The sequence below is a fragment of the Mixophyes fleayi genome, chromosome 11, assembly GCF_038048845.1.
Source record: "Mixophyes fleayi isolate aMixFle1 chromosome 11, aMixFle1.hap1, whole genome shotgun sequence".
In the NCBI taxonomy this organism is placed as follows: domain Eukaryota; kingdom Metazoa; phylum Chordata; class Amphibia; order Anura; family Limnodynastidae; genus Mixophyes; species Mixophyes fleayi.
The window spans coordinates 97,705,038-97,777,126 of record NC_134412.1 but is presented as its reverse complement, the minus strand read 5'-3'; the positions used below and the strand labels follow the sequence as shown (position 1 = coordinate 97,777,126).

Sequence of the window (72,089 nt, the reverse complement as noted above, 5' to 3'; positions counted from 1 at the left end):
AACATCTGTGGTCCAAAGACAATCTCTGAATACACCAGAAATGTGATGTAAATAACATGAACGTCAGTGTAAGGTTCTCCAGAGGGCCGGTGATTACATGGATCAGTCTGACTTTATAATATCGTTATTCTGCTGTAAGAGAATAACAATATTACCGTCATATCCAGGGCAGTAATGCAGATTCCCCCCAATCATTAGACCATCTCTTCATCACAGGAAGACCCTCAATACACATTCACTTGCTCACGGTAATGAGGGGTACAGCGTTGTACTACAGGCCCTCTCAATGGGAAGTTTACATTTATTTTCGGCTCCTCCAGGATCAGATTGAGGCAGGTGAAGCCTCAGTCCATTCATTCCTATAGGGGGGATCAATCCACTCGGAGATAAGGACATCAGGTAGTTTCTGTCTCCAGTTCCCGGTGATCCGGTAGGTTGAGCATCGGTCTGTTCCTACATTGGCTGCCTACACTGTAGATTATCAGCGATGGATTCTGAAGTCACAGATTTATATTTGCCCATAATATTTCCACACTCTGCGTATTTTACATCACTGTCACCCACTGTCCATGGACCCGTCGTCCATCACCAAGTGTGACTCAGATTATCCACCTGCTTCATATGCCCAACAAACATTATCTGGATTCATTGAGGTTGTTTACAAACCAGTTAAATCCTTTTCAGCCAAAGATCCCAGAATTTAGATAACTTGTTTGGTAACAATCAAAACCTCAGTGATTCACATTGTGTGTTTATAATGTTACAGTTGTGTAATCATTGCCGGGATCTGATCTTCTGTATCACAAAGTGACATTACTTAATCCTGTATCCCAGGCCAGGTGGGCAGAGCCTGGCACTCTCATCCTGTGCACAATAATATATGGGTAGTGGGCAGAGCCTGGCACTCTGGTCCTGTGCACTATAATATATACGGGTAGTGGGCAGAGCCTGGCACTCTCGTCCTGTGCACTATAATATACGGGTAGTGGGTAGAGCCTGGCACTCTCGTCCTGTGCACTATAATATACGGGTAGAGGGCAGAGCCTGGCACTTTCGTTCTGTCCACTATAATATACGGGTAGTGGGCAGAGCCTGGTACTCTCGTTCTATGCACTATAATATACGGTAGTGGGCAGAGCCTGGCACTCTCATCCTGTGCACTATAATATACGGTAGTGGGCAGAGCCTGGCACTCTCGTCCTGTGCACTATAATATACGGTAGTGGGCAGAGCCTGGCACTCTCGTCCTGTGCACTATAATGTACGGGTAGTGGGCAGAGCCTGGCACTCTCGTCCTGTGCACTATAATATACGGTAGTGGGCAGAGCCTGGCACTCTCGTCCTGTGCACTATAATATACGGGTAGTGGGCAGAGCCTGGCACTCTCGTCCTGTGCACTATAATATATGGGTAGTGGGCAGAGCCTGGCACTCTCGTTCTATGCACTATAATATATGGGTAGTGGGCAGAGCCTGGCACTCTCGTCCTGTGCACTATAATATACGGGTAGGGGGCAGAGCCTGGCACTCTCGTCCTGTGCACTATAATATATGGGTAGTGGGCAGAGCCTGGCACTCTCGTCCTGTGCACTATAATATACGGTAGTGGGCAGAGCCTGGCACTCTCGTCCTGTGCACTATAATATACGGTAGTGGGCAGAGCCTGGCACTCTCGTTCTGTGCACTATAATATACGGGTAGTGGGCAGAGCCTGGCACTCTCGTTCTGTGCACTATAATGTACGGTAGTGGGCAGAGCCTGGCACTCTCATCCTGTGCACTATAATATACGGTAGTGGGCAGAGCCTGGCACTCTCGTCCTGTGCACTATAATATACGGTAGTGGGCAGAGCCTGGCACTCTCGTCCTGTGCACTATAATATACGGGTAGTGGGCAGAGCCTGGCACTCTCGTCCTGTGCACTATAATATACGGGTAGTGGGCAGAGCCTGGCACTCTCGTTCTATGCACTATAATATACGGGTAGTGGGCAGAGCCTGGCACTCTCGTCCTGTGCACTATAATATATGGGTAGTGGGCAGAGCCTGGCACTCTCGTCCTGTGCACTATAATGTACGGGTAGTGGGCAGAGCCTGGCACTCTCGTCCTGTGCACTATAATATACGGTAGTGGGCAGAGCCTGGCACTCTCGTCCTGTGCACTATAATATACGGGTAGTGGGCAGAGCCTGGCACTCTCGTCCTGTGCACTATAATATATGGGTAGTGGGCAGAGCTTGGCACTCTCGTTCTATGCACTATAATATATGGGTAGTGGGCAGAGCCTGGCACTCTCGTCCTGTGCACTATAATATACGGGTAGGGGGCAGAGCCTGGCACTCTCGTCCTGTGCACTATAATATACGGGTAGTGGGCAGAGCCTGGCACTCTCGTCCTGTGCACTATAATATACAGTAGTGGGCAGAGCCTGGCACTCTCGTCCTGTGCACTATAATATACGGAAGTGGGCAGAGCCTGGCACTCTCGTCCTGTGCACTATAATATATGGGTAGTGGGCAGAGCCTGGCACTCTCGTTCTGTGCACTATAATATACGGGTAGTGGGCAGAGCCTGGCACTCTCGTTCTGTGCACTATAATGTACGGTAGTGGGCAGAGCCTGGCACTCTCATCCTTTGCACTATAATATACGGTAGTGGGCAGAGCCTGGCACTCTCGTCCTGTGCACTATAATATACGGTAGTGGGCAGAGCCTGGCACTCTCGTCCTGTGCACTATAATATACGGGTAGTGGGCAGAGCCTGGCACTCTCGTCCTGTGCACTATAATATACGGGTAGTGGGCAGAGCCTGGCACTCTCGTCCTGTGCACTATAATATACGGGTAGTGGGCAGAGCCTGGCACTCTCGTCCTGTGCACTATAATGTATGGGTAGTGGGCAGAGCCTGGCACTCTCGTTCTATGCACTATAATATACGGGTAGTGGGCAGAGCCTGGCACTCTCGTCCTGTGCACTATAATATATGGGTAGTGGGCAGAGCCTGGCACTCTCGTCCTGTGCACTATAATATACGGTAGTGGGCAGAGCCTGGCACTCTCGTCCTGTGCACTATAATATAAGGGTAGTGGGCAGAGCCTGGCACTCTCGTTCTATGCACTATAATATACGGATAGTGGGCAGAGCCTGGCATTCTCGTCCTGTGCACTATAATATACGGGTAGTGGGCAAAGCCTGGCACTCTCGTCCTGTGCACTATAATATACGGGTAGTGGGCAGAGCCTGGCACTCTCGTTCTATGCACTATAATATATGGGTAGTGGGCAGAGCCTGGCACTCTCGTTCTATGCACTATAATATATGGGTAGTGGGCAGAGCCTGGCACTCTCGTCCTGTGCACTATAATATACGGAAGTGGGCAGAGCCTGGCACTCTCGTCCTGTGCACTATAATATACGGGTAGTGGGCAGAGCCTGGCACTCTCGTTCTATGTACTATAATATATGGGTAGTGGGCAGAGCCTGGCACTCTCGTCATGTGCACTATAATATACGGTAGAGGGCAGAGCCTGGCACTCTCGTTCTATGCACTATAATATATGGGTAGTGGGCAGAGCCTGGCACTCTCGTTCTATGCACTATAATATATGGGTAGTGGGCAGAGCCTGGCACTCTCGTCCTGTGCACTTTAATATACGGTATTGGGCAGAGCCTGGCACTCTGGTCCTGTGCACTATAATATATGGGTAGTGGGCAGAGCCTGGCACTCTCGTTCTATGCACTATAATATATGGGTAGTGGGCAGAGCCTGGCACTCTCGTTCTATGCACTATAATATACGGTAGTGGGCAGAGCCTGGCACTCTCTTTCTATGCACTATAATATATGGGTAGTGGGCAGAGCCTGGTACTCTCGTCCTGTGCACTATAATATACGGGTAGTGGGCAGAGCCTGGCACTCTCGTCCTGTGCACTATAATATACGGGTAGTGGGCAGAGCCTGGCACTCTCGTCCTGTGCACTATAATATACGGGTAGTGGGCAGAGCCTGGCACTCTCGTCCTGTGTACTATAATATACGGGTAGTGGGCAGAGCCTGGCACTCTCGTCCTGTGCACTATAATATACGGGTAGTGGGCAGAGCCTGGCACTCTCGTCCTGTGCACTATAATATACGGGTAGCTCTCTGGACATGGTTATCACTCACAGGCACCCGGCTCTGCCCACGTGATCACGTACTTGGGCATCAGAGCCCTACTCACAGGATAGGTCAGTTTAGCCGTGTTTGGCTTAGTGCACACTCATCTCTCACTCAGACCTAGTGTCTCTCTCTGTATCTCAGCTGTTAGTTCTCGCTCAGTCTGCTTCCGTACGATTACCAACAAGGCCAAGGCTACCCCAATGGGATTGGCCCTGAACTCAAGTTTTAGACATTGTACTAGTGACCCTGAAAGTTCTGTTGTTTGCTGAGGTAACCAGAGCAGCACATGAGAATCATGAATACATTTTCCTGTGTTGTCCGGACTTTGGTTTTGGTGAATCAGGGGTGTCCCAATCTGCTTATTACATTTCTGTTGGTAGAACGATGCTGTACTTTCCAATAGTTACAACTTAATCAAAGCTATCCTGTTGTCGGGGCCCCAAAGGGTGTGGCCTGGGGGAAGGTGTGTGTTACTCTGCAGGAATGTGGGCTCGGGTGGGTGGACCCGGTCAGGGCCTCAGTGGATCGAGGGGCATTGGTTTGGTGGGTTGGGGCAGGAGGATGTAGTATTGAGCTCAGTAACACATAACCTTTGTCATACGTTAATGTCACGCAGCTGCTTCACCTATTGCGCTCCTACATTACATGATAGGACTGTGGGAATTGCTCCCCTCTTTACACCTCTACGCCGACCTGGGGTTGGAGAGCTTCTAATGGAATTTAAGATGGCCACAATTATAAAACTTATTCACTATGCACAAGAACGAGATTAATGTTGTTCTACATAACCGAGGTCTCTGTTGCTTTGTGTAATGACACAGAACATTGTATTCACAGCAGGTCCAGCAAATTGCAGCAATAAACATTTATGAGTCTTCTATCTGCTGAGTGTTGGTAGAAGTCCTACTTCAGGCCTCGGCATTATTCCAGTAAGTTGTGGTACCCAGCAGGATGATTTAATTAGGAAATTAGAAATTAACAATTAGGCAGATGTTTAATCTGTACTCTAGGGAGTCTGAGAAAGGGAAATATTCTTCTGAAGAAATGTAGAAGACACAGAAGCTGGGACACCCCTGACATGTTAGAAGATATTATTATATAATGGGAGGGGACACCCCTGACTCGTTAGTAGATATTATTATATAATGGGAGGGGACACCCCTGACTCGTTAGTAGATATTATTATATAATGGGAGGGGACACCCCTGACTCGTTAGTAGATATTATAATATAATGGGAGGGGACACCCCTGACTCGTTAGTAGATATTATAAAATAATGGGAGGGGACACCCCTGACTCGTTAGTAGATATTATAATATAATGGGAGTGCTGTGCAATAAAATGTCCCTATGACTGGTCCCTATAACTGGTAAATAGTCCTTGGGCCACAGTGGGACCTCCGGGGCCTTGACCAGTTCATATTAACACTTTTGCAAGGGAGAAAAGGGTGACAGCGCATAAAATGTTTGAGGCAAAGGTAAGGTAGAAACAGACGGAAAAGGAGAGAGAGAGAGAGAGTAGGGGAAATAGAGAGAGGAGGGGAGAGAGAGAGACAGAGTAGGGAAGATAGAGAGAGTAGGGGAGAGAGACAGAGAGAGAGAGTAGGGGAGATAGAGAGAGGAGGGGAGAAAGAGAGACAGAGTAGGGAAGATAGAGAGAGTAGGGGGGATAGAGAGAAGAGGGGAGAGAGACAGAGAGAGAGAGAGAGAGAGAGAGTAGGGGAGATAGAGAGAGAAGAGGGGAGAGAGAGAGAGGAGAGAGATAAAGGAGGGGAGGGAGAGACGGAGTAGGGGAGATAGAGAGAGGTGGGGAGATAGAGAGACGGAGAGAGAGAGTAGGGAAGATAGAGGAGGGGAAAGAGAGAGAGAGAGTAGGGAAGATAGAGAAAGGAGGGCAGAGAGAGAGAGTAGGGGAGATAGAGCGAGGAAGGGAGAGAGAGACGAAGAGAGAGAGACTGAGTAGTGGAGATAGAGAGTGATAGAGAGAGTAGGGGAGATAGAGAGAGGGGGAAGAGAGAGAGATTGAGTAGGGGAGATAGAGAGAGAGGAGAGGGGAGAGACAGAGAGTAGGGGAAATAGAGAGAGAGAGTGAGAGAGAGAGAGTAGGGAAGATAGAGAGAGAGGAGAGGGGAGAGACAGAGAGTAGGGGAAATAGAGAGAGAGAGTAGGGAAGATAGAGAGAGGAGGGGAGAGAGAGACGGAGAGACAGAGAGTAGGGGAAATAGAGAGAGAGAGTGGGGAGATAGAGAGAGGGAGGGGAGAGAGAGACCTGGAGAGAGAGAGTAGGGAAGATAGAAAGAGGAGAGGGGGAAAGAGAGAGAGTAGGGTTGATAGAGAGAGGAGGAGAGGGAGAGAGAGCGAGAGAGAGGAAGGTAAAGAGAGCCTGGAGGAGGGGAGAGAAGGGGAGTGAGAGACTATCTTCTATGGTGCTGAAAATATAACATTGTATAGAGATTCTCTGTAAAGTGTTATTAGATGAAGGAATAGACATACAATCCCCAACCTGCTGGTGTGATGGAGGTTGAGGCTATCATCAGCCTCCTAGTACCTGGTACCACCACTTGCAGAAGAGCTTTGTGCCTACAGGCCCCTCAGCGACTGAGCCTCAGGCTGAGAACCTGTCTCCGGTCACGTCCTATCAATCACGTAATAAAACCTTTCTCCAGACAAAGTCTTATTATTTCCTATCACTATTTACATAGTTACACAAGTTATGTAATGTCAGCTGCCTCTATATGTCACTCAGACCTGTCTCTGAGCACCTCGTGGGAACGTCTAACAGCTTCTATCCCTGTGATACAACACGTCACAGACAGAGATATATAGTAACTGAGTAACTAACGTGCAGATGGAGGTTTGTGGGAACTGAGCTCAGAATGGCGCATTCGCTGCTATTAGAAAGTACCTCTGTGCAGGCGCCTGGTGCAGGATTCCGGGGTCAGATTGTGTCACTTCAAAGACCAGTCAACAATTGATTTTAGCATTGATGTAAAACTGGGCACATGGTAAAATATCCCTCACACTTCAGGTCTTGTAGCTTTGTATATAACTGTACTTTGTAGGTGTCAGTGCAGGGAGATCACACAATATATGTGCGTTCACAGGGATGATAGTGGTATTGTGGGATACACTGGTGTCTATAATGACATCTACGTCTGACACTGATATAAACAGGGGAATTAGGAGGAATCGGAATACGTTCAGTATATGTCAATGGTTTACTCCTCCAATCATTCCAGAATATCCCCACACTGAGCTAAGCATCTATAACTGGGGCCTAACGAGCTCTGCATGTAATGTACTCTGTCTCCCCACCGCTCAGAAATAGGATTCAGCTCCAGAATTAGTAAAGTTACCACAAATATTGTAAATACTGAAATATTCTAGACTGTGTCCCTGTATTATAGCATTAGACTAACGCACTGGGAGCAGCTGTCAGACACAGCACAGTGTAGGGATGAACCAACGAGGTCTGTGAGCGGAGATCTAGACACTCATCATAGGCAGATATCAGAGTGATCTCGCTTATCAGAACCACCTCTGTCTGACTCCAGGACAAGGGCATCTAATTCTGGATGCGAATACAAAACGCGGCCCTTAATACATTGTCATGTTCAGTACTTTGCCATTGATTTCATTATAAAACTTGTAACTTGTCATTTATACAGAGAGATCCCCCAGCACACTGCTATAGCCAGCAACAGATCTGCCATTTCTACTGTACATAAAAATGCAAAAGTCTTAGTTGCACACATTTGCAAATGTATGTAAAAGCCACCCGCCTCTCCACGGCGCTTCTGCCAATAGGGTGGTCCTAACTCTAAACAATGAGAGTCCCATATATTTGGGCCATACATAAGTGTTTTTAAATTGAGAGCTAACTTACCAAAGAGGTACCCCAGAAACCTCCAAATAGCAATCCAGTGTCAGCACTCCCCCTCAGCTACTGACACCAAGCTTCTGGGGTACCTCTTTGTCTCTATTTGTCTCTGTCCCACTGGTGTGTGGCAATGAAAGGGTGTTTTGTGTACAATAGAGGCTGGCGCTCTGACAGTTCTAGGCCCTCCCCCTGTGGTGTGGCCACGCCCTCATTGGCACACACTCCCCCAAGATTTACATAGAATGACACCAAATTACATTTACAGTTTTCACAACCATCTTAAAACACTTAGGGCCTGAGTCATTAAGGAACATATCTCTGTTTTTAGTGCGTATCATACGCAATTTCCTCCTGCGCGTGCCCAGAACAAGGACACTTGGCTCATTTGAATCATCCCACTCAACCAATTGAAATCTCAAATTTTTACTGCTCCACAAAACTAGGCACCTAGTGCTCTAACCCTGTCCTTTGCTAGGGACGCCATCACTGTGCCGACTCCTCCCCTCATCCTGTGCAGACTCCTCCCCTCATCCTGTGCAGACTCCTCCCCTCACCCTGTGCCAACTCCTCTCCTCGTTCTGTGCTGACCCTGCCCCTCATCCTGTGCCCAATCCTACACTCATCCTTTGCCCGACTTCTCCTCTGCCGACTCCCCCGCTCATCCTTTGCCTGACTCCTCCCCTCCTCCTGTGCTGTCTCCTCCCCTCATCTTGTGCCAACTCCTCCCCTCGTTCTGTCTCGACTTCTTGTCCTCATCAAACGCAATCAACTTACTCCATCGACCTATCTGCTTTGGAGGATACCAAGTCAGATCACGCACACGGGGCTACCAAAGAGGATATTGCACTGTCAATGTCTTATACTTTTCTTAAATGACATCCTATTTCTCCACCTATTGATTTGTCCAAGCAGCACTGCATCTCCATAGAGTAAGAGGATAAATAACGGGATTAATGTACATTTCCTATTAGAATAAACTTGCCAATACGCTCCAAAATAAAGTGGACATTGAATGAGCAAACCCCTGGCCAGTTACCCCGCACACATGTGCAGAATCAGGAGTCATTTATGATTAGCTACCCCCATTGCCGTAGAGCTGCCTGGCTCCTGCCATCATAATAGATAAATGTAATAAGACACAAGTCCGGATCTTCTCATGGAGCAGGGGCTGACTGTGCTGGGGGTAGGGGGGCATCTGGCCCCCGGACCGGTTCACTGGGCTATCTTCATTCCCTTTAAAATGTTCCTAATAGGCGGCTGAGTCGAGTCTTGTACCCTAGGATAAAATTTGGGTGTTCAGCAATTGGACAGAATGGCCTAGAGGTTCTATGTATTACAAGAAACTGTTGGCTACGTATATGATACACACCAGACCCCCAGACTCACCAAAATAAACATCCACACTAACTGAAACTGAACAGTTCTGTTTCTGGTCCATTCAAGCGTTCAGGGCACGTAATTATGATGAAATGAAGGAGCATTAACCGTATAATGCTGCCCCTACAGACTGAACCATCCCATGGTCATCGGCCCTGGAGGCCGTGGGCAAATGTCCATTTTATTACAACTGCTTTGAATATTGACCATAAAAGGATGGTAAATACTCTCTCATTCCACAGTAATAGCCGTGTTATTCCTTCTAGTAGTGACGCTTCACAATGTTCTTATACAGATGACTGAGGTATAGATACTGAGCCCTCATCATAAACACATCTGGATCCTTTGTCTGTCAGTCCTACGTAGTCTATCCGGACCCAGAGCAGTTAAACAGTCGTTCTGTACAGTGGAGAGATACAATGCTACATAAATACTGTCTGTAAGCGATCCCCTGGGCTGCCACAGAAATGCTTATAAACAACCCTCTTACACATGTTTATATTACGCAACTACTGATAGGAAGAACAATTCCTCAGCCCTAAAATTGACGTGAGCAGCTCTCTTATCACACAATCCGGGCACATTACTGGTGGCTCTAAGGGCACGGATTATAAAGTTGTATGATGGATTATAAAGTTGTATGATGGATTATAACGTTGCATGATGGATTATAACGTTGCATGAAGGATTATAACGTTGCATGAAGGATTATAACGTTGCATGACGGATTATAACGTTGCATGATGGATTATAACGTTGCATGATGGATTATAACATTGCATGAAGGATTATAACGTTGCATGATGGATTATAACGTTGCATGATGGATTATAACGTTGCATGACGGATTATAACGAAGCATGATGGATTATAACGTTGCATGATGGATTATAACGTTGCATGGCGGATTATAACATTGCATGACAGGCTATAACGTTGCATGATGGATTATAACGTTACATGAAGGATTATAACGTTGCATGATGGATTATAACGTTGCATGATGGATTATAACATTGCATGAAGGATTATAACGTTGCATGATGGATTATAACGTTGCATGAAGGATTATAACGTTGCATGAAGGATTATAACGTTGCATGACGGATTATAACGTTGCATGATGGATTATAACGTTGCATGATGGATTATAACATTGCATGAAGGATTATAACGTTGCATGATGGATTATAACGTTGCATGATGGATTATAACGTTGCATGACGGATTATAACGAAGCATGATGGATTATAACGTTGCATGATGGATTATAACGTTGCATGGCGGATTATAACGTTGCATGACGGGCTATAACGTTGCATGATGGATTATAACGTTACATGAAGGATTATAACGTTGCATGATGGATTATAACGTTGCATGATGGATTATAACATTGCATGAAGGATTATAACGTTGCATGACGGACAGGTTAGCTGCTGAATGACGTAACAGTAACTAAACTGGTCACATATCAACACTCCCATGAGTGGGCACTGGGGGATGTAATGGGGGCTGACACATGACAGGTCACAGTCTGATGTCACCTTCCAGGGGCAGAGAGACCCCTGTAATGCAAGAGATCCATGTCATATGTAATATTACCAATAACAATGCTCATTTACAGCAGTTTCTGGCTTTTCTTAAGATAAAAATAAGAGATTTGGGGAAATCTCAGAGAAATCCAAGATTTGGTTCAGGATTCAACCAAAAAACAAAGGCCTTAGCAAGTTTCAGATTGTATATATCTGGCTGTATAAATGTATTGCAACATGCTGTTTGCTGCAGAGCGGGGCCCCGTCCTGTTCCTCCCACTTCTATTCCCACCAGCTGACGATAGCAGGTTCAATGCAGCCTTCAACACCTGAGCAACGGGTGTAACTGTGCTGTATGGCAGCGTGCAGCTGCTGAGTCGCCTGTCTCCACACTGTGCCACGTGCACCGTCCATTGTCAGCTGCTGCCCAGTGGAGTTATTGTCCTTTCCCCCACAGACTACATGACCCAAGTGAGCCAGTGCCAACAGCTGGCTGCCGGATGGGTCTAAGGTGGGTATATAACCATTTAATAGGAAGTGTACACAGGATGTCAGTGACTGATGGAATATTACTTGTTACATTTCTTGCAAACATACAACTAACAGACCACTTCAAAGCCTTGTGGCCAGTGGTGTGAGTGTGGCGGTCTGGCTGGCAGTGGTGTGGGTGAGGTGGGTCTGGCTGGCAGTGGTGTGGGTGAGGTGGGTCTGGCTGGCAGTGGTGTGAGTGTGGCGGTCTGGCTGGCAGTGGTGTGAGTGTGGCGGTCTGGCTGGCACTGGTGTGAGTGTGGCGGTCTGGCTGGCAGTGGTGTGGGTGAGGTGGGTCTGGCTGGCAGTGGTGTGGGTGAGGTGGGTCTGGCTGGCAGTGGTGTGAGTGTGGCGGTCTGGCTGGCAGTGGTGTGAGTGTGGCGGTCTGGCTGGCAGTGATGTGAGTGTGGCGGTCTGGCTGGCAGTGGTGTGAGTGTGGCGGTCTGGCTGGCAGTGGTGTGAGTGTGGCGGTCTGGCTGGCAGTGGTGTGAGTGTGGCGGTCTGGCTGGCAGTGATGTGAGTGTGGCGGTCTGGCTGGCAGTGGTGTGAGTGTGGCGGTCTGGCTGGCAGTGGTGTGAGTGTGGCGGTCTGGCTGGCAGTGGTGTGAGTGTGGCGGTCTGGCTGGCAGTGGTGTGAGTGTGGCGGTCTGGCTGGCAGTGGTGTGAGTGTGGCGGTCTGGCTGGCAGTGGTGTGAGTGTGGCGGTCTGGCTGGCAGTGGTGTGAGTGTGGCCGTCTGGCTGGCAGTGGTGTGAGTGTGGCGGTCTGGCTGGCAGTGGTGTGGGTGTGGCGGGTCTGGCTGGCAGTGGTGCGGATGTGGCGGGTCTGGCTGGCAGTGATGTGGGTGTGGCGGGTCTGGCTGGCAGTGGTGTGAGTGTGGCGGTCTGGCTGGCAGTGGTGTGGGCGTGGAGGGTCTGGCTGGCAGTGGTGTGGGTGTGGCGGGTCTGGCTGGCAGTGGTGTGAGTGTGGCGGTCTGGCTGGCAGTGGTGTGGGTGTGGCGGGGTCTGGCTGGCAGTGGTGTGGGTGTGGCGGTCTGGCTGGCAGTGGTGTGAGTGTGGCGGTCTGGCTGGCAGTGGTGTGAGTGTGGCGGTCTGGCTGTCAGTGGTGTGGGTGTGGCGGGTCTGGCTGGCAGTGGTGTGAGTGTGGCGGTCTGGCTGGCAGTGGTGTGGGTGTGGCGGTCTGGCTGGCAGTGGTGTGAGTGTGGCGGTCTGGCTGGCAGTGGTGTGAGTGTGGCGGGTCTGGCTGGCAGTGGTGTGAGTGTGGCCGTCTGGCTGGCAGTGGTGTGGGTGTGGCGGTCTGGCTGGCAGTGGTGTGGGTGAGGTGGGTCTGGCTGGCAGTGATGTGGGCGTGGAGGGTCTGGCTGGCAGTGATGTGGGTGTGGCAGGTCTGGCTGTCAGTGGTGTGGGTGTGGCGGGTCTGGCTGTCAGTGGTGTGAGTGTGACGGGTCTGGCTGGCAGTGGTGTGAGTGTGGCGGTCTGGCTGGCAGTGGTGTGGGTGTGGCGGTCTGGCTGGCAGTGGTGTGGGTGAGGTGGGTCTGGCTGGCAGTGATGTGGGCGTGGAGGGTCTGGCTGGCAGTGATGTGGGTGTGGCAGGTCTGGCTGTCAGTGGTGTGGGTGTGGCGGGTCTGGCTGTCAGTGGTGTGAGTGTGGCGGTCTGGCTGGCAGTGGTGTGGGTGAGGTGGGTCTGGCTGGCAGTGGTGTGAGTGTGGCGGTCTGGCTGGCAGTGGTGTGGGCGTGGAGGGTCTGGCTGGCAGTGATGTGGGCGTGGAGGGTCTGGCTGGCAGTGATGTGGGTGTGGCAGGTCTGGCTGTCAGTGGTGTGGGTGTGGCGGGTCTGGCTGTCAGTGGTGTGAGTGTGGCGGTCTGGCTGGCAGTGGTGTGGGTGAGGTGGGTCTGGCTGGCAGTGGTGTGAGTGTGGCGGTCTGGCTGGCAGTGGTGTGGGCGTGGAGGGTCTGGCTGGCAGTGATGTGGGCGTGGAGGGTCTGGCTGGCAGTGATGTGGGTGTGGCAGGTCTGGCTGTCAGTGGTGTGGGTGTGGCGGGTCTGGCTGTCAGTGGTGTGAGTGTGGCGGTCTGGCTGGCAGTGGTGTGGGTGAGGTGGGTCTGGCTGGCAGTGGTGTGAGTGTGGCGGTCTGGCTGGCAGTGGTGTGGGCGTGGAGGGTCTGGCTGGCAGTGATGTGGGCGTGGAGGGTCTGGCTGGCAGTGATGTGGGTGTGGCAGGTCTGGCTGTCAGTGGTGTAGGTGTGGCGGGTCTGGCTGTCAGTGGTGTGAGTGTGGCGGTCTGGCTGGCAGTGGTGTGGGCGTGGAGGGTCTGGCTGGCAGTGGTGTGAGTGTGGCGGTCTGGCTGGCAGTGGTGTGAGTGTGGCGGTCTGGCTGGCAGTGGTGTGGGTGAGGTGGGTCTGGCTGTCCGTGCTGGTGATATACTGTACTGTACATGACATACTTGGTGACTTCAGAAGCAGTTGCTGAAATAATGGTCACTATTTTCACTAACCCCAAACCATGAACTCCAGCTCAGTATTTCAGTTCTGCAGATTATATCTTACATGCTCCTTCCTTTCCCATGCAATGAGTTCCTGTCTTAACATAAAAACATTATAACAATGCTAAAAATGAATATAAAACCCTTACAAGCCTCCATCACTAGAGCTTTCCTCCCAGCGAGACCTGACAAGTGGACTGATGATGATCATGCAGACCGCTCTGGACATGTGCCACAGGGGAGGTCAGAACTGGATATTTGCTACAGGTGAGTGGTGGAGTTAAAAAAGCATTACAGAGGGGAGGGGGGGCCAAATGTGGTCCCCTATGTCACATGGCCACCCCCCCCCCCCATACTTCTACCACACAGGGAGTTTCACAATGCTGAGAGAGAGTTATGGCATTTCTGCTTCTTCTCCTGTAGTAAATTTTACATATTTTACATTTTCAAGTAAGTTAACAAGTTATTGCAGCCCCTTCAAATGAGTCAAATCTCCCAATGTGGCCCCCCAACCAAAAAGGTTGTGCACCCCTTAAGTACTCCGCCAGCTGGTAGATGTGAAAGCAAACAACAGAACATACAAGACAAACGTGCTCAGCATGGGGCATGATACAGGGATAGGAGACGTACTTGTACATTCAGTGAGAAGGAGAAGCGGAGAGTAACATGTATGTTGTGGTAGGAAGGATATATGACATAGCATGCACAATATGTCCGTCATATAATGTGTACAGTATATACAGCTGACCTGCATGTCCCCATATACAGTTACATGTAGAAAATGATTTGAATAAACACTGATGCTCAAGTAATAAATATTAAGAATAATTAACACTAAAAGGACCTGGATAGGAATAGACTGCTTATTATTGTGAGAGTACCTAACACACTAATATACATTACACAACAAAACAAAGGAAGAACAAGCATTATTCAGATGCTTATATGCAAACAGAATTCTCATTTATTTCATATATAACATTTTAGATATATTAAAAACGCAATAATCTGCATCATTTGTATATAAAGGATTGCGGTGTAAGAGCTTATGGATACAATTAATAAAATACACACTGGACAGTCCGAATAAGGGACCTGGTTAATAAATGTCGCCTGTTCTTATTATACATGAAGGAATCATCCAACAGGTCGATTCAGAGATCACCAGGCAGTTCTGTTATACGCCAACAGTTCCACTACACACTCAGCTGACCCAGGATACGCCAGGGGAGAAGCAGTCTCCATGGGCAGCATTAACGTGGTATGGATCATGTCTGGGCAATTAATGGGCTTCTTATTGGGGTAAATGCTACTAAAAGGCATCTAACATGGCATTATTGTCTTGATGGGTATCTTACAGGGCAGTACCACTATCTTTGTACGCATAACTGTTACTGATCATCATCATCATTTATTTATATAGCACCACTGATTCCGCAGCGCTGTACAGAGAACTCACTCACATCAGTCCCTGCCCCATTGGAGCTTACAGTCTAAATTCCCTAACATACACACAGACAGACAGACAGAGAGAGAGAGAGAGAGACTAGGGTCTTCTTCTCGGGCATCACTGCTAGAAATGGCAATAATACTATAAACAGGTATCTTATTGACTTTACTATAGAAGGGCATCTTTTTATATTACTTACTGGGCAATGTCACTGGCATCCAAGAGTTTCTGAGCATTATGACTTCTTCATATTACATATTTCTGCCATTATTACAGCTACATCTATATTTGAGATGATATTGTGCTGTGCAAACAACGTTTTGCACTTTGTAAATTACTTCCACTGACCTGGGCTGGCAGTTGATGGCTTGAAGGTAATCTGGTGCTGTAGGTACATGGCTGACATTACTGGTTTCCTGGCAGGTCATGGTAGAAGAGGCAATGGCCAAGGCTGGTACTGCTGGTCTGCAGGGAGATAATGGGGTAACAGTTACTTATCGAGGCTGGTACTGCTGGTCTCCGGGGAGATAATGGGGTAAGAGTTACTTATCGAGGCTGGTACTGCTGGTCTCCGGGGAGATAATGAGGTAAGAGTTACTTATCGAGGCTGGCACTGCTGGTCTGCGGGGAGATAATGGGGTAACAGTTACTTATCGAGGCTGGCACTGCTGGTCTGCGGGGAGATAATTGGGTAACAGTTACTTATCGAGGCTGGTCTGCAGGGAGATAATGGGGTAACAGTTACTTAACAAGGCTGGCACTGCTGGTCTATGGGGAGATAATGGGATAACAGTTACTTATCGAGGCTGGCATTGCTGGTCTTCAGGGAAATAATGGGATAAGAGTTACTTAACAAGGCTGGCACTGCTGGTCTCCGGGGAGATAATGGGGTAAGAGTTACTTATCGAGGCTGGCACCGCTGGTCTCTGGAGAGATAATGGGGTAAGAGTTACTTATCGAGGCTGGCACCGCTGGTCTCTGGAGAGATAATGGGGTAAGAGTTACTTATCGAGGCTGGCACCGCTGGTCTCTGGGGAGATAATGGGGTAACAGTTACTTATCAAGGCTGGCACTGCCGGTCTGCAGGGAGATAATGGGGTAAGAGTTACTTATCAAGGCTGGCACTGCTGGTCTCTTGGGAGATAATGGGGTAAGAGTTACTTATCAAGGCTGGCACTGCTGGTCTCTGGAGAGATAATGGTGTAAGAGTTACTTATCGAGGCTGGTACTGCTGGTCTCCGGGGAGTTAATGGGGTAACAGTTACTTAACAAGGCTGGTACTGCTGGTCTGCGGGGAGATAATGGGGTAACAGTTACTTATCGAGACTGGCACTGCTGGTCTCTGGGGTGATAATGGGGTAAGAGTTACTTATCGAGGCTGGCACTGCTGGTCTCCGGGGAAATAATGGGGTAAGTTACTTATCAAGGCTGGTACTGCTGGTCTGCAGGGAGATAATGGGGTAAGAGTTACTTATCAAGGCTGGCACTGCTGGTCTCTGGAGAGATAATGGTGTAAGAGTTACTTATCGAGGCTGGCACTGCTGGTCTCCGGGGAGTTAATGGGGTAACAGTTACTTAACAAGGCTGGTACTGCTGGTCTGCGGGTAGATAATGGGGTAACAGTTACTTATCGAGACTGGCACTGCTGGTCTCTGGGGTGATAATGGGGTAAGAGTTACTTATCGAGGCTGGCACTGCTGGTTTCTGGGGAGATAATGGGGTAACAGTTACTTATCGAGGCTGGCACTTCTGGTCTGCGGGGAGATAATGGGGTAAAAGTTACTTATCGAGGCTGGCACCGCTGGTCTATGGAGAGATAATGGGGTAACAGTTACTTATCAAGGCTGGCACTGCTGGTCTCTGAGGAGATAATGGGGTAAGAGTTACTTATCGAGGCTGGCACTGCTGTTCTCTTGGGAGATAATGGGGTAAGAGTTATTTATCGAGGGTGGCACTGCTGGTCTCTGGGGAGATAATGAAGTAATAGTTACTTATCAAGGCTGGTACTGCTGGTCTACGGGGAGATAATGGGGTAAGAGTTACTTATCGAGGCTGGTACTGCTGGTCTGCAGAGAGATAATGGGGTAAGAGTTACTTATCAAGGCTGGCACTGCTGGTCTCTGGGGAGATAATGGGGTAAGAGTTACTTATCGAGGCTGGCACTGCTGGTTTGCAGGGAGTTAATGGTGTAACAGTTACTTATCAAGGCTGGCACTGCTGGTCTGCGGGGAGATAATGGGGTAAGAGTTATTGATCGAGGCTGGCACTGCTGTTCTCTGGAGAGATAATGGGGTAGCAGTTGCTTATCGAGGCTGGCACTGCTGGTCTCCGGAGAGATAATGGGGTAAGAGTTAATGACCAAGGCTGGCACTGCTGATCTCCGGAGAGATAATGGGGTAACAGTTACTTATGGAGGCTAGTACTGCTGGTCTGCAGAGAGATAATGGGGTAAGAGTTACTTATCGAGGCTGGCACTGCTGGTCTCTGGGGAGATAATGGGGTAAGAGTTACTTATCGAGGCTGGCACTGCTGGTTTGCAGGGAGTTAATGGGGTAACAGTTACTTATCAAGGCTGGCACTGCTGGTCTCTGGGGTGATAATGGGGTAACAGTTACTTATCGAGACTGGCACTGCTGGTCTGCAGGGAGATAATGGGGTAAGAGTTACTTATCGAGGCTGGTACTGCTGGTCTGCGGGGAGATAATGGGGTAACAGTTACTTATCGAGGCTGGTACTGCTGGTCTCTGGGGAGATAATGGGGTAACAGTTACTTATCGAGGCTGGCACTGCTGGTCTCTGGGGAGATAATGGGGTAAGAGTTACTTATCGAGGCTGGCACTGCTGGTTTGCAGGGAGTTAATGGGGTAACAGTTACTTATCAAGGCTGGCACTGCTGGTCTCTGGGGTGATAATGGGGTAACAGTTACTTATAGAGACTGGCACTGTTGGTCTGCAGGGAGATAATGGGGTAAGAGTTACTTATCAAGGCTGGCACTGCTGTTCTCTGGAGAGCTAATGGGGTAGCAGTTGCTTATCGAGGCTGGCACTGCTGGTCTCCGGAGAGATAATCGGGAAAGAGTCAATGACCAAGGCTGGCACTGCTGGTCTCCGGGGAGATAATGGGGTAAGAGTTACTTATCGAGGCTGGCACTGCTGGTCTCCGGGGAGATAATGGGGTAAGAGTTACTTATTGAGGCTGGCACCGCTGGTCTATGGAGAGATAATGGGGTAACAGTTACTTATCAAGGCTGGCACTGCTGGTCTCTGAGGAGATAATGGGGTAAGAGTTACTTATCGAGGCTGGCACTGCTGTTCTCTTGGGAGATAATGGGGTAAGAGTTATTTATCGAGGGTGGCACTGCTGGTCTCTGGGGAGATAATGAAGTAATAGTTACTTATCAAGGCTGGTACTGCTGGTCTACGGGGAGATAATGGGGTAAGAGTTACTTATCGAGGCTGGTACTGCTGGTCTCTGGGGAGATAATGGGGTAAGAGTTACTTATCAAGGCTGGCACTGCTGTTCTCTGGAGAGCTAATGGGGTAGCAGTTGCTTATCGAGGCTGGCACTGCTGGTCTCCGGAGAGATAATCGGGAAAGAGTCAATGACCAAGGCTGGCACTGCTGGTCTCCGGGGAGATAATGGGGTAAGAGTTACTTATTGAGGCTGGCACTGCTGGTCTCCGAGGAGATAATGGGGGTACCAGTGATCTCACTGTTGATTATGGGCTGGTAAAGCTGGCAGGTCCTGTGCCCCTCAGTACATTCACGTTTACCTTCTGATACATGTATATTAATAACATTTGTGGGTTATGAACCTGCCATTGTTCTTGGGAAGAAGACCCGGTAACGCTGTATTTTAGATTGCTGACCATGAGAAGCTCATGCTCTATGTAACAGTATCAGTGATATGAGCTGGCAGTTCAGTTCCAGGCAACTCTAAGGTTAATTATCCCCTGCCACCCTAAAGTCAGTAACATGGTATTACTGGTTTCCTGACAAACTATGTGATAACTATTTCAATTAAACCCAGTTGCAATGGAGCAATTACATGGTCTGGGAATCCTGGTGTGGTAAACTAACAGTTAAGTATCCAGTCTCCCTGCTGTAAGAGTGTCAGTGACTTGGACTGGGAGTCCTGCTCCGGCAACTCATGGGTTAACTATCCCCTGTCACCCTGCAGCATGCGAGGCAGTACCGTGGGCTGGTAATCATTGTCTATTTGGAAGGGTACTTGGTCCCTGGGAACAAGTTATAGAAGTGCAGATACCTTTGCAGCCAGACAAATCTACAACTCATTGATTCCTGTACAATTCATTGCAGTGTTCCATTATCAGCACATTAACCCTTGCATGTAAGACAACAGATCCTTTTTACTTCTACATATTGTTCCTATGCTGCCAGTAATGGATCTGAAGTGCCTTATGGTCCCAGCACTCAAGTTAATGGATAATGTTTAGCTGAAAGGGGTGCACCCTGCATCAGGAGTCTGTGAAGCCCACTTCAGTTACCTGCTGCAGAGAGGTGTTTTACCTGCAAGGTACAATCTCTTTCCATACATTGCTGCCTGACCCACAGCTATCTCTGGGAAACGCAACTTGCTCAAGACTTGGCAGGTCAGAGGAAGGGTTAAATTACTCAATGATCCTCTTTTTTTGCCTTCATGTCTCTCCTCCTTCTCCTGTAGGACAAGGAGCAGAGGAGGGAGGGACAAGTGTAGCTAAAGATCAAAAATAAACCTCTTAGGGGGTGGAGAGAGCAGAGTGTGTGTATATATACTGGGATCTCTCCCAACCAGCTTTGGTGCTTCAACTATTTCTGGGAATAGAAGGGAAGCAGAGGAAGGGGGGCTGAGAGTTTCAGATACTGGAGGATCCCTCTGATCAAACACCTCTGTCCCTATTCCCATCTGACTGCTGCTGTCAGTGGAGACCCCTCTCATCTCTCTACAGCCCACCATGGGATGGATTGTCTGCATCTGACACACTGAGCATTTAAGCTGCATGACACATTTTGTCACATTGATTAATATGTTTTGTATGACGTTCTAGAAGGTTTTTGTTGGGATTTTGTAAATGATTAACATATGTAGAAGTTTTAGGGAGAAATTGGCAAGTTTTCAGATTTTTGTGTCTCTTTTGCTTTGCTAGAGACACTGCAGATTTCAATTATATGATTATTTCTATATTGCATAATACCCATTTCATGATATTTTCATTTGGCAGAAAACCATCTTTAAGTCCCTGCATTGTAGCTGACAAGTATTGATAGACCTACCTTCCCGTCTATTACATTATTTAGCCTATTATTACTATGAGTCTCCAATGCCTGCAGGGTTCTTGGCTGATGTTTGTACTTTGGCTCATTGGCATCCATGCATTACCTAAGGAAGAAATCACGGTGCCAGAACTGCTTCCTGGTGCTGATGGAAAGGTGACCTTGAGGTTTACTGCCTTAGGGGAAGAGATAGAGTTCCGCCTGACTCCTGATGAAGCTTTCCTTGTACCAGGACTGCAGATTGAACACATAGGCAGAGATGGTGCCAACGAGGAAGGCATGGCTGGCCTGAAGAACTGTTTTTATTCCAGCCAAGAACCATTAGCTGCTTTTAGTTTGTGCAAAGGAGTTCAGGGTTCTTTCCTGAAAGGTTGGGATAGATATGTCATCCAACCGGTGAAGAAATTGCTGGGTCGGGGGACACTTGGTCAGCACCTTGTATTCAAAGCTCATAATGCAGATACCTGGGGACTGGGCGGCAAAACTGGAGCCAAACATGGAATTATCCCCCAAAACTGGGGAAAAGAGGATAACTATAGGGATCAGCAGGACAATCCAGCTGAAACTCACAGACAGAACAGGAGAAATAGACATGGGAAAGAGAATCAAAGGAGCCTACCTGGCATTGTCTGGAGAAGCATTTCCTTCCAAGAAACTAAGGATGACCGAGATCCTCAGACCTTCGAAACGAAAAAATATGAAAAACCCAACACAGAGACTATGGGAGGAGCAGCCAAGGTCCACCAGAGCCGTCAGAGGAGGTTTGTGTCTTCAGAGAGATTTGTGGAAGTTCTCCTGGTGGCTGACGTCTCCATGGTCCAGTTCTACGGGGAGGATCTCAAGGTATGAAAACACACCTGTTCTGTCTCCACATTGAGAGCCACTATAGATAAAATTGTCACCTGTTCGGATCTGATCCGGACAGTCAGGGCTTGAGGTGTCCTCTCTGCTTTTCACAATACTGTTTAAGTTTCTGTGATCGTAAGAAGTGAAGATTTTAGTAATACAGTCCTGAATTAATGTGACACGATAGCTTACAAATCCAAAAATAAATAAATGAAAGTGATAGGAATGGTGCACACTGCGGAATATGCTGCAATATATAAAGAAAGTTAATAATAATAGCAATAATAATAGGACAAAGCTATTAGTTAATAGACCGTCAAGTGCACGATCCCTACTGCTCCCTCTCCGTATCCTCTTCTGTCTTCATATGTGTAAGAGTTGCCAGCCCCAGGCATGTTGGTTACTTGTGTAAACTAGAAGGGGTGTAACGTGTCTATGTGTGCAGGGAATAAGCATACACATACTAGGGGCATACACCTAAATGAAAAGACACGTGACATGCGTGTTGTGACTATAGAGGTCTTGGCGTGTGTCGCCCAGTAATGACTGTGTGAAGGGTTTCACAAATTTCATTTTATTCAGTTTTATTAATTTGTAAACAGTATCTTTAGATAATGGTACATTGTGTCTTACCTGTTATTTCATCGGGTAAAATACTATAGTAATATATTAATGTAATGCTTAGATTAATGCTGTGATCTCACTCTGTGTGGGTGTAATGTAAGCGCTGTGCACGTTAAAAGCTGTGTGCTTGGTACATTATAACTGACGCTAAACATAGTTATAGTCTGAGAATTCTGCATTCTAAATCTTCTTCTGTAACAAACATTAACCTCATGTTGTCCAGAGAGGAAGCACAGAGCGAGAATTGTGTCTAATTTACATACAAATCTGTATTGTGCTGCAGTGTTGGTCGGTCTGTCAGTGAAGGACATTCCTTGTGATTTCCAGGGACAATTCTTTACAACCTGGGTCTATCCCTGGAATATCTCCACTTTCTGTCTGGATCTGGATGATCTGCAGTCAGCAGGGAAGGTCGGGGACATAAAAAGGTCGCCCCTGGGTGACGAGAGAGACAGGTGCCTATTGTGAAGCATTGTTCTTCATGCAGACACTGCACAGTATATATATGATCCACAGATCATAGTGCATTTTATATATATATATATATATATATATATATATATATATATATATATATATATATATATATATCCTGCCTGACTGCACTGTATCCAGTACAGATATGTATAATGCTTTTGTAGCATAACATTGATATATCGGGCAGCATGGTGGCTCAGTGGTTAGCACATCTGCCTTACAGCACTGGGGTCATGAATTCAATTCCCGACCATGGCATTATCTGTGTGGAGTTTGTATGTTCTCCCCATGTTTGCGTGGGTTTCCTCCAGGTGCTCCGGTTTCCTCCCACACTCTAAAAACATACTAGTAGGTTAATTAGCTGCTATCAAAATTGATCCTAGTCTGTGTGTGTGTTAGAGAATTTAGACTGTAAGTGGTCTTGGGGTGGCCCTTCTACGCTGTGTGAAGATAAGTGAGGTTACTGCAGAATTTCACACAAATTGTCGCAGCAGATGTGCGAGTAGAATCTTTAAGTTTCGCATTCGCCACTTTGCATTATCCGCATTTATAGTCTATCGTCAGAGTTGGTGCGACAATGGTGTCATTTTGCTGTGTGGTGTACTTGGGGTATAATAAGGGAATAAGTGGGGGCTCTTCTACTGGAGACATGTTAGAAATTCTGCATCCAAATGCGAAATGGGGTGATTAATTATTATGTCACTCGTGTCTCATGGCGTGTACCATAGACTGCACTCTCTGCAAAGCTCCAACTCCAGCTTATTCTTACATTGTAGCAGAAGGACGACTCTTAATCTACGGCTCTATATACTATGTCTGTGAAGTGTCCAGCGATCATTATGTATCGCTGGGTCATAGTGTTGTGGTCATAGTGTTGTGTTGCATTTACTAACAATGACCTTCTTTGTAATGCACTGCGAGTCCCCCGACCGTGCGATAGAGTAGGGGCTTCACGTTGCACTCTCCACTGCCGCTGCGGTCAGAAGCGATGGTTAATGATACACTGCACATGTGCAGTCTACAAACCTAGAAACATAGAATTTGATGGCAGATCAGAACCGCTTGGCCCATCTAGTCTGGCCGTGTTAAACCTATGGTAACCGCAAACCCTATTTGATCCTTAGTTCTTTGTAAGGAAATCCTTATGTCTATCTCAAGCATGTTTACATTGTTCTACTGTATCAGCCTCTACCACCTCTGATGGAGGCTATTCCACTTATCCACTACCCTTTCTGTGAAGTAGTTTGTCCTCACATTTTCTGTGACCCTTCTTCCCTCCAGTTAGGGGTCTATGTACGATCGGTGCTTGAAGCCATCCTGAGATGCGTTAGGGTTTTAATCTTATAAATACTTTTCTCAGCTTTGTAGATTGTATACGTTTGCAGTCCTTATATCAATATACAGGTTCTGCGATTAGAGGATGAGTTACCGTCTGCCTGTGTCCTGGGATATTTACACAGACACCTGTAACACGTTGGGAGGTTCTTTCAGCCCTGACAGCCGGGAAACATTAGTGTCTGTAATTCTCACTTCATGTGGTCAGAGCGGATATTCTGTGGTCTCATATAACAGCTCCCAGAGCTCTGGAGGCAGCCTCTGCCCTGTTACAAGATGGATGACACAGCGATGTCTTATAACACTCACTACGGAAGGAAAATCTACTGATGGGAAAAACAAATAGTGGATGATATGAATGTGATTTCCTCTGTACAGCGCGGTGTAATATGAAGAGAGCTGTATAAATAAAGGATAAAAGATAAACGGTAAAATGGTGTTTTGTAGAGTACATGGAGCTCAGACAGACAGGGTACGGCCAATGGGCAGTAGGCAGGATGGTTATCACCATAGATACATGCAGCAGACACGTCTTACATGGTGCGCTACATAGATACATGTAGCAGACACGTCTTACATGGTGCGCTACATAGATACATGTAGCAGACACGTCTTACGTGGTGCGCTACATAGATACATGCAGCAGACACGTCTTACATGGTGCGCTAAAGAGATACATGTAGCAGACACGTCTTACGTGGTGCGCTACATAGATACATGTAGCAGACACGTCTTACATAGTGCGCTACATAGATACATGCAGCAGACACGTCTTACATAGTGCGCTGCATAGATACATGTAGCAGACACGTCTTACATGGTGCACTACATAGATACATGCAGCAGACACGTCTTACATAGTGCGCTACATAGATACATGCAGCAGACACGTCTTACATGGTGCGCTACATAGATACATGTAGCAGACACGTCTTACGTGGTGCGCTACATAGATACATGCAGCAGACACGTCTTACGTGGTGCGCTACATAGATACATGCAGCAGACACGTCTTACATGGTGCACTACATAGATACATGTAGCAGACACGTCTTACATGGTGCGCTGCATAGATACATGCAGCAGACACGTCTTACATAGTGCGCTACATAGATACATGCAGCAGACACGTCTTACATGGTGCGCTACATAGATACATGTAGCAGACACGTCTTACGTGGTGCGCTACATAGATACATGCAGCAGACACGTCTTACGTGGTGCGCTACATAGATACATGCAGCAGACACGTCTTACGTGGTGCGCTACATAGATACATGCAGCAGACACGTCTTACATGGTGCGCTACATAGATACATGCAGCAGACACGTCTTACATAGTGCGCTACATAGATACATGCAGCAGACACGTCTTACATAGTGCGCTACATAGATACATGTAGCAGACACGTCTTACATGGTGCGCTACATAGATACATGCAGCAGACACGTCTTACATGGTGCGCTACATAGATACATGCAGCAGACACGTCTTACATGGTGCGCTACATAGATACATGCAGCAGACACGTCTTACGTGGTGCGCTACATAGATACATGCAGCAGACACGTCTTACATGGTGCGCTACATAGATACATGCAGCAGACACGTCTTACGTGGTGCGCTACATAGATACATGTAGCAGACACGTCTTACATGGTGCACTACATAGATACATGCAGCAGACACGTCTTACATGGTGCGCTACATAGATACATGCAGCAGACACGTCTTACATGGTGCACTACATAGATACATGTAGCAGACACGTCTTACATGGTGCGCTACATAGATACATGCAGCAGACACGTCTTACATAGTGCGCTACATAGATACATGCAGCAGACACGTCTTACATGGTGCACTACATAGATACATGTAGCAGACACGTCTTACATGGTGCGCTACATAGATACATGCAGCAGACACGTCTTACATAGTGCGCTACATAGATACATGCAGCAGACACGTCTTACATGGTGCGCTACATAGATACATGTAGCAGACACGTCTTACATGGTGCGCTACATAGATACATGCAGCAGACACGTCTTACATGGTGCGCTACATAGATACATGCAGCAGACACGTCTTACATGGTGCGCTACATAGATACATGCAGCAGACACGTCTTACATGGTGCGCTACATAGATACATGCAGCAGACACGTCTTACATGGTGCGCTACATAGATACATGCAGCAGACACGTCTTACGTGGTGCGCTACATAGATTCATGCAGCAGACACGTCTTACATGGTGCGCTACATAGATACATGCAGCAGACACGTCTTACATGGTGCACTACATAGATACATGCAGCAGACACGTCTTACATGGTGCACTACATAGATACATGTAGCAGACACGTCTTACATGGTGCGCTACATAGATACATGCAGCAGACACGTCTTACATGGTGCGCTACATAGATACATGCAGCAGACACGTCTTACATGGTGCACTACATAGATACATGTAGCAGACACGTCTTACATGGTGCGCTACATAGATACATGCAGCAGACACGTCTTACGTGGTGCGCTACATAGATACATGCAGCAGACACGTCTTACATGGTGCGCTACATAGATACATGCAGCAGACACGTCTTACGTGGTGCGCTACATAGATTCATGCAGCAGACACGTCTTACATGGTGCACTACATAGATACATGTAGCAGACACGTCTTACATGGTGCGCTACATAGATACATGCAGCAGACACGTCTTACATGGTGCGCTACATAGATACATGCAGCAGACATGTCTTACATGGTGCGCTACATAGATTCATGCAGCAGACACGTCTTACATGGTGCGCTACATAGATACATGCAGCAGACACGTCTTACATGGTGCGCTACATAGATACATGCAGCAGACACGTCTTACGTGGTGCACTACATAGATACATGCAGCAGACACGTCTTACGTGGTGCGCTACATAGATACATGCAGCAGACACGTCTTACGTGGTGCGCTACATAGATACATGTAGCAGACACGTCTTACCTGGTGCGCTACATAGATACATGTAGTTCTACAGACACATGGAAATGTCTCCTGTTTTTGGGGGCATATTGCATCTTCTTCTTTTTTTTTTTCATAAAAACCCCGACATGAGACCCTTAGGGGTAGATTTACTAAAATGTCTAAACAGTAAAATCGAGGTGTTGCCCATAACAGCAGTCAGATTCTAGCTATTATGTTCTAGATCAGTGTTTCCCAATCCCAGTCCTCAGGGCTCTAACAGTGCAGGTTTTCCAGGTGACCAGTGATATAATTACACCACCTGTGGATGTGTTACATTGTGTCAGTCAGTAATGACTACACCTGTGCTCCAGCAGGGAGATATGGAAACATGCACTGTTAGGGGTCCCTGAGGACTGTTCTAGATACACTGTTCTAGAATGTACTATGTAAATGACAGCTAGAATCTGAGTGTTGCTATGGGCACCATCTCCACTTTTCCGGTTTATATGTTTTAGTAAATCTACCCCGTAGTGTCTCTGTTAGAGGAGCCCCTCCCTCCTGTGACCTTGCTGAGAAGAGGGGGGACAGGGTGGAGATATTCAGTATAAACACCCCCGTTATTAATATACAGCTTTTTATACATATAATATTATCATATATAGTGGTAGGGCAGCCATACTGAGCCTTCTAGGTCTGGCCCCCGCCCCCTCTGCTTTATGGGCAGAGTAATACACTGTACATCTCCTTCCTACATAACCCCAAAGAATCAGGACTGTGCTTCATACAGTTGTGGGGGAAGGGGGGTATTGTATCACTTGGATAATGCTATTATATTTCCATTCAATACTCCACAGTAATCTATGAATTATGTAAAACCAGGACACCAATAAGGTACCAGTCCATTATACTGTATCTCTGGGCACTGTATGTCTGAGCGCTGTATGACTGAGCGCTGTATGACTGAGGACTGTATCACTGAGGACTGTATCTCTGAGCGCTGTATCTCTGAGCACTGTATCTCTGAGCACTGTATCTCTGAGGACTGTATCTCCGAGCACTGTATCTCTGAGGACTGTATCTCTGGGCACTGTATGTCTGAGCGCTGTATGACTGAGGACTGTATCTCTGAGCGCTGTATCTCTGAGCGCTGTATCTCTGAGCGCTGTATCTCTGAGCGCTGTATCTCTGAGCGCTGTATCTCCGAGCACTGTATCTCTGAGCACTGTATCTCTGGGCACTGTATGTCTGAGCGCTGTATGACTGAGCACTGTTTCTCTTAAGACTGTATCTCTGGTCACTGTATGTCTGAGCGCTGTATGACTGAGCACTGTATCTCTGAGGACTGTATCACTGAGGACTGTATCTCTGAGGACTGTATCACTGAGGACTGTATCTCTGAGCGCTGTATCTCTGAGCGCTGTATCTCTGAGCGCTGTATCTCTGAGCGCTGTATCTCTGAGGACTATCTCTGAGGACTGTATCTCTGAGGACTGTATCTCTGAGGACTGTATGTCTGAGGACTGTATCACTGAGCGCTGTAACTCTGAGCTCTGTATCTCTGAGCGCTGTATCTCTGAGCGCTGTATCTCTGAGGACTGTATCTCTGAGCGCTGTATCTCTGAGCACTGTATCTCTGAGGACTGTATCTCCGAGCACTGTATCTCTGGGCACTGTATGTCTGAGCGCTGTATGACTGAGGACTGTATCTCTGAGCGCTGTATCTCTGAGCGCTGTATCTCCGAGCACTGTATCTCTGAGCACTGTATCTCTGGGCACTGTATGTCTGAGCGCTGTATGACTGAGCACTGTTTCTCTTAAGACTGTATCTCTGGTCACTGTATGTCTGAGCGCTGTATGACTAAGCACTGTATCTCTGAGGACTGTATCACTGAGGACTGTATCTCTGAGGACTGTATCACTGAGGACTGTATCTCTGAGGACTGTATCACTGAGGACTGTATCTCTGAGGACTGTATCACTGAGGACTGTATCTCTGAGCGCTGTATCTCTGAGCGCTGTACCTCTGAGCGCTGTATCTCTGAGGACTGTATCTCTGAGCGCTGTATCACTGAGCGCTGTATCTCTGAGGAATGTATGTCTGAGGACTGTATCTCTGAGCGCTGTATCACTGAGCGCTGTATCTCTGAGGACTGTATGTCTGAGCACTGTATCTCTGAGGACTGTATCACTGAGCGCTGTTTCTCTGAGGACTGTTTCTCTGAGCGCTGTTTCTCTGAGCGCTGTATCTCTGAGGACTGTATGTCTGAGCGCTGTATCTCTGAGGACTGTATGTCTGAGCGCTGTATCTCTGAGGACTGTAAGTCTGAGCGCTGTATCTCTGAGGACTGTATGTCTGAGCGCTGTATCTCTGAGGACTGTATCACTGAGCACTGTATCTCTGAGCGCTGTATCTCTGAGGACTGTATCTCTGAGCACTGTATCTCTGAGCACTGTATCACTGAGCGCTGTATCACTGAGCGCTGTATCTCTGAGCGCTGTATCACTGAGCGCTGTATCTCTGAGCACTGTATCACTGAGGACTGTATCTCTGAGGACTGTATGTCTGAGCACTGTATGTCTGAGCGCTGTATGTCTGAGCGCTGTATGTCTGAGGACTGTATCTCTGAGGACTGTATCTCTGAGGACTGTATCTCTGAGGACTGTATCACTGAGGACTGTATCTCTGAGGACTGTATGTCTGAGCGCTGTATGTCTGAGGACTGTATCACTGAGCGCTGTATCTCTGAGGACTGTATGTCTGAGCGCTGTATCTCTGAGGACTGTATCTCTGAGCACTATCACTGAGCGCTGTATGTCTGAGCGCTGTATGTCTGAGGACTGTATGTCTGAGCACTGTATGTCTGAGGACTGTATCACTGAGGACTGTATCACTGAGCGCTGTATCTCTGAGGACTGTATGTCTGAGCGCTGTATCACTGAGCGCTGTATCTCTGAGGACTGTATGCCTGAGCGCTGTATCACTGAGCACAGTGTCTCGGAGCGCTGTATCACTGAGGACTGTATGTCTGAGGACTGTATCTCTGAGGACTGTATGTCTGAGCGCTGTATCACTGAGCGCTGTATCACTGAGCGCTGTATGTCTGAGGACTGTATCTCTGAGCACTGTATCACTGAGGACTGTATTACTGAGCGCTGTATCTCTGAGCACTGTATCACTGAGCGCTGTATCACTGAGCACAGTGTCTCTGAGCGCTGTATCACTGAGCACAGTGTCTCTGAGCGCTGTATCACTGAGCGCTGTATCTCTGAGGACTGTATCTCTGAGGACTGTATGTCTGAGCACTGTATCACTGAGCACTGTATCACTGAGCACAGTGTCTCTGAGCACTGTATCACTGAGCACTGTATCTCTGAGGACTGTATGTCTGAGCGCTGTATCTCTGAGGACTGTATCTCTGAAGCTGTATCTCTGGGCACTGTATCTCTGAGCGCTGTATCACTGAGCGCTGTATCTCTGAGGACTGTATCTCTGAGCACTGTATCTCTGAGCGCTGTATCTCTGGGCACTGTATGTCTGAAGCTGTATCTCTGGGCACTGTATCTCTGAGCGCTGTATCACTGAGCGCTGTATCTCTGAGGACTGTATCTCTGAGCACTGTATCACTGAGCACTGTATCACTGAGCACAGTGTCTCTGAGGACTGTATCTCTGAGCGCTGTATCACTGAGCACTGTATCTGTGAGGACTGTATCACTGAGCACAGTGTCTCTGAGGACTGTATCTCTGAGCGCTGTATCACTGAGCACTGTATCTGTGAGGACTGTATCACTGAGCACAGTGTCTCTGAGGACTGTATCTCTGAGGACTGTATCTGTGAGGACTGTATCTCTGAGCACTGTATCTCTGAGCGCTGTATCACTGAGCACTGTATCTGTGAGGACTGTATCTCTGAGCGCTGTATCACTGAGCACTGTATCTGTGAGGACTGTATCACTGAGCACAGTGTCTCTGAGGACTGTATCTCTGAGGACTGTATCTGTGAGGACTGTATCTCTGAGCACTGTATCTCTGAGCGCTGTATCACTGAGCACTGTATCTGTGAGGACTGTATCACTGAGCACAGTGTCTCTGAGGACTGTATCTCTGAGGACTGTATCTGTGAGGACTGTATCTCTGAGCACTGTACCACTGAGCGCTGTACCACTGAGCGCTGTATCACTGAGCACTGTATCTGTGAGGACTGTATCACTGAGCACAGTATCACTGAGGACTGTATGTCTGAGGACTGTATCTGTGAGGACTGTATCACTGAGCACAGTATCTCTGGGCACTGTATCACTGAGCACAGTATCTCTGGGCACTGTATCTCTGAGCGCTGTATCACTGAGCGCTGTATCTCTGAGCGCTGTATCACTGAGCACTGCTTTTCATGTACCCTGTGTTTCTCTGACTCTGCGCAGTGCCCGTTGCTGTGCCCTCTGTAACGTAAATACATGAAATGTGTAATTAACATTATAGCACCATGTGGCCTGTTAACAAAGATTTGTCATCGCAGATCACTCCACAAAATTGGCTTCCAAAAGTGTTCTTTAATCCCCTAACAAAGCCTCCAGTGAACGGCTCCGACATCCTTTATGCCCTCCCACCCCCTACCTGTGCAGCTATAGTTTCAGAGTCAGCCAGTTCCCAGACAGAGTGGTCCGACCGCCCCAGAAGTTTCCATTATTCCCAGTGGCCAACCCCCCCTCCTCCTATAGCAGCTCTGTGGGAATTGGTATAGCCAGGCCCGTGGGTGGCAACGTGGGTCAAAGCTTAGTTTCTGGCTTGTGTCCTCGCAGTTAACCGTATCACTGCTGTACAGAACTTCTCCAGTCATTGGCTCCATAATGCTCCATGTCTAACCCTCTGCTGCAGGAAGCAGTCGCTGCGATAACCTGGACAGTAATATTGTACAGAACAGACTGCAGAATCTTGTGGACATTAATCAGCTGCAGAGTCCATACAACCAGTACACAGATCCTCCACCAAGACGAGGGCAGATTCTGCAGATTGTATTTTGTCATTGAGTCTGTGCATTAATCATTCAGCCCTGGAAACATGAGATGCAGCCGTGGTATCATCTAGTCTGTGCTAACAATGTGGACCCCGCTCCTGCCACCCGCACATGTCACTCACATATAAGATGTACAGTGAAATGACACGCCTGGATCGTAGGATACAATGTTGTGACCCAAACAGTAAACTTACAGACACAAAAAAGGGGGGTATTTAATTGACGGCGTGATCGCCGAAAATCGAACGCTCGAAAAATATTACCGTTAATACGGTAATCTGCGCGTGGAAAACGTTAATACGGTAATTGACTCGCTGGAGCTGCGAGCTGAAATTCAGCGAGTAATTACCGTATTAACGGTAATATTTTCCGAGCGCTCGATTTTCGGATATCCCGCCGTCAATTGAATACCTACTGTAAATCTTGGCATAATGCACACTGTGGGATTGTCGGTTCACGTGTATGTCGTGCGCCTACTCACTGAGGGCCTAATTCATTAAGGAAAGTTTTCTGGACAAAACCATGGTACACTGCAAGGGGTGTAAATTAGTTTATTATTTTGCACATAGGATTAATACTGGCTGTTTTCATGTAGCACACAAATACTTGTTAGCTTATTTGTACACTGGAATGTAAAGTTGATCTAGGACATGTCCTACCCCAAATATAAATCTGTCCCCACATTTTACATTTACCTCCCCTGCAATGTAACATGGTTTTGCCTTACTTACTTACTTTTGCTTAACTTTTCTTAATGAATCAGGCTCTCTATATTTATCTCTGATATGGACGAGCACCTGCACTCCTGTTTAATATTGCGTAGTACTGTTACTATAATAATATACAACACTTATGATCGTCCCAACTAAGGGAAACTACAAGTTGAAAGTTCTATATTCTCAGCATAGGGCCGATATAATATAATGTTATTGGCAAACTATAAACAGTCTATAATCCCTCTCTATTGTTTTGTGCACAGCGAAGAATTAATATGTATCAATATAACAGATGTTAAGTAACTATTACTATTCTTTATCTATGGCTCTGACACAACTCACACTTTCACTATTTCTACACTAATGAAGAAGCGAAGCTAATGTATTATTACATGACATTTATAACAATCATGCTTAAATAATAAACTATCAGTACAAAGAAAATCTGAATTAATTTTGCAAGGTCACAATAACAACCCCATGACCTCTTGGTTTATATATAACTTATACATAACTTAGGGCAACTCTAATACAAAGTATTGCGATATTTATATCCACACTCAGTGGGTATTTTTACTTTTAATAATTATTATTTTTCTCACTTTCACAATTGTAATATTTTGCTGCTCTCTTTTTTTGATATATATTTCTCAATAGTTTAAAGGTTTCTCACAATTCTTTTAATGTTCAGGAAACATTTAATGACAGAAATAATCTAGGACTATCTGCAGTCCCCATACCAATGTCTGCTCTCTACGTGACTGTATTGGTCGGTGTTGTCCAAGGCAGCCTTATGTACGGTACCGGAGACCTCTGGCATCAGACCTAGATGCGATGCTCTTCATGCACATTCTGTGTCAGACTGAAGATTTGAGGGCAGAGATATCGGGGAGGGGTCCTTGTGAGGGGTCCTTGTTGTTCCCAATTGTTGACTATTTGAACTGTTGCAGCTGTGAGAATATGGAATTCCAATTTTTTAGTTTTGCTCTCTCGTCCCCCACAAGATGTGAAAAGCCAAATTATACAGGGGTCTTGTGCATTGGTTGTTCCAATGCAATTTTTGTTTTTCTGAGTAACACTATCCATACACTATCCCGTTGCCTATATGACACTTCAATTGACTATTATATTGTGTACAATTTGGATACTGAGTACAAATATTGTAGTGCATTTGACACTAAGGGCTAAATTTACTAAGCTGCGGGTTTGAAAAAGTGGGGATGTTGCCTATGGCAACCAATCAGATTCTAGCTGTCATTTTGTAGAAAGTACTAAATAAATGAAAGCTAGAATCTGATTGGTTGCTATAGGTAACATCCCCACTTTTTCAAACCCGCAGCTTAGTAAATCTAGCCCTAACACTGTGAAGCTCCATCTCTACACACATCTGTAGCCTTGTATCTCCGGCCGTAAGACAGACTTATGTTTTCTGTCTATTCCAGACAAAGAACAAGCGTAGATACGAGCGATTCAGACCTGGTTGCGTTATTTATTTATTATTTTTGAGACATCTTTACCAGTATGTGTTATCCGGGTACCCAGCGGCCAGGGGGTAAAGGAGGTGCCCGGCACCATGTGGCCTCTCACATCACCTCTTTATTTCCAGTGGGATTTTCTGCGTTTCCTCTGGCGGATTGACAAAGCGACCTAGAGAAACTTATGGCTGTGTGTTCTCTTCATTAAGAAATTCTGGGCGGCTCTGTGCAATGCGGCACTTTGTAAAATGGCAATTTTCCTGCTTTGTTTTCAGCAGTTTTGTAAATCTAGTGGTTTTAAAAGTGCCGAAAAACCTGCAGTTTCCATAAACACCATTTTTGTAAATGTTCCGCAAGATGCTCATATATCACTACCCTTTATTTCTCATAAAATGTAACATTTATGTAACAGAAACACTTTTATGTTAGACCAGCTACACTACTGAGATTACACATCCCTGAGAATATGCTGTACAGTACTACTGTGAAATATGACCGCAAGATTCGTTCTGTCACCAGGGGGCGCTGCCACAGTCCCAAGAAGAAGCTTGTTGTGTCTTCCTGGAGTGACCCTATGAGCCAGAGGCAACGGGCCCGATACAATAAGGAGTGTAAATGCTGATACCTGTCGTATTCTGTGTAAAAGCACACTGTGTAAGCCCAAAACCAAACTAGAGAACACAGCAACGTCCAATTTGTCTTTGAGCGCAAAGAACCCTTACTACAGCCTATGATTTCAGAGGCAGAACAGAGAGGAAACTAGTCATACGCACGTAGTCAGTGTACAGTAAGCGCGTATGCCGTAGTCAGTGTACAGTAAGGGCGTACGCACGTAGTCAGTGTACAGTAAGCGCGTATGCCGTAGTCAGTGTACAGTAAGGGCGTATGTACGTAGTCAGTGTAGAGTAAGGGCGTATGCCCGTAGTCAGTGTACAGTAAGGGCGTATGTACGTAGTCAGTGTACAGTAAGCGCGTATGCCGTAGTCAGTGTACAGTAAAGGCGTATGTAGGTAGTCAGTGTACAGTAAGGGCGTATGCCCGTAGTCAGTGTACAGTAAGGGCGTATGTACGTAGTCAGTGTACAGTAAGCGCGTATGCCGTAGTCAGTGTACAGTAAGGGCGTATGTACGTAGTCAGTGTACAGTAAGCGCGTATGCCGTAGTCAGTGTACAGTAAGGGCGTATGTACGTAGTCAGTGTACAGTAAGCGCGTATGCCGTAGTCAATGTACAGTAAGGGCGTACGCACGTAGTCAGTGCACAGTAAGGGCGTATGCATGTAGTCAGTGTACAGTTAGGGTGTATGCCGTAGTCAGTGTACAGTAAGGGCGTATGTACGTAGTCAGTGTACAGTAAGCGCGTATGCCGTAGTCAGTGTACAGTAAGGGCGTACGCACGTAGTCAGTGTACAGTAAGGACATATGTACGTAGTCAGTGTACAGTAAGGACATATGTACGTAGTCAGTGTACAGTAAGGGCGTATGCACGTAGTCAGTGTACAGTAAGGGCGTATGCACGTAGTCAGTGTACAGTAAGGGCATATGCCCGTAGCCAGTGTACAGTAAGGACGTATGCATGTAGTCAGTGTACAGTAGGGGCGTATGCATGTAGTCAGTGTACAGTAAGGGTGTATGCACGTAGTAAGTGTACAGTAAGGGCGTATGTACGTAGTCAGTGTACAGTAAGGGCGTATGTACGTAGTCAGTGTACAGTAAGTGTGTGCTAGAACATGTGTCTCCTCCAGTCAGGAGCAACTGTAAAAATGTATTTTATGTATATTAATGTTTTGGCATTATTGACTATATTATTAACAGTTGACAATCATTGAATAGTTGTTTTTTTCTGTGCGTTCATTTGTGACTTTATATTCCTCATAAGTACTGGACGTATCCTTCAGTGTGATGTCTGTTAGAGCAGAGCGGACTTAGACCCGTATTCACCACCAGACGTATCTTCACATCCGCTGCTTATTGAATATGGACGTATGCCGGATGTATGTGTGTTTTTTTTTTTAAAATATAATCATTATGTTCGCTTTGCATTTGTTAATGAATCAGGCCCAGTGAGCTTATCACCCTGTATGCCCAGAAGAGAGGAGACAGGACAATTCTACAGGCTTTGGAGTTGGAACCTGCATCCTTCTGGCTCTATGAGCCGGGGGTCCAACAGTGCAGAAGCAGCTCAAGTGATAATTCACACAATAACTCTTTGTTACAATGTTGAGTAACATGTAGCTCCATTTGTAACAAAACAAAAAAAAAAGATTAATGTAAAAATTAGTTAATTTGTAAGTAGCATCCAGACTGATCATGCTCAGAAGAGGCCTCCCCAAATTTATCTCTGGTGCCCAGCGGTGCACTGCTCCATCCCTGTGTAAGAGGCACCGCTTGGTAAACACCATTTATTACCACAACACCTTCATCCCAGTCTCGGTACTTAGATACAAAGCCCAATGGATACATATGTCTTTTAAACAAGCATGAAAACAACGATGTCTGGAACAATCTCTTACAATAGATAGGAAACTCTTCCCTTACATAAAAGGACATTTTAACCAATAACTCAGCCAGTTTTTCTTCTTGTGTAAATACACTTACAAAAATGTCACTGACTTTAACACATCTCAGGAATAGTTGCAGAACTTTAGGTCATAAACTTAGGAGGACAAGCAGGGATTTAAGGAATGAGGTAATACATCCTAATGGGCTGTTTCCTACATTCCTGTGTTAAACAATGTCTGCAGATAGTCTAGTCTCTCACAGTGCACAGATGATGGTACACATCACCCCTGCGTCAGTAAGAGCTTCGTACACAGATATTTGCCTGCCTCAGTAAGAGCTTCGTACACAGATATCGCCTGCGTCAGTAAGAGCTTCGTACACAGATATCGCCTGCGTCAGTAAGAGCTTCGTACACAGATATCGTCTGCGTCAGTAAGAGCTTCGTACACAGATATCGCCTGCATCAGTAAGAGCTTCGTACACAGATATCGTCTGCGTCAGTAAGAGCTTCGTACACAGATATCGCCCCTGCGTCAGTAAGAGCTTCGTACACAGATATCGCCTGCGTCGGTAAGAGCTTCGTACACAGATATCGCCTGCGTCGGTAAGAGCTTCGTACACAGATATCGCCTGCGTCAGTAAGAGCTTCATACACAGATATCGTCTGCGTCAGTAAGAGCTTCGTACACAGATATCGCCTGCGACAGTAAGAGCTTCGTACACAGATATCGCCTGCGTCAGTAAGAGCTTCGTACACAGATATCGCCTGCGTCAGTAAGAGCTTCGTACACAGATATCGCCTGCGTCAGTAAGAGCTTCGTACACAGATATCGCCTGCGTCAGTAAGAGCTTCGTACACAGATATCGCCTGCGTCAGTAAGAGCTTCGTACACAGATATCGCCGGCGTCAGTAAGAGCTTCGTACACAGATATCGCCGGCGTCAGTAAGAGCTTCGTACACAGATATCGCCTGCGTCAGTAAGAGCTTCGTACGCAGATATCAGCTGCATCAGTAAGAGCTTCGTACACAGATATCGCCTGCATCAGTAAGAGCTTCGTACGCAGATATCAGCTGCATCAGTAAGAGCTTCGTACACAGATATCCTTTCTCTGTAATAGTCCTATAACTGCAGTGAATGAAGCCTGGATCAGACGTGTCTCCTAGACAATATTATCAAGAGTATTACGTGTCACTTTACCGTGATCTCTAATTTTCCTGGTGGAGAATTCATTGTTCCAAAGTGTGATATACAGTTAAAAGGTTCATAACATCAAGGTCCCAAACAACCCGTGCCAATCAGATGATACCCAAAATGTTCCAGTCACTGACTTGAGATGTGTGTAGACCATTGAGCCGTTTTGGGGGCACAGGATGGGCAACGCAGGTCAAAATTGAGATAGTAGAGCTGAATGTATAGTTTAGGTGTTTAGATGTTTGGTAGATTAATAGTTGGGATGATAAAGGAGCTGGTGCAACATTGTTGCAGGGTTTCAAAGTTAGGAAGAGAATTTTGATTACTTTGTAGCAAAATCAGGCTGCTGATTAGTGCCGACAGAGGGTTGAAGCACTGATGAGAGTCTGCATAGAAACGTTGTTCCACACAGGTATTAGGTACTGATGTATCCCCACAGGGAAGGGGGGGGGGGGACAGGACATGCGTTTGGGGAAGTCCTGCTTCTTACATCTGAAATGGACAGGAGCAAAACCTGCTTAGTAATTCATTGAGTTGATGAAGGGTTGAAATGAGGGCATTAATATTTAATTAGCATCTTTAGTAATGAAAGGATGGATAAGGGAGATATTCCCAAGTGACAGTTACAGAAGTTTGAGTGTGAAGGAGAGAAGGACAGGGCTGGTGGCTGCTTGTGGTGTCACATGGAGAAATGTTAGTAGTTCCGTACTTCAGGGCGGACATTGTGGAGAAGAAAAACAGTCATCGGTGTTATCTAGAACAGTTCTCGGGGCAGAGAGATGGTAGTAACTGCTGAGACACTTAGTTATCTGTCATCAGGTCTGTATACATATATACAGTCTATATAAGATAGATAGATAGTACAGTCATTCATTGCCAAATATTATCTCTCTTGCTATGGATCAAAATAATCTTTCTGGGTCTAGAACATATTTCTTCCAGAGCACAATATATCAGCTCTACAGTTTTGGGTCCCTCTTCTCCAGCAGGATCTTACACAGCAATAATAATACAACATTCGGGTACTTGGGACTAAGGTTCTCACTATGGCAGTGCTGTGAGTCTTAAGGTTTATAGGAGGAATCAAATCTTCCAATCAAATTGAGGCCAGAATGCCCAGACCCATCAGGATGGGCACCTCCCTGCGGTGATGCACTCAGAGACATAGTCAGGACTATGTAGATGGTAATAAGAGCCTGTATCAATAAGAGAAATTGTGCAGGTAATAGAATAGTTGTGAATCTACGATCTGAATACAGGTGAAATAAATTGGTTATCTTGGCCCCCACAAATTTTATTTTGGTGGAAAGTATCTTATTCCATGGGTATTTAATAGATTCTGGAAGAATTGTAAGAATCAAACGTAGCTTCTAATCTAAATAGAATATTGGACCTTTATTCTCCTGACCCACAGTGGTGTCATGTAATTCTTATCTCACTCAATTCCACTACCACATCTGAAACAGTCAGCTATTACTAAGGCTCCACATTGGCCGTACTGATCCTGGTTCTCCGAGAAAGTCTCTATAAGAGTGGAGAGTGCTCAAAAATGTCCTCTATGTTTTATCACCATGACAATTAAATGTGCCTTAAATGTCATAGTTAGAGACCATGATCATAAGGTCTAAGGGTCTTTCATTAAGTTAAAATCTCCTCATATGACACAAAGCCTCTTATCCTTCTTGTGCGATCACCATAAAACGATGGGCTTATTGTTTGCTTCTCTTATAAAAGACAGTTTGGAAAAGAAACTTGGCTTAAGTTCTCTAAGAGCTCGTCCGTAAAAGACAGGTTATTGTCTTCCAGATGGAATTTAACGTAAGAAAACAGCGGGGGAACTACAGGTCACAGAGATCCATAGTAATGGCCACACAGAAGCGACAATCTACAGAGTCTTCCTTGGGACAAGCTCTACATTTGTCTTATCTGTTTCCATTGATCTCTGGTGAGCACCACTAAGGACAGGACTGTTTCTATAGAGACCATCCTTCAGAAGACCATTTTGGAATTTAATAAATCAGTTTATTTCAAACATCCAAGAAATGTTTCTTTGAAGCTTCTTGTCTGAAGGCCGCCATATTGTCAGTCATTGTGTGTGTAAGAAGAGCTTCTGAGCAAGCTACATTCTGTCACCTACAACCCCATGGGGCTGAACGATACGACGTAGACCTTGATTATCATAACACTGGTGGCCAGGACATCCTCAGACTAAGGCCTGATGTAGCCTCTCTCCATGGCAGATGAATTAAACTCAATTCTGTTTCCAGGCAGCAAATGTGGAGCTTCAGGTCTGGAAACAGGAAAAGGAGAAGTCAGACAATAGTTACATTAAAAAAAACATACACTAAAGATTAAAAGAATAATCAGCTCAGTGGATTTCTGTGTTTGTAGCCATCGTTAGGAGTAAAGGGAAGACTTTCTATGAATGACAAATAGTCTCTGTAGAGCGCTACGGAATTAATGGCGCTGTATAAATAAGATGATGATGATGATGACTTACCTTTTAAGAGTGTGTCACGTTTTAATGTGTGCAAGGAAAGTCCCTGGGTAATGCAGCATTTACTGCTATAATGGCCGATTGGTTCCTAAATATTAAGTGTTCCTGGTCCCTCAAATGCGCTTTGACCACTGATTTAGTTACACATATACTGAGTCACCCCTGTTATCTAACCAACTAGTAATGGACGCTAAGTGTGACATCAGGTTCACTTACACATATAGGACATTTGCCCTGGGCAGATGCTGATCAGGATAGCTGCTCTGCAAAACATTCTTGTGTGGCCAATATGGTAAAAAAACAAACAAAAAAAACAACTAGATTGTCCAATGAAATTGCAGCGTTGTGGCTCAGTGGTCAGCATTGGGTCATTTCTAGTGTGTGTGTGTCATACGAAATTTAGACTGTAAGCTCCACTGGGGCAGGGCTGCTGTGAATGATTATATATTCCCTGGAATGTATTGTGTTATGTGTTGGTGCTATAAAAATAAATAGTCACACTTTTTGTATAGAGAAAACATAATGAAATAGATTTTTTAATAAGGTGAACACCTAATAAGGCTTCCATTATACTTATATAGGAGGTTATATTTACTGAGTGAAGGATGCCATGGAGGGCTCGGTGGTTGGGATATAGTTACCGGGCTGTTAGCTAATGAGGAGGTAACGATAAGTATTGTCTTTATATGACCATGCCAGCAGTGTCTCCCTATAGTAATGTCCTGCTCTCTTACAGCTTCACCTCCTGACGTTAATGTCCATCGCTGCCCAGATCTACAAACACCCCAGCCTGAGGAACTCGGTCAACCTGGTGGTGGTTAAGGTCCTGGTAGTGGAAGATGAACAACAAGGTCCAGAAGTGTCGGACAACGGCGGTCTGATCCTACGCAACTTCTGCAAATGGCAGCAAGGCTTCAACCAAGCAAACGACTGGGACCCCGAGCACTACGACACGGCCATTCTCATCACCCGACAGGTATGTGACCCCTTGTAAGACACTTCCTAATGTCTGAGCCTCTAGAGGGTCACACGTATCACTTACAGCTACTCCTGGTCCTGCGCTGCCCACTTCACATCTCCATTTATACAGCGTGTGGCTTTCACTGACATATGTTATTATTTAAGCTGACTGGAGAATATTGGGTGAGAAGTATACAATGTGTGCACGACATTGTCAGGTATATGATGTCATACCAAGGCCATGGGTCCCCAGCCGCCGTAGACTGTGTCCTTCCTATTTCCTGTGTGTGTGATAATCTGACCCCTGTGACACCTCCCTGCCCCTCAGGTCAGAGCTGAGTGTGATATCTTTGTGTGGCAGGATTTCTGTGGACACGACAGCTGTGACACCCTCGGAGTGGCGGATATCGGCACAGTGTGTGATACAAGCAAGAGCTGCTCTGTCATAGAAGACGATGGACTACAGGCGGCCTACACCCTGGCACATGAGCTGGGTATAGTTACTATAGTATAATTATATATATATATGTATCTGCCCCTCGTCCTGGGTGGATGAGACTTAACAACTGGTCAGAAAATGTGGGACGTAGAAACCTTTATGATGAAAGATTCATGTAATAGTTACGATTTGGCTACATATAAATATTTTTCATCCTTTTCTCCCATTGTTATAATTAGGAACTTTGTCATTTCTGATTTGGATATAAGAGAATAATAAAACTGATGGTTAAACATTTGTATAAAGAAACGCCCCAAATCCTCCATCTCTAACACTGTTTCAGTACTGGAGCTGGTATATACAACGCTGCATTTATTACAAAGAGCCACAACGTAACTTATTATAGAAACATGGGTATATTTTACAGAATGCGACGTCTCATCAAATGTCCATTTCTGGTCATAATATAAGTACAGACCAAATATGTAACAGATTATCATAGAATGTTCCTTGCTCTGGTAACCTTCTTATCTTCTCGCTTTGTCCAGCACACGTCCTCAGCATCCCACATGACAACTCCAACAACTGTAAGAAGGTCTTTGGAGAGCTTCATAAGAACCACTTGATGGCTCCTCTGTTCCTGCAGCTCAATAAGTCCACACCGTGGTCCCCGTGCAGTGCGATGCACCTTACCGAATTCTTCGACAGTGGCCATGGTAAGGATCATCCGTAGTGCTTGTTTCCCCAGGGTCATGGTAGTAATATAGGAGCGGTGAATGAATCCAGAATTCATGACTCGCACACTGCAGATGAGCCCTGGAGGATCAGTACTTCCCATCACCGACTCACTGCTGTTGGTGTAAGCCCAGTAAGGGGGTATAGGGTGTAAGTGCAGAGTATGTCTGACTGTGGATTGTCTTTGGCTGCTCCCAGTGGCCAACACTCTGTATATAAGGCTGCTGAAACCAGAGCAGAGAACATGTGGTTATTAGTTATACTCAAACACCAGAGAAAGCTAAAATTATCATGGTGTTTCAAGCAATAAACCTCTATATTTTATGTGGTCACCGACTGCCAGACGTGTAAATCTTTAATATCCTCTCCAAACCAATTGTCAGATCACACTTTCATTAGAACTTCCATCACCTGAAAATAGATTCTCTATAGACACTGATTCGCTCCGTTCAATTTGTATATATTTATTATTAAATGATTTACAGAATTAAACACTTTTCCCCATGAAATACATTTATCAGGATGTTATTAATGTCTATTGTACATAAAATACATTGTTACAGTTGCTCCTGATTACAAACACATGTTCTAGCTGTATACACAGCCGTCATCACTAGTAATCAGCACTTACACCTGCCCTGTAGCTGCTGATACAAACACATGTTCTAGCTGTATACACAGCCGTCATCACTAGTAATCAGCACTTACACCTGACCTGTAGCTGCTGATACAAACACATGTTCTAGCTGTATACACAGCCGTCATCACTAGTAATCAGCACTTACACCTGCCCTGTAGCTGCTGATACAGACACATGTTCTAGCTGTATACACAGCCGTCATCACTAGTAATCAGTGCTTACACCTGACCTGTAGCTGCTGATACAGACACATGTTCTAGCTGTATACACAGCCGTCATCACTAGTAATCAGTGCTTACACCTGCCCTGTAGCTGCTGATACAAACACATGTTCTAGCTGTATACACAGCCGTCATCACTAGTAATCACCACTTACACCTGACCTGTAGCTGCTGATACAGACACATGTTCTAGCTGTATACACAGCCGTCATCAATAGTAATCAGCACTTACACCTGCCCTGTAGCTGGTGATACAGACACATGTTCTAGCTGTATACACAGCCGTCATCACTAGTAATCACCACTTACACCTGCCCTGTAGCTGGTGCCAGTGATAGGACAGAAAATCACGTACATTAGAGATGCCCAAAGTTTGAATCTGACGCTTCTGCGTTTGCTCGAGCTCGGCACACCCTGACTGTACATGGACTGAAATTATAAGCTGTTGTAAGTGTCCTTTGTGCCCGAAGACTAATTGAAAGCTGCTGTGTTCTGTGGCGTATCGTCCGCTTCTGGGTATGCACAGAGAAATTGTGCGCATTATACACAACGATAAGGGAGTAACAGAGTTCCTAACCCTGAGAAAATAGCTATAACAGTATAAATATTGTTCTTACTATTATGACGATGATGAACTTGGGATATAATACGAAGGAAGATATTCTTCCTCCTAGGGGTCACATATAAGTACAATGAGAAGTTTTGGAAACGCTCCATAATCTAAGATGTAACTGGTCTCCTCCAGTGAGCGAGGAATGAGATTTATGAGCAGGAACGTCAGAGCACAATGTTCTGGTTATATAGACCGGGATCTGTCCCTCCTGAGTGACAGAGAAACTGCTTTAAGCAGAGAACTTAGTGTTCCTGTGTCAGCTCATCCAGCAGCCCCTGAGGCTGGATGACGTCACGCTGAGCTTAGTGCAGCCTGGAGCCACTGATTTTGGAGGAAAAGGCAGACTATCGGCACCTGTGATAACAATATGAACATAAATCTCACCGGGCTGACAAGAGATTAGATCTGGGAACTTCAGCCCATAGCACATGTGTCAGTGAGGAGAAGACTGATGCCACAGGTGGAAGTGATGTCTAAGGATAGAGCGCTCTGTGTTCTAGATGTGTAAGATCTCTCTGTACAATCACCTCCCACACATGACAGTGTGATGATAACTTGTTAGTAAGTTCTTTGTTGGAAAGGAAGTATAGGTTAAAGTATTTTCTAACCTGTGAGCCGGAGACCTCAGCTGACGTGTATCCATTCAGTTTGAGGATGTTCCATGTAAGGTTTTACTGTCTGGGGTGGCAGATTAGGAGCGATCCCCATTCACCTTCATGATCCGCACAGAGTGACGGAACGTTCTCACCTGTGTCCATCTGACACTGCAGAAACATGAGACAATGTAGCTTTGTCTATTGCAACAAATACATATTATGTAAACAGTAGTTATACAATTGCTCAATCACAAATCTAAATGTTACAGTATTGTTTCTGGACTGAACTGTATCCTGTGTTTGTATATAGAACATATTGTGGCTTCTTCTACCGGGATGTCCGGGAGACTCCTGGGGGTAAATGTAATAACCTCCGGATTCTTGAACTCCCGCGAGTTCGGCATCTTCAGCGCTTAAATTTAAAGCGGCGCTGCCTTGTAAAGGGAAGTTTCACTTTACAAGGCAGCGCCGCTTTAAATTTAAGCGCTGAAGACGCCGAACTCGCGGGAGTTCAAGAATCCGGAGGTTAATACATTTACCCCCTGATGTGGGTGTGATACATATGTTTGACAATTATTGAATGACATTTATATGGTCAACACCATAATATAGACAGGGTTGGAAAGTCGACAATAATAACATTGACAGAATTATTAGGTCGATAATTGAAATGTAAACAGTATTATTAGGTCAAGAATAATATCTCTAACCTTATCCCTATCCCTAACCCTAACACCCTAACCCCATAACTAACCCTTTTCTTAATCCTAATTCTATCACTAACCATATCCCTAACCTTAAAACCCTATTCCCCTATCCCTATCCCTATCACTAACCCTATTCTTACTTTATCCCTATCCCTAACACTCAAACCCCATCCCTAACCCCAACCCTAATACCTGAAATCCATCCCTAACCCTTTCCCCAACCCTATCCCTAAACCTATCCTTAACCCTGACCCTATCCCTCACCCTAACACCCTAACCCCATTCCTAACCCTATCCCTAACCCCATCCCTAACCCTAACCCTAATACCTGAAATCCATCCCTAACCCTTTCCCCAACTCTATCCCTAACCATATCCCCAACCCTATCCCTAACCCTATCCCTCACCCTAACCCCATCTCTAACCCCATCCCTAATCCTTTCCCTAACCCTAACCCTATAATGTCTACATTTGAATTGTCAACCTAATGTTGTCAACTTTCTGAATGTTGACCAAATGAATGTCTAGCTGTCAGCGTCATACCCCCGTTATAGTGGGTGTTTGGGTGTCTAACAGTCTACCTGGTGCTGGGCCAGAGCTCTACCCACTGCGCATGATTAGGTGAGAGATTCATTAAGTTCCACTCTCCCCTGACACTGCAGAGGGCCCCTCAACATCTCCTCGACAGAGGCTCTGAAACTGGGCATCTATGATTTATAATGTACCGGAAATCTCTTTCAAATATAATCTGAGATCTTTTAATCATAAAATGTATTAATCATCTGCACACAGTGGGGGATGTAAATATTTATGGGAAGTCTGAATTGGCGCGCTGGGTTCATGGTTAGTCCATAAAATGGGCGAGGCGATAGACAATGGATTGGTATATATTGTTAATTGTCAACAGTCTTCTCATCTTCAGTTTTAAAGGACACAAAGTGCATCACGTTTAATGTTGTTTCATAACATGTATGTTCTGTACGTGACCAGAGGTCCTGGGAGTGAGAGGACCGTCTGCAAATCTACAGGGTTTATTATGTATAATTTATACAAAATGGAAGACGGAAAACTATGTTAATGAGGAGATACTTACGCTGCTGGTTTCAATGTGTTTAGAGATATGATTATCAATTGAATTATATCCAGTATATTAGACATAGACAGGGCTCACTTAGGAGCAAAGTTAAAACAAAGAACAAATGAAGCAAATTTGCTCCGTGACAAATCGTGTTGCGATACAAGGCAAATACTGTCCCCTTTTACATTGCAATTTAGAGTTGAGCTAATACACGCTTCCTTCCAACTCTATATCCACACATTTTAATTTGCCCCCACCCCGTACCCCTGTACTGTAACATGGATTTTCCAAGTTACAGATTTCCTTTTTTGCTTATTTGTAAAGCAGCCACATATTCTATTGTGTGACCAGTCACCATTTTTCGTGTATAAGTTGTTTTCCTACATTTTTCTGTCCCGGATTGCTCCCATTTTAATGTGACTGTTTTAGGGATTGAGAAGAGGGAGAGGACGGGGAGGACGGGGAGGACGGGGGAGGACGCAGTCTGTAGGGTGTACGGTTTTCTTGTCTCCTTGCACAACATAAATCTGTCATCTGAGTATAAGATTTTCTCCAGATATGTAACTTTTTTCACCAGAGTTGTTGGTTCAGAATAGAACAGGTGGTTTCTCTGTTCTCTGCAGAAACTGTCTGATAGCTACAGGCAATATATATTATATATATATATATATATTAGCATTTAGCACACAACCTAACATAACCTCTAAGTAACAACGTTTCATGCTGGGATATTTAATAACTAATTCCCAAAATAGTCACATAGGGGAGCCGGTAGCTGCTTTCACAGAACATCACATAACAAATGTAGCAAATGTCACATTGTTCATGTACAATATAATGTTGACAAAGTGGAGAAGTAGAGGAATTGTAGAGAATTGGGACTAACACCCTCTATTGTCTGCCTTCCCTACACAAGGAGACTGTTTATTGGATCCACCAGGGACTTCGCTTGACCTTCCACAGGACCTTCCTGGAACATCCGCTCGATATGACTTGGACAACCAGTGTCGCCAAGTATTTGGAAAACAGTTCTCCCACTGCCCAAACACCAGACAAGAAGACATATGTGCTCAGCTATGGTGTAAAGTCCAGGATGAGCACGTCTGCCACACCAAAAATGGCAGCCTTCCCTGGGCTGACGGGACGTCCTGTGGCGATCACCACGTCTGCTGGAACGGGATCTGTCAAGTGGAAGAGGAGGTTGTTAGACCTAAGGTAATGCAATGCGATGGTGTGGATGTTAAACTATTCATATTCACAGGTAAAAGATAAATTCCAGGTGTTACATACAATTACTCAACACAATCCTTACCAAGACAGGGCTTTTTATACTCTACCAATGTGAATGTAGTCAGTGACGACTGAAAGTAGGGAATACAGTAGGAAAACACATGCTCTTGATTTAGTCCGTATGTAATGAAATACGTTAGGAGGGCAGAGTAGAAGTATCAGTCAGCTGCGGAAGAAATACTACTCTGGTTCACTGGTTGGATAGGAGCCAGATGAGGACATTGGTCTGGTCCCTGTGATTGTGTCTGGTTCAGCCCTGGAGGGCAGCATGGTCCCCCAGCAGTGGGACAGGGATGGAGATCACCCCGCACTACTAGTCGAAGCTTTTCACATTGTGAGCGCATTTCCATCTATGGACACTTAGTTTATTGGTGAATGTTACTTTTTTTGTCTTTCTCATCCAGCTTCCATATAAAGATATGTTTTGAATGGTACTAATAGACTGATATTTATATCCTTTTTTATTTCATATTTGTGGTTCTGTTTCATTTGCACATTTATATTTAATGCACAATAATTAATTGTGATTTTATTAAGTTGTATATGAAAATAGATATATTCATATTCCGTTAACCTTACCCTGGGGTTATATGCAGAAATCTTTGTTTCATAGACTTTTCTTACAGTATATTTCACATCATATGAAAATGTCTTTGAATATGTTCCTAAACCTAGTCAATGTACTGTGTAGCATGCAATGCCCAGATTCTGTACACTGCCTGTAACATATACAGCGTACTAATGGCTGGTCTATTAGCCGATCATTCTTATACGTGTCAGCTTCAACATCTGTAATCTGTCCATCAGGAGCCGGTGGATGGAAACTGGGGCAGCTGGGGTTCTTGGGGAGAGTGTTCCCGCAGCTGTGGAGGAGGGGTACGCTTCTCCTATCGAGAGTGTAACCACCCTGAGCCCCAGAATGGAGGGAAGTATTGTCAGGGCCAGAGAGCCCTCTACGAGTCATGTAACACCCAGGAGTGCCCGCCACAAGGTGTGTATAACAGAGCCCCGCCACAATAATACACTTTAAAGGAATGTAATACACAAAGATTATTTAAGGTGTGAGTGGCACAGTTTAGTTGTTGCCGGAGGCAACAGGATGGATTATATGTCATTGTTTCATGTTGGATGTATGGACATCTTTTCAACATAAATATGATATTGCAGTATGTCAGTAACTCCATATACCGCAAATAAAGATTACGTCAACACACGGCATACAGTGTTTTATTTATCATATTCTATGTACGTAAAGAATATATGATTAACCGACACATGTAGATTTTGATGTATAATACATGTTAGGGGATCTGACAGAACCGTACGACTACACCAAATAATCTGATCATAGCAGAAGAGAATCATCAGCCCATCACAATGTAACACTATGCGATCTTATCTTGACCATTAAATAATAGTTTCTTTCCCACTCGTTACAATTGCTGTATAATTCAGTCGATTGTAAGACAATCATAATGTGTGTGGGTAGTTTCAGGAGTCAGTACAGCTGATCAATTGGCAGCCCCTGGGTTACATTCAACCATTCTAAGTATTCATGTGGCCCCAACTTCTATGCAAGCAACTATATATATATATATTCATGTACCCCTTCAAGAGAACACCCGCGCAACACTGGTCTACTGGGATTATACTGAAAGGACACATTGATTCTGATACACACATAGAACTTCTATTCTGATTTCTGATTTAATTTCTACTTCTGATTCCTAGAGAAGAGTTTCCGTGAAGTTCAATGTGAAAAATACAACACATATAACTATACAGACCGGCGCGGAAACCTCATAGAGTGGATTCCTAAGTACTCCGGTGTCCCCCACCAGGATCGCTGCAAGCTAATGTGCCGGGCACGTGGGGGGAGTGAATTCAAAGTCTTCCAGCCCAAGGTGAGCTTCCACTCTTGTTGTATCACATTAAATATCAACGTGTAACACCCTCTAAATACATAGAATGTCGGCTATTCTATAAGGAATTGTAAATTAGAAGCAACTTCCTCTATGAAAAGATACAAAGTGTGGGAAAAAATAGTAAAACAAGTGTTATCAGGAATGGGGCCCCTTGTTCCTCATGAGCGGAGTCACATTGAAGGGACAGTAAAGTAAGATGGAAGCTCAGGAGAGGGGCCCCTTGTTCCTCATGGGCGGGGTCTAGTTGGAGGGCCAGTAAGTGGGAAGCTGAGGAGAGGGGCCCCTTGTTCCTCATGGGCGGGGTCACGTTGGAGGGCCAGTAAGTGGGAAGCTCAAGAGAGGGGCCCCTTGTTCCTCATGGGCAGGGTCTAGTTGGAGGGCCAGTAAGTGGGAAGCTCAGCAGAGGGGCCCCTTGTTCCTCATGGGCGGGGTCTAGTTGGAGGGCCAGTAAGTGGGAAGCTCAGCAGAGGGGCCCCTTGTACCTCATGAAAGCTGTCTCATTGGAGGGTCAGTAAATATGACCTTTGTAGTGTGATGTTTTCTATGTCACAGCTTTAACGAGTACAATGTCATATTGGAGTGTAGTGTACATTAATTTGCTGAGATTTCTGTTCCATACAATCACTGTGATGACAAGTGACATTTGTATCTAATTATTATTATCATTTATTTGTATAGAGCCAGCACATTACACTGCACATCCCAGTGAATCAGTCATATCGGCTGTGCCCCACCGGATCTTATCCGACACGAAGGAAAATAAACTCTGTATTTGCTATCATTAGAGTCAGACACTGAATATTCCAGCTGGAAGACGTGAGAATATAGCTGGGGACCTTTAATCCCGGTGCCTGTATCACAGATCAGACTGACCGCTGGAATATTGCGGTATTTGTGGCTGACCCGCACTTTACAAGTCATATGTCCAATATTACTACAATTTGTATTCCCACATCCCGGGGTTAACAGCACCATGTAATAATCTGTACTAGTATACAGTGTGACCTCTACATTAGACACAACAGAATAACGCTAGACAAACAAATAAAAGTAAAGTAACAAACACGTCCAGCTCTTGTGCTCGGAACACAGGTGCATTCAGTGGAGACCGAGCTAAAATACGCAGTAACATCTGGAAACCATAAACACAACATCCAGCCCATAAAGGGGAACAGTTTGTAGAGCTTGTACCACTCACGTAAGTAATCTGCAATGTGTCAAGTTCACAATGTCTTTTTCAATTATACAGAAATGTCCTTCTCACAGCAGGAATTACATCAGCCTAAATGTGTCACTGTACGAGGCTAGACATAAACCATGGCGCTCGGGTTGTACATAAACTGATAAACAGTCTGATGTTTCTTCCCTGGTAGGTGGTGGACGGCACCTTGTGTGGGCCGGAGACCCTGTCTGTCTGTGTACAGGGTCAGTGTGTCAAAGCTGGATGTGATCACGTCTTATATTCTCCTAATAAACTGGACAAATGCGCTGTGTGCGCAGGAGATGGATCGAGCTGCAGGAAAATATCTGGATTTCTGGAAACGTCTAAGTAAGGCATTTAGTGTCCCGTCTATGGTCTGTTTATAGTCAGCAGCAGCCATGTGTGCCTCACACGTTCATAGCATAGTATAACAACATAACACAGGTATACATCATTAAGCTGTAACAATATCATGTTATATCTATTATTATTGATTATTTGTATAACACAAGGCTTTCCAGGGAATAATTATCAATCACACCAGTCCCTGCACCATTGGAGCTTACAATCTAAAATGCCTACAACACACACACTAGGCTCAGTTTTGTCAAATGCCAATTTATGTACCGGTATGTTATATTTTTTTTCTGATGGGTTCTCTGCACATTGAATTAATTTAAAACAAAAATACATTTGTTACTGCTTATCCTTAACACTGTATATCTGTGTATATCTAGCAAAATGAAAACATGAGGTATTGGTTCATATTTTGATCAAAACTTTTAAGCCTGCATCCCAGCGTCAAGGGCTCCTCATTATATGCAGGTCCTACACTGACCTATATGCTTTAAACGCCATTAAAATTGTAAAGCGCTACAGAATATGTTGGCGCTATATAAATAAATGATGATGATGATGATTAAAATGCAGTTAAAATCAGATTCACTCACCTTCCTGGTATAGGGCATTTATATGGCCATCCAGTTGGTACAATATATAATATGGGATTAACTAAGCACTGGCTTATTTGTTCTCAGTTGTTTTTTTTTTTAAAAAAAATATTGCCTGGTGTTGTATTAGCAGCTGTCCATCAAGTCTATTTAAGGCTCATTTGGGTGTGTCTCATAAGCCATCCCTTGCTAGATGTAAGCTCCTATACATAGCAGGTGAGTGCATCTGATTTTAATTGCATTTTAATGGTGTTTGAAGCATATAGGTCAGTGTCTGACCTGCATATAATGAGGTGCCCTTGACGCTGGGATGCAGGCTTAAATGTTTTGAACAAAATATGAACCAATACCTCATGTTTTTATTTCAGTAGCTACACACAGATATGCAGTGTTAAGGATAAACGCTGACAACTGTCTTTTTGTTTTATACATATATGGGCATTTATATTGCTATGCTGCTGGTACCATATTTAATATGATAATAACTGAGCGCGGGCTTATCTCAAATTAATTTAATCCTTTTCAAAATCTTGCATGAGGGGATTGGCATGCCTATTTGAGTACATAAGGTCGCGCACACAGACTAGATAAGGCTAGTAAGTATCTCTGTCCAGGGAATACTTATCAATCACTTTTAAAAGTTTAGCAATGAAATAGCCTCTCTGCAATAGATATATACGCAATATATGTACTCAATAGACAGAGAACCACTAGATCTCCCCCTGTTCTGGTACTGCAGGTCTCAGCATAACATTCCTGCATCTGTCTGGAAGAGCATTGCTGGAACTTGTAGTATTACACAACGTCTGGAGAGCCACAGCTTGTATACACCCTTAAAATAATCTACCAGGTCTAAGCTAGATATAATTATGAACATTTTCATGTCTGTAATAGCAAAAAAAAATGTCACCCACAGTTTGTAGTGATGTGGTCATGAATTTTATTTAAAAAAACAGTGGTCTTTTCTCAGACTGTGCAATTATACAATATGTTGGTCCAATAGACATTTATCCATATTACATTGTACTACATCTGAGCAAGTTGATACCTTACTGGAATTCATCAATTAATGGTACATGTCTGCAAACAGGTTTGGCTATATGGATGTCATCACCATCCCGGCAGGAGCCACAAGCATCGATGTAAAGCAGCGCAGTCACCGTGGAATCATATATGACGGCATCTACTTGTCCATCAAGAAAGCGGATGGAAGCTACATTCTAAATGGGGATTTTCTGGTGTCCTCCATTAAGCAGGATGTCCATCTAAGAGGAACAGTATTGATATATAGTGGCTCCAACACCACACTGGAGAGAATTCAGAGTTTCCGTCCTCTACCAGAACCACTGACGATACAAGTCCTCCGTGTAGTTGCAGAGTCCGTCCCACCCAAAATGAAATATACATTCTTCATTCCTAAGAATTTGCCATATGAACGACCAAAAGCCAAGGGTACAATTTCCCATAATCTGCTTAGACCATTATTAACTTCTCAGTGGTTTTTGGGAGACTGGTCTCAGTGTTCCAAGAGTTGCGGCTCTGGGTGGAAGAGGAGGACTGTAGAGTGCCGAGATATGGAGGGAGGATCTTCAGGCCAATGCCCACAAGAGCTGAGACCGGAGGACATCCGGGCTTGTGGGGACCTGCCCTGCCCAATGTGGAGAGCAGGTAGCTGGTCACATTGTTCTCAAACTTGTGGAGAAGGAATAAGGACACAGAGGGTCTTTTGTGTGGACTACACAGGGAAAGAGACAGAAGAGGATAATTGTGATCCAAGAAAACGTCCCAAAGGGGCAGCGGTCCCTTGCATGCTGGAGGAGTGCTAATGACAATAAGGGATCTTAGCATTGAGGCAGCTACAAATGTTGGTCCCGTTGCTGCTAGTGGACATATTTCTGTTGGCCCTTAGAACATTTGCTTCAGTAGAACATATGTGTAATCACACTCACTGCCAGCACTGTGTTTGGTTTATTACCACTTGTCTGGGCTTCAGATTTTACCAGGAAGAGGAATCTGAAAACCCGGCACTCAGCTGATGGACAACACATGCTACACTATCGAGTCCTGCAATCATCTGGTCTACGAAGCATCAAAGTACAGGCTCCATCAGCAGCAATGGGGGGGCACGTGTGCCCTGCTATATTAAAGATTGTGCAACGGAGACACACTCGGTGTGTCAGAAACAGGCTAGAAATCTACCTCACAAGAGTATACCTAACCTTTTGTATCAGCTCCATGTCCAATGTCTTCTCACAGATTCATCTATTGTTATTTGTGTACTTTTGATTTTGATCTTTGTTGCAAGGAGGTCATAGTTTGTGCTACAGGATGTTGAAACCTTGTTGCATAATGACTTCAGTGTACTTTCCCTCAGGCCAGCACCATTTGGGAGGAATGTGTTGTAAACTTGGTTTCATCACAAACTGAACCTTTATATAACCCTTTGTTTATCTTCTAGTAGAGAGGCATCATTGGAGAGATGGAATTTTACCGGTCCAGGAAAGTGATGCAAATGTGGCCATTATGTGATCTAGTATAATGACAATGTTTCTTGTGAATCTCATTAGCTGAGTGAACATTAATCGGCTTATTTAATACCTCAGTGCAAGCAGCACAAACAGGCCGTACTGCATAACAACCGGCCAGGTGTTCTACGTGTCCGTCATTTGCTCCATACTGCTAAATAAATATGTAGCTGTGTGGCCATCCTACCGTGTAATGTATAGAGCTGGGGACTTGCTTAGGGAGGGAGAACCTGGGTAACTTGGGAGGTGAAGTGGGCTCAGAAAGTGAAAGATCTGGTTTTGTGACTTGGCTCCGAAACACTTTATATTATACGTTTCTCAACTTAGATATCTTCTGAACTCTGAATAGCCTCTGGGAGGGAACGGGTGGAGAACATTCAGGTATCTGTTGGCCAAGGTTAAGAAAAATAGATGTTTCCTTTTGTGTACTGTAAGCGGAAGCTGCAAATCCTTCACCTGTTCATTTTATTTGCTGCGACTTCTGCAAATGCTTATTAGTAAATGGTTTACTTGGGATGTCTGCCAGTGATTATTACTGAGGGCAAGACGGGAGCCGTTGTATTGAGGCTTGTTCAGTGCTTTTCAAGCGGCCTCTTTCCTTGTTCTTCTCTGGGATTTTTCCCCACAATGCAAAAGAAAAAACGGATAACTTTTTAAGTATGTTTTTCTTGCAGTTGCTGTATCTCCAGATCATTGAATAAATGGAAAATAGACAGAAAATGCAGCGCAGCTCAGTGAGGTTACACAATGCTATATATTCACAGTCACTTATATAAAGGAGAATTTCCAGTTAGTCTCCCTTCCGGGAGCCCCGGGAGCTGCCACTGAAGCACTTTTTCCTGGATCTCTTCCATTTCTGTGAAACAGGTCCCAGCTCATCCTGCTGGTACTGTACTAATTGCCTCAGCGGGCACTTCCCAGTGCTCCATTAAGGGGATGAAGTGGCTTTAATTAACCCTTAATGTATAAACGGGACTGCTCACCCCTGGTTAGCTGAACAAGGACTGTGTGACAAATGGTCCCAATCATATATATAAATACTGGGGACTGCATAGAGCATCTGCCGGGCTCCCTAATAAATCACTGGAAGTGCCTCTTGTAGACTGGTGCCCGGGGGCAGATATCGCCTTCTTCCCATCATTGCTAAACCCCCGAATGGCACCATAGGAAACACTTTTATTATTTTTCATCCAGTATCTGTAGTTAAAATTACCATATCACTTTCCTGGATTGTGACACAATTGAGATTATAGTTTACAGTATATCCAGGTGACGTCCTCTCCTACACTATAAGCAGATGCTCATCTGCTGCCTAGTGTAACTTTACCTGCTATAAGGGATCCAGGGCTGTTCTTCCCACCTTGCCCCAGGTGTTGCAGTCTTACAGGAGGAAGCGCAGGTGCCCTCCCTGCCTTAGCAGTATGGTGATTGATAGTGAGTGGAGAAAGACAAGGTATTGCCCCATTCCTGCCCCTAATCCTCTATATTGTTCCTTTCTGGACAGCTCCGCCCTTTCATCCACTGTGAACTTATAAACTGACTGAGCAACTTCCACTTCTGTATTGTTGGTTTGAGAGGCATGTTGGTGTCAGTAGCTGATGGGGAGTGCTGGTGCTGTATTGTCATTTGGGGGCTTCTTGGGGTACCCCTTGGTAAGTAAGTTCTCAATTTGAAAACACATCTATGTATGGCCCAAAAACAGGGACTCTCACTGCGTTAGGAGCTTCTATTAGCAGAAGTTCCGTGACGTGGCGGGTGGCTTATCATACATTTGCAAGTGTGTGTAACTGGGATTTCTGCACTTTTATGTACAAGTAGAATAGTGGCTCTTTTACTGGTTCACAGTGGGGGCTGCTGGGGGATTTGCTCTGTAATTTTTCCTTGGATAACCCCAACCTTTCATGAACCTATAAATTGATTGAGCAACTTCCATTTCTGTATTCCTACTCCTCTCACTGACAGTCACCGACCCACTAAGACAGTGATTATAGGAACTCATGTCGCCCTGGGCTTCTTCCTGCATTCAATTATTGTATAGTGTCCCTGTGACCCGAGAAGGGGAGGGGGAGTATCAAGCACCGCCTCCTGCTGTATAAGGGGGTGGAGTGATGGTCGGTAAAGGACAGCTAAACCTAAAAATAAAAGTTACCTTATGTAATTGCTAGTAGCACTCACCAATAGTTATGTAAATGTTTCCATACCTTGAGATGTTTGTGAATGTTTCCAATAGCTGTCTATTGTCCTGGGTGTAGTGCACCTTTAAGGAGCGCACTCAATGTCTGACGGTAACCACCGCCTACAACACAAGTAGGCAGACACGTGATTGGCGCCAGCTGCCTTCCCTCCCGGTACCTCACATCTGAGGCCGCTGTTGTGAATTTACTGGGAAGACTAAAATAGATTTGTTGTGCAAGAATCTTCATCTGCTACTTGCCAAATATGTGTTACAGTTACAGTCTGACACATGTCCTCTTGTGTTCCAGGACAAATCAATTCATCGCATTGGAGAATAAATACGTATTTACAATAGGAGAGGTGTCCTAACAAAGCCCTATTATGTTTAATGTTATATAGTGTAAGAAGGTGAACGCTTCCTATCAGTAGAAGGAATCACACACAATACACTCCTCTAACCATATGAAAGGACGTAATACTGAGCACTCAGTCTATCAGCAGCCCCTTCAATCCGATCATTGCCAATACAGCAACTACAATGACTGTGTTGTTTATATCTAGAGATCGGATAATTTGAGATGTTCCTCTGGGTGGGGTGGCTCTGCAATTTCTCTCCACAACAGCTGGAAAACATGTGGGATTTCTGTGCAAATTTCCAAACAGGCTTCCAAGTGTGGGAATAATTGTGTATGGAGAGCTGGCCCGAGGGTTACGTGACATGGCCAGTGGTCATCCCAGTGCATTAACCTCTAGAGTGCTGCAAAATCCCAGCTGTGCTCCCTCTGGACTGACAAGGGGAGATCCCGCTTCTAGTCTTACATGCCGTAACCCCTATAAAGCTCCAGAAAATGACGTCCTGCCATATATTGGCCTAATACTCAGAATGTAGTCAGACATGATGGAATCCAGTAGATCCCTCAGCTTGTGCCACGGTCAGTGTGGATGAACCTCGCTCTCTATGACAATGAAAACGTTTATATGTATTAATGGTGTTTTATAACCACTTGTACTGACGTCTTTCAGCTTGTGTGAGTGGCTTACGGAGGCAGCACCCTCTATGAGGCATTAGGATAATGACACAGAATAGGAGATCTCTGTCCGTCACTTGCTGCCTGTCTCCTATTCCACTGGTATCACTGAGATAAGGCCTAGAATGTATTTATCCTGCTACATCTGGATGTGTCTATGACAAATAGCACCATTTCTAAACCCAACCTATGTAAGCAAGAACAAACCTGTATAAATATCAATAAAACTTTCTAATTTTGTAGAAACAAAGTGTCTATTTTCTCCTTTGTGACATGATTGTGTCTCTCTCCGGCTGCGTTTCCCTGGACGTATGATCTCTTGTTAACAACACTTCTTCATGTTATATTTCTTTATCTGCGTGCAGAGGCGTAGAGAACTATGTGTGCTTCAGTTCTCACACTGAGAGACATACATTTGTATTAGTGTTTGTAATTAACTTTCCACATAAAACAAGTACAATTTTGGAGAGTATTTGTAGCACAGATATAACGATATGGATGGAAACCAAGTGTCCCAGAGTTTTAGGGACCGTTCCAGGCTTTTTAACTAGACGGGTCTCCTTCACATCTTAAGGGGTATATTTACTAAACTGTGGGTTTGAAAAAGTGGAGATGTTGCCTATAGCAACCAATCAGATTCTAGCTGTCATTTTGTAGACTGTACTAAATAAATGACAGCTAGAATCTGATTTGTTGCTATAGGCAACATCACCACTCTTTCAAACCAGCAGTTTAGTAAATATACCCCTTAGGGTCATTTGTCTGGGTTGACAATTTTTTATTTAGTTTCAAATATAAACGAACTATAGGGGCCTGTTTTTATTATACAAAAAATAAAAACAATCTAACATTCTAGGTCAGCTACACTCTCTGATAAAATGTACCTAACAACTGAATTAAACAAAAATGTAATCCTGCAGTACAAATAGAATCCAATGTTTGTGGATTTAAGTTTGAACACCAGTGAACAAGGGAATTTATTTTCAGTGAAGGTAATGTTGGATACAATCTACTAGTCCGTCTGTCTGGCCACAATTAAAGAGCATATACTTTTATACACCGATAATGCTGGTGGTTCCCTGTGTAATGATTGACCACTTACTAGGCTCAGATTCAACAGGGAAAATATTATTTTGCTGTCATCTCTCCCACATCACCGTTAAAGTTTGTCACAAGACCCAAAATTTGGGTGTGTGGTTCTAGCTGACATTTGCATGCTTAAAGCTCAATTTGATGCCTCCACCAAGGAAGACGTACCTCAAATGTATTTATTTGGAATTAATTATTTTTGCTACTATTTATAATTCTTGCCCAACTCCCAAGTGTGGATCCCTTTGGCTGTCCTTAAATATTGTACCAAGCTGTAAAACTACAAATCTCTTACCATGAGCAGGGGGCATAACTAGAACTTTGGGGGGCCCATAGTACCTCCCTCACACTGACTCAGATAGAGAAGCACCTTCCTCACACTGACTCAGATAGAGAAGCACCTTCCTCACACTGGCTCAGATAGAGAAGCACCTGCCTCACACTGGCTCAGATAGAGAAGCCCCTTCCTCACACTGGCTCAGATAGAGAAGCGCCTCCCTCACACTGGCTCAGATAGAGAAGCACTTGCCTCACACTGGCTCAGATAGAGAAGCGCCTCCTTCACAATGGCTCAGATAGAGAAGTCCCTCCATCACACTGGCTCAGATAGAGAAGCGCCTCCCTCACATTGGCTCAGATAGAGAAGCACCTCCCTCACACTGGCTCAGATAGAGAAGCACCTCCCTCACATTGGCTCAGATAGAGAAGCACCTCCCTCACACTGGCTCAGATAGAGAAGCACCTCCCTCACAATGGCTCAGATAGAGAAGCACTTGCCCCACACTGGCTCAGATAGAGAAGCGCCTCCCTCACAATGGCTCAGATAGAGAGGTCCCTCCATCACACTGGCTCAGATAGAGAAGCGCCTCCCTCACATTGGCTCAGATAGAGAAGCGCCTCCCTCACACTGGCTCAGATAGAGAAGCGCCTCCCTCACACTGGCTCAGATAGAGAAGTGCTTCCCTGACACTGGCTCAGATAGAGAAGTGCTTCCCTGACACTAGCTCAGATAGAGAAGCACCTCCCTCACATTGGCTCAGATAGAGAAGCACCTCCCTCACATTGGCTCAGATAGAGAAGCACCTCCCTCACACTGGCTCAGATAGAGAAGTGCCTCCCTCACATTGGCTCAGATAGAGAAGCGCCTGCCTCACACTGGGTCAGATAGTGTTGAAAGAGCATAATAGTGATTTATTATAGAACTCTCAGCAGCACTCTGATTTAGGTGCAAGTGTCACCTACATACAGAGGCAGCCATTTTGTTACCTAAACCAATATTGACGTTATGACACTCTATTAATTCACTATGAACAAGTGACATAACTGAGGCACTGGTTCCTAGAGAACTATTTGCTGCATTCTCAAGAAATCTTGGTTCATCCTACAAAATGACTTCCAGGTACACAGTTAAACTTTGCTGGTATTTCAGGTATATTGTCAAATAGTGACACTAATTGCTCTATAATGTGCTATGCAGCAAGATGTCTCCTGTTGATCAGTAGTGTGAGATTTTAGGGGTTCAAGCTATACAGACTTGTCAAGAAAATGTTAAAACTCAAATTCAAATTAACTTTGAGACCATTAATTTACCCCACTGAGAATGACTGTTCTAACCCTGTTAGAAAAAAACCTGTTAGAAAACAGTCATTTGGGAAAGGGGGACATGACAGAAACTTATAATTATATCAAGGGATTTAAGAAGGTATAGAAGGGAAACATTCTACAAAGGAAGAGAAGTACTAGAACACGAGGACATGAACTGACACTGGAGGGAAGTAGGTTTAGAGGAAATGTGAGGAAAAACTACTTCACAGAAAGGGTAGTGGATAAGTGGAATAGCCTCCATCAGAGGTGGTAGAGGCTGATACAATAGAGCAATGTAAACATGCTTGGGATAGACATAAGAATATCTTTACAAAGAACTAAGGATCAAGTAGGGGTTTGAGGTTACTATAGGCTAAAAAATGGACAGACTAGATGGGTCAAGTGGTTCTTATTTGACGTCAACTTCTATGTTTCTATGTAATGCTGTTTGGAAATGCCTTAGGGGTATATTTAATAAACTGCGGGTTTGAAAAAGGGGAGATGTGGCGCAATCAATCAGATTCTAGCTGTCAATTTGTAAAATCTACTAAATAAATGATCATTTGGACCTGATTGGTTGCTATAGGTAACATCTCCACTTCTTCAAACCCGCAGTTTAGTAAATATACCCCTTAGTCTCTTTTAAAACTATAAAGTTTGCACAAACAATTCAAATCTCCTACATTGTAAATCACAACCAGCCTTGTTGTTGGACTCACCTGTGTTTTATCAACATTTTCCTTCCCTCGTCCTGCCAGGAACAGAATCCACTGGAAGACTGTATTCAATTACAGCTGTGTTTCCCACTGTGATCCTCAGGGACCACGAGCAATGCACATTTTCAGGATAGCCCAGTATAAGCACAGCTTGGCTGATGGTTATTTTATTATTTGTACAACTGAGAACTAAAGGGATGGGAGGAAGAGTGCAGGATTGTTATAATCTCAGTAAAGGGTCATATAGGTGATCCCTGGGGCAATAAGGCATTTTTATCTCTGTTAATCAGAGCTATAAAGAGCAGTGCCCCTCAGTGGGATATTTCCAAGACATATTTGTCAAAAGATGAAAAGCGCATGTTTTTACCGGTGATGGAGCTTTATATCTCTTCACCCTAAAGCGCCTGATTGTATAACTAGCGATATATAGCGCATAAAGTGCACAATTATTTTTAGCCAGTCCAGAACCGGAGCATACGCCATGGAACGCAGCAATGTCCAATCTTCCAGTGCAAAGGAATCTTACTGCTGCCTATGATTTTAGTGGTGGACCGTGGAGGGGACGGGGTATAGGCACATAGTCCATGTACAGTCAGGGTGTGCCAAGCTTCAGCACACACAGCAGTGTCCACCTGAAGGGTACTGGGCATATGCCCATAGTCCATGTACAGTCAGGGTGTGCCAAGCTTCAGCACACACAGCAGCGTCCACCTGAAGGGTACTGGGCATATGCCCATAGTCAATGGACAGTCAGGGTGTGCCAAGCTTCAGCACACACAGCAGCGTCCACCTGAAGGGTACTGGGCATATGCCCATAGTCAATGGACAGTCAGGGTGTGCCAAGCTCCAGCGCACACAGCAGTGTCCACCTGAAGGGTACTGGGCATATGCCCATAGTCAATGGACAGTCAGGGTGTGCCAAGCTCCAGCGCACACTCAGCAGTGTCTGATTCAATCTTAGGGCATCTCAAAGGTACCTGTTTTTCTGTTCAGCTACAGGTCGGGTGAAAGTGCTGATTACTAGTGATGACAGTCTCGTATACATGCTAGAACATGTGTTTGCAATCAGGAACAACTGTAAAAATGTAGAGTAGACATTAACTACATCATAATAAATGTATTTCATGGGATTTTCTTTTCTTTTTTCTTGTAAACTTTTATTTTTTAATGTTTTGTCAGTAATGACTATATTATTATTAACAGGTGACATCAATTGAATAGTTTTTATATTTTTTATGTGCATTCTTTTGAGACTTTATATTCCACATATGTATTGGACGCATCCTCTTTTGTCTGCTAGAGCAGAGCGGACCTAGACCCGTATACATCACCAGACGTATCTTCACTTTCGCTGCTTGCGGAATACGGGCGTGCGCATATCAGATGCACGTGTGTTTTTAAAGAATACACATTACGTTTGTTTTGTATTTGGTAATGAATGAGGCCCTGAATGGTTAGTGCCAGCGATATAACAGCTAATGCCACCAGTCACCACTGCTGGCTGTAAGATTTACCAGCTTCTGCCAGCGATATCATCCCTATGCATTAGCATTGGTGACTCCATGTGCAGGGAGTAAGGGAAGGAGACAGAAAAATCTGTGTCTGCAACATACAGTGCTGGATGGAAGAATGTAAGTGTGGGGGAGTTCTTAATGTAATGTGGTTGGGGGGCATGAGCTTTCAATTTAATTATGGGGTGAGGGTGAGGGCTATTCATGTAATGATGGTGTGATGTTGGTGGCTAGTAATTTCATGGTGGGTTTTTGGTAGGGCGACTTAGGGAGAAATAGACTATTGTTTAAATGTGCACAATATTATATTAATATCAGGGCTGGTTGAGGAGGAAGGTCTATAATGTTCACTCGTTGCTTGGCTTTCTATATTTCATATATTATTATTATTATTATTATTAATATTTATTTATAAGGCGCCACAAGGCATCCGCAGCGCCGTACAGAGACAAACAAAACTACAACACAATGGGAGACAGCACAGTACAGTAAACACAGCAACTCAGTAAGCTCAATGCACAGCTAGAGAGGGCGGGGAAGGGGGAGGGAGGATCCGCAAACGACGGGGCCCAAGAAGGAGGGCGCGGAAGACAGGGAGACCCCCAGGGGGGAGGAAGGAGCGAGAGTGGACGTGGGGTGGAGGACCCTCGAGGAGGAGGGCTAAGTAGCTGGAGAGCAGAGTTAGAAGTGGTGGAAACAGGAGGAGAGATGGCCCTGCTCAGAGGAGCGTACAATCTAAGGGGAGGGGTGGACAGACAGAGAGACGCAGGGGAGAGAGGGAGAGTAGGGGGACGGAGGCAGAAGATAAGGTAGGAAGTTAAGTGGGAGACAGAAAGGCTTTAAGAAAAAGGTGGGTTTTTAGGGCCCGTTTGAAACTGGACAGATTAGGGGAAGTTCTGATGGAGGGAGGGAGCTTGTTCCAGTGGAGGGGGGCAGCGCGGGCGAAGTCTTGGATACGCGCGTGGGAGGAGGTTATAAGGGGGGAAGAGAGGCGACGGTCAGAGGCAGAACGGAGAGGGCGGGATGGAGCATGAATAGAGAGGAGGGTGGAGATGTAGGGCGCAGTGGAGTTGGCGAGGGCCTTGTAGGTGTGTGTGAGGAGCTTAAAGAGGATTCTGAAGGGGAATGGGAGCCAGTGAAGGGCTAGGTAGAGGGGGGAGACAAAAGAGGAGCAGCGAGAGAGGAAAATAAGCCTAGCTGCAGCGTTAAGGACGGAACGAAGGGGATCGAGATGAGAGTGGGGGAGGCCAGTGAGGAGGAGGTTGCAGTAGTCCAGGCGGGAGATGAACAGAGAGTGGATAAGGCATTTGGTGGCATCTTGGGAGAGGAGGGGCCGGATGCGAGCGATGTTGCGCAGCTGGAAGTGGCAGGATTTAGCAATAGAGAGGATGTGGGGGCCAAAGGAGAGAGAGGAGTCGAGGATGACACCAAGGCAGCGAAGTTGGGGGACAGGAGAGATAGAGGTAACTTTAATATATGTGTAACTTTTCAACACAGGGCTTCAACACCAATGCTGTGAACATTTGATGATCTAGAAGATGTTCCTCTGTTCTTGCCAACTGGAAAATTGGGGACATATGGACAGACAGGAGATATAGATTGATGAAAAAGGCACTGTGACCTCCAAGAGATTATATCACTTCCCTTTCTGAAATGTTTCTATAACAATGTCTGCGGAGCTTACCTGATATGCGCCATAACCCCAGTTTTGAGCAAGTGCACCTACATTTCTGCCAAATTGCCTATTTTCGTGGAACAAGACGGTGGCAATGTAGGAGGAGCAAAAGTTTGCATGTGTCGCGGGAAAAAGTTTTGGCGTTCAAGATTTCCTTTCGTGGAAGATTGTTTGGAATAAAACAAATGGATGTAGAGGGGGATTTTTTAAGTGTGCTCATTATTGCTTCACTCTCATTTCATTTTTGGACCAGCTCAGAGTTGATGGTCATTGCGTCGCACCCTGTGCTTTAAATAGGACACTTTCTGCGCCTCAATGTTGCACTTTGGCGGTGATATGAAGGTGTCTCCTGAAAGCGTAGTGTAGCTGAGCTCCATAATGTACCCTGAGCTGACCATCCGTGCGCTACAGAAGTCATTCTATGTGCACAGAGAGAGCTATCCATCAGTGAAGGCCAACATGTATGTAGTGGTCGGGATCAGCCATGGCCAACACATCAGTGTCTATGGGATGGAAGTGTCACTCAATATGACAGTAAATCGGGGAACTTTAAATGTATCTACAATTCTATTTTAACTTGTCACATGTCCCATGTTAGATCCCTCTTACAAGCAGTCTCTGCTGAGATGCCAGAATACAAGTTTAGTACAAGACGCTATGTGAATGTGCTGCTGTGGTGCCCTGTGCCAATTCTCTGTTGAAATAAAAAGGGCACTTTGCATACCACGGTTCTGGAACATGTGGACTTTGCATACGGTTTGGTAGCTCTGAAGTCATTAAATGCATTTGTACATCTTGGCACATTGTCCTATATATTATTTATACAGTCAACAGGTACAGCTCAGAGGACAAGTGCACAACGCCACACACACACACACACACACACACACACACACATGTGCCAAGCCTATTAATACACCCACATGCATAGTCAGACTATATGAGGAAATTAAACTGTACTGTTAATGATACACACACTCCAGCCTGATAAGCTCCTGCCATTGACATGTTGTATTAACACCTCCATTTTATCCACATGATATTCTCAAGTGACTGACCTATAATTGTTCTCTGCATAATATAACAAGGGCAGCAGAACTAACTGCCTCTCTTGCACTTGATAAGGTAACTGTAGCTGCTGTGATGGGATGGACAGACCTCTTCTATAGAACAGACACTAAACGTACCATCAAATCTAAAAAACATTTCCATAAAAAAACAACGCAACTTTCTGTAGAGAATGTGTTTGAAAACCTCGATAGTGTTAACATTACCCAAGTGAAGTAACTATTATCATTTTCACGTAGAATTTGGTGGGAAAAAAATATATGAAAAGTTCCTTTATTGAGGTCCTACCAAAGCCTTGATTGTGGCTGTCCTCATACATATAATTATACCAGTGGACAGATGGGCTGATAATCTTCCGAGGACTGATTGGTTGATGGGTTACAAGGCAGATCCAACGGGAATCTCCCTTCCTGCAGCAGTCCAAATGGAAATGACAAATCAGTGATCTGTACTGACGGCCGCGATGTGACATAAAACAGCAACGACTCCAATAGCTGGTGGTGTTATCATGGTCATTAACCTGCATCTTCCAGTACCATAAAAGATACGCGTCTAAGAAGCGTATCCGGGGTATAATTGTGTTACATCTCCGCGGAACGTGCTACCCTTATGTGTACACACTCTTACTGTACTCAACTAACGTTTGCCGTCCCGATTCCCGATAGTAAGTACAACATGTAATGGAATGCAAGTCTAAAATATGCACAAATCTAAGTATGGACGCATCATGAGCAGTACGGAAGTACGTATATTCACGCCACAAGGAAGGACTTATGTCAAACTCTACAAATCATTGTGAAAATATGAACAGATATGAATCAAGGCATGTGAAGAGTCCTGCTCAGCACAGTGAAACAGCAAGAGATAAAGACCGTCAGTCACCATTGGAGTAATGGTTATTTAATCAACTTGATAGTAAAAAAACTCTTGCTTGGAGAGTGTCCAGTAAGAAGCACAGCCACCAGGAGGCGCTCCCTCTATTCCCCAAATCAGCGCATCGCGGAGGACGACAGCGGTAGAGAGCCAAAGCTCAGCCCAGTGACTCTTCTGGTTGTACGTCTATTATCATAAAAATAATGAAATAATTATGACCTGTCTTCTCTCAGTGAATCCATGTCTTCTAGCTCTTCCAACGAAGTCTCTCACGCTGTGAGATTGTCGCATAGATCGGATGCGGGGAACAAAGGATAATTGTGAGTGAAGGATTACACCTAGACAGCGAGCTTGCAGGGTGGGATTTATGGTCATGTTATCAATAGAAATAGAAATGTCAGGCAGGAAACTTCTATTGTTGGGTGGGAATATTATTAATTCTGTTTTTGAAAAAATAAGTTTGAGTTGGCGAGAGGACATCCAAGATGAAATGGCAGAAAGACAGTCAGTAACGCGAGACAACACAGATGGTGAGAGATCAGGAGAGGATAGATACATTTGTGTATCATCCGCATGGAGGTGATACTGAAATACAAAGGAGCTTATTAGTTTTCCTAGAGAAGTGGTTTAGATAGAGAATAGCAGAGGACCTAGGACTGAGCCTTGTGGTCTCCAACTGATAGGGGAAGCGGAGCAGAGGTGGATCCAGAGAAAGCTGTCCAAGAATGATTCAAATCTGTCCTGAATTTTATTATTTCCATCCAAATATGAAAACAGACGGTGACCGGTATTATGGTCATCGCACGATTGTTCTAATAGCTGCATGTGTGATCAGTCCAAACACTTAACGCGTGTCTCCTCAGCTTAATACTATTGCAGAATTCAGACTATGGATTGGATTAAAACCTTAAACTACATAGAATAATTGGCTGTTTTTGAAATAAAAATGTGTCAGAAATAACCAAAATGCTCAGAACAAATGAAACCTAAAAAATCATAACACACAAGGATGGGGACATTATATCACAGGCCCAATAACCATAAAAACAATGTACAGGAGGGTTAAACATTATACATTAATAAATACATTGACTTGGGTGTCTATTAGCCAAATGAGCTTGGCTGCTGTGAACATTACACAGCCACTTAACCCCACCAATTAAGGTATATTGTGGGTTACCTTACAAATGGATGTATAAGAGAAAATGTGCATTTTCCTCTTGCTTATATGGATTTCAATTATATTCTGGTGCAATAAATGCCATTTAACTGCTTCAGCACCTGAGATCAGAAGTGGGATCCGTCCTACTATACATATCTGGGCTGTAGCATCGGAATGTACTTTATAAACAGTTTCTTAATCAGGGTGGATGTTGCAACCCCCCCCCCCCCCCACCACCCCTCACCACCTCTGGAGAAGGTCCCAAATTCCTCTCCCAATTCACTTTCATGTTGTACCTGGGAGGGAGTAGATGAGCCAACGAGCATTTTGTATCATAATCACATCATACCTATGCGGGTGAGTAACTGAGCGGCACGATATTAATTTGAAGGAAGACATATCTTGTAGGACATGGTCAGGAGGAAGCGGGAGAAGGAAGTACCCGATTAGAATAAATTCGACTGGTTGCAGTGGTAGCAAGAGAAATGTTTGCTAAATATCAGAAAGGGTACTTTATTATTATTATTATTAATAATTTTTATTTATAGGGCGCCACAAGGTGTCCGTAGCGCCGTACAGGGACAAACAAGTTACAGTACAAGGTGAGACAGCACAGTACAGTAAACAGTAAGCACAGTAACTCAGTAAGCTCAATGCACAGCTAGAGAGGGGGGGTGGAGGGAGGGAGGATCCGCAACCAACGGAGCCCAAGAAGGAGGGCGTGGAAGACAGGGAGACCCCCAGAGGGGACAGGGGGGGGGGGGGGTGGAGGGTACCCCAATTTCTCTGTTTAGTTAAATTTACCTCCATATTGGTGACCTGCTTGGATCCAATTGGTGAAAGTAGATAGTGAACAGAACCTGAGGAAAAACCCGGGTTATCCCAAAGTGAGTTGTTGGGAGAGAGTCAGTGTAGGAAGCACCAAATTTGATCAAATACAAGTCCCAAATTTTAATTTTATATTATTTATATTGAATTCAAGATATTTCTATGCATGTGTGAATGACCGCTGCATTTATGTTATAGCAATGAATTAAGAGCTGGTTTCGCCATTATACTGGGTTTTACTAGCTCAAGAGTTGCTTATTTAGTAAGTTGTCCAGATAAAGGCAAGACAATTAGTTGGTGACTAAACCACAAAAAAAGGTGTAAAACAGAAAATAGATTTCCAAAATATTCTCGTAACAAAATAGTTTTTATCCCACTTCTCTCATCTGGAATGTTGTTGCCTCTACAGTAATGATTACATGGAGAGCAGCCGAGAACAAGGCATGAGATCATGATGGATGAAGTACAGCTTTAACGAAGATGCCTTTGCCGTGCCAACTCTCCCATGCCACCGAAAACGCTGTAAGACACAGTGAGTGCTGGTGGGTGCTGTTTGTACATAGAGCCGGATCTCAACAACTAAGCTCCTATAAAGAAGGAGGGAGCTGGAATGACACTTGGCTAAAATAGGATGGATTATAGTCCTGTCCTGGGGTGACTGGCTGCTAAATACCAACAGCCTGCTTCTCGCAACTGACCCTGAGCAACTTGGCACCCGAGCAAATGTTAAGGAGATGACTTCATTTCAGTATTACTTTATTTGCCAGCAGCTAAAGTCATTAACCCCTCTCCTGCTGTAGTGCCAGAGCATGAGATTGCCGGATAATGTTGTCTTGGAGTAGCTGAGCTTTATAGAGGTGACTTTATGCATTGGTCAATACTACAATTCTGGCCTAAACACCTGCCAGATTGGGCACAATATTTCTTTAGACGCATGCAACACGTTTCCCCAGTTAGCTAATTATGCCTTTATAGTACCTTGTTATTTTATTTCCTAAAGTCCTCTCTGACCTGATAAGATTCACCCGCAACACAGCCTCCATCTCAGCAATTATCAAGAAGTTGATAATTGTCCAGAGCAATGAAAATGAAGCGTTTTTAATAATCAAAAGCTTTGCCACATGGTGGCGAGCCAAGTCGTCTGCTTTATACAATGTGCTCTAATTATTATAGCACCTGATAAGGGGCTGCTAGTATGTTCGCTCCACTCAATCCATCATCATTCTGTTGTGTAGAAGGATCCTTGGGCACAATCATTGTAACCACTGGCAGCTCTCTGTATACAGACATAAGGATTGTACTTGTAGACTGTTTGTGTACATAGAAGTCAGACACTTTATTTCACACTTCCCAGGTCAGGTTATGATGTGTTAGGGTTAGACTAACTGCGGGAAGAAATATTAAAGCTTAGTCTTTGAAACGGAAAAGGAACAACTTGTTCAGACCTGAGCAGAGCCATCAATGTGTATGACGTACACTGACTTATTTATAATATTATTGTCCCATAAAGGCTCCATCGACTATCGTAGGTCACCCGTTTTGAGATCTTCCCTATATTGATACCTTAATAAGTATTATAAGAAGTAGCGGTAATCAGGAAGCTAGCACACTAAGTGCATGGTGAAGTATTCTAAAGTGCTCTAGTTGATAGATAATCATGGAGTTGCTCTCTGTGACAGCTATAACCCACAATACAAAATGCGTTGGGTACTCAGTGTTTGCAGTTATAATGGGCATTTCTCATACAAAGCTTGAAATTCAATTCTATATCTTGCTCATTGTCAGAAGAAAGTACTTTGGTTTCACCACTAGAAAGGGATCTGTAGTCTGAATGATATTATTTTTATTATTATCTTTACAATGAAGGGTTTTAGGAGACTGATGTGAAAGATGTATTTCAGACTTGAAAAAGAAGACAATCCCAAACAAGTGTTTTAGTTACGATAAGGAACAGTAATAAAAGCAAACGATTTCATACGTCAACAAATCCAAATCATACTAAATATTCCTCAACCCAACAACATTGATGCAACATCTTTCGGCTTATGCAACATGCTTCCGACAGTCCTTGTCCTTACTCCTCTAGACTGCTTATAGGGCCGCCATGGTGTATTCAGTGTGATATATTACTGATAACTATGTCACCATTCAGAATTCCATGTAGGGGATAACTGCACATGGATCTGAGATTCTGTACACAGGGAAGACGGATCTGGCCACAGTAATGTGGAGGTGAACAATCTGCAAGATGCGTTTGATGCAATCAGATTATGATTTGCAGTTGTGTCTGGAAAGATGTCCTAGAAGTAGCATCTCTGTAAGCCGGGATACATACACCAGATCTTCTTATTTGTTGTTTCACCACCACATAGATACCCACCAGGCTTGCTGTGTTCACCACCTGAATACAATGATGTGACAGCACATTAGGAAGCACCATAGTATTGGAAGGATTGGAAGGGATCACAAAGGGCGGTTGGCTGCGGTTAACGGGACGTTGCATTTTGATGGAATGAATGTGCCGTTAATCATCTCAGGCTCTTATATTACCACAATATTCCACAACAGGTTGACAATAACTAACTCCAAAAACTATGACTCAATAGATAAACATAAGCAGACAGCATAACAAAGTCATTTCCGTTAGTTGGCCACAAAATGATTTCCATCATAAATAAGTTCTTTAGACACAAACAGCAGATGTAGACCAAGATGTGTTGGATCGATATGTAAGCTGTGACCACAGTAACATGTTTACTTCAAAATTACAGAAACTTTACATAAACATCGTCTGTAGGTGAAACCCTTCTAGCGTGTTATATGTGTGGTACACATTAGTTTGTCTGATGACTGAAACAACCTGACATTTGGTTTTCTATATACCTGGGAAGCTAAGATGGACTATGTATTTGGATGCCTGTAATCACCAACTGCCCAGAGCCAGAAACTAGCACAGTGCCTGTAATCACCAACTGCCCAGAGCCAGGAACTAGCACAGAGCCTGTAATCACCAACTGCCCAGAGCCAGGAACTAGCACAGAGCCTGTAATCACCAACTACCCAGACCAAGGAACTAGCACCGTGCCTGTAATCACCAACTGCCCAGACCAAGGAACTAGCACAGTGTCTGTAATCACCAACTGCCCAGAGCCAGGAACTAGCACAGTGCCTGTAATCACCAACTGCCCAGAGCCAGGAACTAGCACAGAGCCTGTAATCACCAACTACCCAGACCAAGGAACTAGCACCGTGCCTGTAATCACCAACAGCCCAGACCAAGGAACTAGCACAGTGCCTGTAATCACCAACTGCCCAGAGCCAGGAACTAGCACAGTGCCTGTAATCAGCAACTACACAGACCAAGGAACTAGCACTGTGCCTGTAATCACCAACTACCCAGACCAAGGAACTAGCACAGTGCCTGTAATCACCAACTACCCAGACCAAGGAACTAGCACAGTGCCTGTAATCACCAACTGCCCAGATCCAGGAACTAGCACAGTGCCTGTAATCACCAACTGCCCAGAGCCAGGAACTAGCACAGTGCCTGTAATCACCAACTACCCAGAGCCAGGAACTAGCACAGTGTCTGTAATCACCAACTGCCCAGAGCCAGGAACTAGCACAGTGTCTGTAATCACCAACTACCCAGACCAAGGAACTAGCACAGTGCCTGTAATCACCAACTGCCCAGAGCCAGTAACTAGCACAGTGTCTGTAATCACCAACTACCCAGACCAAGGAACTAGCACAGTGCCTGTAATCACCAACTGCCCAGATCCAGGAACTAGCACAGTGCCTGTAATCACCAACTGCCCAGAGCCAGGAACTAGCACAGTGTCTGTAATCACCAACTACCCAGACCAAGGAACTAGCACAGTGCCTGTAATCACCAACTGCCCAGAGCCAGGAACTAGCACAGTGTCTGTAATCACCAACTACCCAGACCAAGGAACTAGCACAGTGCCTGTAATCACCAACTACCCAGAGCCAGGAACTAGTACAGTGTCTGTAATCACCAACTACCCAGACCAAGGAACTAGCACAGTGCCTGTAATCACCAACTGCCCAGAGCCAGTAACTAGCACAGAGCCTGTAATCACCAACTGCCCAGAGCCAGAAACTAGCACAGTGCCTGTAATCACCAACTGCCCAGAGCCAGGAACTAGCACAGA

At 45.0% G+C, this 72,089-nt stretch overlaps 1 protein-coding gene across 1 annotated transcript; it reads left to right on the top strand.

The window, feature by feature from the left end:
• Nucleotides 1-20,188: 20,188 nt before the first annotated feature.
• Nucleotides 20,189-57,658, top strand: ADAMTS8 (ADAM metallopeptidase with thrombospondin type 1 motif 8). The gene is made up of 9 exons (XM_075190565.1): nt 20,189-21,515; nt 41,063-41,302; nt 41,648-41,780; nt 42,274-42,441; nt 47,231-47,529; nt 48,412-48,595; nt 49,336-49,508; nt 50,903-51,078; nt 52,771-57,658. Exons 1-9 carry the CDS (start codon nt 20,709-20,711, stop codon nt 53,504-53,506), a joined length of 2,916 nt encoding a protein of 971 aa, XP_075046666.1. The 5' UTR covers nt 20,189-20,708; the 3' UTR covers nt 53,507-57,658.
• The last annotated feature ends 14,431 nt before the right edge of the window (nt 57,659-72,089 follow it).

Bases quoted from the DNA above. Each gene is read 5' to 3' on its own strand.
- ADAMTS8 (XM_075190565.1), top strand. From the start codon at position 20,709: ATGAGTCTCCAATGCCTGCAGGGTTCTTGGCTGATGTTTGTACTTTGG. The intron at 42,442-47,230 runs GTAAGGATCATC...TCCCTACACAAG, and splicing joins ATTCTTCGACAGTGGCCATG to GAGACTGTTTATTGGATCCA. The intron at 47,530-48,411 runs GTAATGCAATGC...TCTGTCCATCAG, and splicing joins AGGAGGTTGTTAGACCTAAG to GAGCCGGTGGATGGAAACTG.